Source organism: Cajanus cajan, chromosome 3, assembly GCF_000230855.2.
Source record: "Cajanus cajan strain Asha chromosome 3, NIPB_CcT2T_4, whole genome shotgun sequence".
NCBI lineage: Eukaryota > Viridiplantae > Streptophyta > Magnoliopsida > Fabales > Fabaceae > Cajanus > Cajanus cajan.
Window position 1 is genome coordinate 23,991,596 of NC_138519.1, and position 72,089 is coordinate 24,063,684.

Consider the following 72,089-nt stretch of genomic DNA (forward strand, 5'->3'; position numbering starts at 1 on the left):
GTGTGGTGTATGGAGATGTCTATTGTAGACGAATTGCATGTCATTATTGCTTAACAACATCTTTTTTGATCAATTGCTAATTGTTTCATTACTAGAATTTCTCTTATTACATGTGATTTTTCATGTGAATTTTATATAAGAACTCGTAGCAAACACTGTTGCTATGACCTTTTCTGCGAAATTTTATCTTCAGGTAATATATTCATGAATAATATGTTTTTACGAATTTTTAAATTCACAAGAAATTTTCCTGCGAGATTTCTTGCGAAAAAAATTCGCAGGTAAGTTTCCTGCGAAAAAACTTGTAGGAAATTTTACTACGAATTTTTTCGCAAGAAATTCTACAAAAAAAAATTTCTTATAAAAAAAATCAAAGAAAGTACTATAAATTTTATTAGCAATTCTTCAACGCATTAGGAAATTTGCTTCTACGCCTCCAACATGTGATACATAACTTTTTAAACTTTTAGATTATAGATTATAAGTCTACCACTCAACCATACAAATCAACTTGTAAGGTAAGTATTGTCCCAACTTATATACTATTTAATTATTTTATTTCCAATCGATACGGGACTTGAAGATTTCTTTAAATATTTATTAGATCATAGTTTAGAAAATGATTAATTCATTATATTGAACAACCAAATTATATTATTATAAATTATTTTAACTCTTAAAATATTCAGTATTCTGAAAAACATTAGTTTTTTATTAAATAATTCTATTTTAAAAACTATCATTAAATTAAAATTCATCTTCATCAATTTATACATTTAATTAAAATAAATATTTAATTTATTAATATTTTATATTGAAAAAATTTATTAAATATTTATAAATAAATTAGTAAAATAATATTTTATTAAATAAATATTTTTAATTTTAAAATTTTATAAATTATCATTAAATTAAAACTCATTATTATTAATTTATCATATTCATAAAATTTTATATATTTAATTTAATTAAAAAAAATTAAAATTAAAATTAATTATAACGATATATTTATAAATAATTTCGTAAAATAATATTTTTTTAATTAAAAATCTTTTATTTCTTAAACTTATAAATTTTAAAAGTTTTTTTATTTTTCCTGCGGATTAAAATTGGCAGGAAAATCAGCAGGAAAAGTTACTTGCAAAATTTTTCTATGATTTAGTAAATATTACGTGCGAATTTATTTTTACAAGAAAATCCACAAGAAACAAAATAAAATTCTTTCAACATTTTTTGAAAATTTTTACCATGGAAAAAAATTTCTATGATCATTAAAATTGTAGCAAAATTTGCAAAAATTTCTTGTAGATTATTTTTCATAAAAATTTTTATAAGAAATATTTGTAAATTATTTTTCTCAAATAAATTCATAAAAAATCTTTGCGAAATTATTATTGGAAGAAAATTCGCAAAAAAAATTCTGTGAATATTATTTTGTAGAAAAATTTGCAGGAAAAAGATACTTTTCTAGTAGTATTTTGTGCAGGACTCTACTTGGTGTACTCCTGAGTTTTAACTTCTGAATACCATTAGAGAACACTGTGCTACAATTTCCTTTACCATTACATTCACTAGTTTATATTTTCAAGTTTCACAGATGCTTCCTAGTTTAGGATGTATACTATTATTTTCACATATTTATTAACTTATTATGTTCACAAGTATGTATTGCATGTATTTAAAAAAATTTCAATTATATATATGGTTGACATATAACATAGGAAATATAGACATTTTAGTTCATTGATGACTTATTAATTGAAAAAAAAATGTATATGAATTTTTTTGTATTGTTTGATTTGTAGGTTTTGTTTTGGGATACTTCAAAAATAGATCAGTTATTTTTTTAAAATAGTTTTAAGATCAGTTATAAAATAACCAATCTTAAAAGATGGTCTTTTAAGATCGGTTATTTTATAACCGAACTTAAAAGTCTTTACTTTTGAGATCGATTATTTTATAACCGATCTTAAAAATCTTCACTTTTGAGATCGATTATTTTATAACCAATCTTAAAAATTGGACTTTTAAGATCAACTTTTAAAATTGGTCAAACAACAAGTTTTAAAAGTAAAAAACAATTGATTTTAAAAGTCTTTTTCTACTAGTGAAGCCTCTCTGAGCTCAACAATAGGTATTCTTTTATACAAGCCTCTCCAGACTCAATCCCTTACAAATAAACTTAACAAGAATTACAATGATAGCTTCATCTCTTCTATACTATTAAACTTAAGCACAAACAGACTACAAAGAACTACTTACAAGAATTTCAATTAAAATTTCCTTTGTAGTGCTTCACCTTTGTAAGGTTAGTAAGCTTCTCAATGATGATTTTTCTATTTACAACATTTCTCTCTTTTTAATTTAAAAATCTCTACTCTTTTTTGTTTGAAGGCTTGACCCTTATATAGTAGTTCTTGAGAGGATAACCATTATAGCAATGTTTGATTTAAACGTTCAAATTTCTTCACAAGTTGCTTCGTCTATCTTCCTTACTGATCCTAGAGATTACCAATGGTGCATTAAATACTTATAAGTGAAGCATATATCTCTTATCTGATCTAGGAAGCTAATTATCATCATTTCTTTCTATTTTGAGTGTAGTAAAGTAGTGCTAGCATAGAGCAGTTGGGGCTAGCATAGAGCAGTTGGGGCTAGCATAAAATAGTCTTTGCAATGTCTTTTCCACAAATAAAGGATTTTCTCTTTCTTTCCTGACGCCATGATTTGACATTTCCTTTTAAGGAAGCTTTTCATTTGATCTATTAAGGAATAAAGATTTAGTGTTTCTTAAAGACTATTATGCTATTCTAACGAGAAATAAATGTGGTATTAATCCAGATGATGCACTTTGCTTCGTACACTTCATCTTATAGACGAAATATGACATTTGCTTAGTCCAAAATAGTCTCTTGAGACAATTTGTTTGTTATCATAAAAACTCATAATTACTTATTCTAGATTTTCTTTTGATTATACATACTCCATTTTTTATTTTAAAATTTTCCACTTTTTGATGATGACAAACATATATGTTCGTAAAAGGCATTTTCATAAAATCATTCTATTGAGAAAAATTAAGACTATAACGTTTTGTTTAGACTTCTTTAGATAGAAGATGTCTTAAGACATTTGCACAACTAGTAAGCAGTCTTTTAATAGAAATTATGATTACCAAATTGATTTGAGTAGACATTGATATTAAAAAGAAATTTTTTGCTTTGTCTATTTCCAAAAAAAACACTTTTAAGCGTAAAAGACAAACGCAAAAGATGGATTATGATATCCTACATGCATAGGGGACTCCCTCTAAAAAAAACATGGAACTAGCTTAGACAAATGATGATAATCATATATAACCAATATAAGCAATGAAATTGTCAAAGTTATTCAACCAATAAACAGAGCATAAGCATGTAAGGCAGAAATAAAGTCAGACACTACTACAACATACATTTTTTACATTGGTCCTGTGAAGCCATCTACATCGGTTCTGAAACCGATGTAGAATAGAGCGACATAAAAAATATATAGATTTCTACATCGGTTTTCAGAACCGATATAGATTAGGAATCCCTGTTCTGCTTCTTGCACGCCTCAAGCGCCTCCTCGACTCTCCTCAGCAACGCTCTAAGAGGCTCGTTGGACTCCCAAGTCGCCATCACGAGGCCGTGGAAGACCTCCACGCGGAGCAAGTCTTGCTTGAGGATTTCCTCGAACAGGTTCCGTGCCTGAGCGTGTTCACCTTCAATAGCAGGCACTCGTACTCCTCCTCGTACTCTTGGTTGGAAAACTTAAGCAGATTTTTCTGTCTAATGTTTTTTTTCCAGCAAAATTGATTTTCAATGTAAGAGTTTAAGTAAACTAGTTTTCCGTCTAGAAAACATTATCGTCTAGTAAAGTAATTTTTAACAAGGTCAAGTATGTATTCGTCCAAAGCTTTGTTGAAAAACGAAATAGAACAAGAGCAAAGTAAGTAATACTGAAAAGTGAGGAGAATGCACGGACAGTTATATTGGTTCACTCAATTTGAGCTACGTCCAGTTTCCTTCCGCAGAAGGGTTCCACTAATCACAAAGGATTACAAGTATTCTCAGCCACTTCTGGCTCGTCGACTAGACGCTAGTATTCTTAACAACTTCTGGTTCGCCAAGTACTTGTGACCACTCCTGGCCCGTTGGCTTCACTTACCAACGCTAGTATTCTTAACCACTTCTGGTTCACAAGTGTTCTTTCTACCAGCCTCTTCAGGCTTTACAAAAGTTGTAGGTATGGAGTGTGTGTATAACTCTCACAGAGAGGATAGGGTAGTTTCTACACTCACTAAGGTGCGTAACCTTAGTTTTTCAGAGATAAGTGTCTGAGTGTTTGGTTACTCTCGTAGAGAAGATGAACTATTGGCAACACTCACTAAGATAAGCTATCTTAGTTTTTACACAGATATTCAGAAAATAGTTGATTCTTATTGAGATATGTATTACACGCTTTCTTTTTGCTTCTCTGTTCTATATCTCCTTCTTCTTGGTCTTGATACTTATATACTTTTGATAAATCTTCCCATTGTTTGAATTTTTATTTGTCCTTTGGAGCGTAGCTTTTTGACGTTGGAGATGCTTCTTTTGGAGATTTTATCCGCCTCAGAACCTATATATAGACAGAACTCGCATATGACATGATAGATGCTTCTTTTGGAGATACTAATTAAAGAAATAGCATAAAATTATTAATTAAATACCTTTCAGTTGTAACAGACTATTATTTAATCATATATATCATTCAACATCGTTGACTCCAATAATATATACAATTAATGTTTTAAGCTTTATCACCTTCTGCAGATGCACCAAACACTACACACATATAGTGTTGTCTATAAATAAATTATTTACTGAATTATAATTAAAAAACACACACACACACAAAGAGATCATGGACCTTAAGAGCGTTATCCAAGTACTCAAGAACTGTTGCTGGAATAATCCCCTTGATACCACCACCATCAATGCTAAGAATGCTTATTTTGTCTCCATAGTTTGGTGGAGGTAGTTTCTGGGTACTGAATCCAGCAATCAGTTGACCACAAAACACCAAAACAAACAAAAGGAAATGAGCCATTAATTGGACTAAAAGCTTTAGAATATCAAGACAGTATAGAAGTTTTAGAGAATGAACACCTTATTGTGAATTGTGCACAAATATGAAGGTATTTATAGAGTTTTTTTTTCCGATGATACATGCTAGTGCCAAGATTAAACAATTCATTGCCGCAAATAATTTTATGATGATAATGTTCATTGCTTAAATAATATGCACAACTTACATATGTTGTTTGAACGATTCAAATGTTTCATAAAGAATGGTAATTAAATACGTTTTTAGTTTCTGAATTTTTATTAATTTTATTTTTAGTCTATGAATACATTATATTTAGTTTGTCTTTAAAATTTGTTTGCATGAGCAAAACATTTTAATACCAGAGATCAAAATGTTAATGTAAGAAAATGTTCAAGGACTAAAAGTAAAAATCTACACACTACAACAAAATTTTCATACAGTGACACACACCCTATAGTGACACTATATATGTCACTAAAAATTACTTTTACTCACACAATAACTACAATATATGTTGGTATATTATTAAAAAGTGTGAGTATAGACTATAGTGACACAAAAAATATGTTGTTAAATTTCATTGAAAATCAACATTAAAATTGTATGTAACTATATGTCAAATAGACATATACGTACATATCTTATACCTATAGTAACATTTTTTGTATGTTACTACATGTAAAATTTCTTGTTGTGACAAAATTTTAGGGATTAAAATTAGTAAAGAAATTGTGTAAGCACTAAAACCAAAAAATTAACAAAAATTTAGGAGCTAAAATCATATTTAATTCTAAAATAAAATCAAGTTCATCTTCTTGTATCTTGGTGGAAGAATGTGCAAAACATTTATTCTTGCCCTTTTAAAATATACATTGTGTTTTAGGAAAGATAAAAATAACTTTTTTAATACTAGAAAAAAAGCATTTAACGATTGATATTTTTAGATGAAGAGTATAAGATAATGTTTACACAAAACTCGGCTTCACCATTAATTGCACGTTTTTCTCCTTCCACCTTAGCTCTATTCCATGTCCAAGAATGCACCGTCACCAGTTCGATTATTTTTTCAAAATATTTTCGTCACAACTTGTGCTAAGGGGGGCTGTATCATTTTTAAAATAATGTTTTTGCTTATATATTTTTTTAATAGTATAAGATAAATTCATTACACAATTCATATTAATTTACATATATGTATGAGATATTCAGAACTATACACGGCAATGCAAATGGGATAAGAATTATAAACATTTTAATAAGAATATGTTAGTGGAACCCACACCTTCCTTATCACTCCAACTTTAGTAATTATATATGTTAGTTGAGTTCTCATATGTATTCAGATGGATTACTATTTTGATTGCGGTTTTATACAGTGTAAACTTTTACTAAGATCTGTTATAAAGGAATCTCATGCATTGTTAGAAGGATTGAAATATGATGCATAAGGGATGAAGGAATAAATAGTTGTGGAAGGTGATTGTAAAACGATATGAGAAAAAAAAATTGTAGACACCAATAGTAAAACAACTTTAATATGGACATTAGTAGCAAAACAACTTTACACTGTTATTTAGTCACAAAATACCCTTAGAATGAGTTTCTTAGTTTTTATAAATTAATTTAAACTAAAAATAATTTATACTAATAGTATTGGTTGATAATGTGAATTTTTTTAAAATCTCAATGATGAGCTTTAAATCATCTTCATTTGGCCGTCCATTTCTCGACATTAGTAAGAGATTAAGGATAATACTTGTTGGATGATAGACAAGGTTGTGACGTTAATTTTTGGACTGATGTGTGGTGCATGGAGATGTCCGTTGTAGATGCATTGCATGTCATTATTGCTTCACAACATCTTTTTTGATCAATTGGTGATTGTTTTGTGCAGGATTCTACTTGGTGTATTCCTGAATGACTTTTGTTTTTGTTCTCATTGTTGTTTTCAACTTTAGCACATATTCCCCCTCCTTATGGTAGTGATTAAGATCAATCGATGCGACGCCTTACAAGCATTGGTACTCTTACATTGAAGGAAACGTTTATGCATGATAGGACTACTAGTTAACAGGTTCTGTGGGCTAAACACCTATGGTTCAATGCTTTCCCCACCCTTTTGGTCTTATGTTATGGAGGCTTCTTCATAATAAATTTCCAATTGATAGGAATCTAAGGTCTCATGGTATAGTTCTTTGTCTCTATGTGAACCTATTGTGGTTCTACTGATGAGAGCTCTGATCACCTTTTCCTTCATTGCCAGTTCACCAATGTTATTTGATCTTGGCTACAAGAAGTCATCCAACATCCTCTTGATTATCGGTTATCAATTCCTATGTTGCTTAAGATTATGGAGCTAGCATTGGAGTGGTTAAATTTTTGATGTTATGGATTCAACGATGGTAGGTGTTTTTTGGGTGATATGGTATGGTACAAATTGTTTGCACTTCAAAAATACAACAATTTCATCACAACAAGTGATTTCGTGGATTGTTGTTGGGGTTGCATTGTCTAGTAGGTTGTCCAAAGGATATAGCTCTCAATCTTTAATTGGAAGAATTCCACATCATGAAGAAACTTCTAGCTACTCTTAGGCCTCCCATTGGCCATGTTATTAAGCAAGTGGATTGGTATCCTCGATTGTTGGCTTCATTAAGTGTAACACTAGTGGAGGAGTTTATGGAGCTCCGGGGCATGCGGCTAGTGGAGGTATATTTTGGGATAGTACGTAGTGAGGCTTTCATAGGTGGCTTCATTTCCTATATTGAAGTGAAAACTACTCTAGAGCAACACTCACTACAATTATGATTGTAATTGAGTATGCTCATATAGTTGATTGGCACAGACTATGATTGGAGAGTGATTAAGAGCTAGCTCTGAAAGCTTTTACTAATGTGAACCTCATCCCTTTGAATCTCAATAGCCAACAGAAGCAATGTTTATTTTTTTGTTCACAAATGCATTTTCTATTTTCTCACATCTATAGAGAAGGAAATCAATGTGTTGACAAATTAGCTAGTTTTGGACTTGCATTTAGATGTTGCTTTTTATGGTAGAATGTTATGCCCTCTTATTTACGAGGGAACCTTCTTTTCGTAATTGTAGTAGTTTACCATCTTTTAGGTTTTGTTGATTGTGCATGAGTTTGGTCTATGTCTCCCATGCTTATTGTTCCTATTTTTCTTCTTTTTATTTATATATTGGTATGCTACAAATGATGCATAGGCCTTAGGTACCAACATTGTTGGGATGCCTTGATTCTATAATGATGTTTTGCATGCTATAAATTTTTTTAAAAAAATGTAAAAAAAAATTAATTTACACACAATGCATAAGGATTAAGTTCAAATGATATTAATCGATGTGAATGATGAATGATTACTTTCTCATGCTAATGGGAAGCTACCAAACTTTTTATTACTTTAAAACTCTATTTGGTAAAGAAGAAGAAAAAATAGAAGGAAAAAATTGGTTTGAATAATTATTAGAGTATGTTCATTATAATTATTTATATTTCTCCAGTCCAATAACTGTTAGTTAGTTAAAATTTATGCATATAAGCAGGTTATCTTGTCTTTGAAAATAATATAAAGAACTCTTAATTTTTCTTGTTCTTTTTATTCTTCTTATATTGTTTCTATATAATACTTTAGAATTTTGTTATTTTTTTATAATATATTATTAGCATGATAGTCTTTTATATTAGTCATATTCACTATTGACGTTGTTGCGATCAGTAAGGAAAAGTTGTACAAAATTTTATTGAAGAAATTTATATTTTTATAACTTATATTTTGATGTTAACTATTCTATCTCTATATAATCATATCATTCATACTACGCGTTTGATAGAATATTTGTATTATTTATATGATTGTGAGATTTATTTAAATATAAATAGTCTTGAAGATACTATTAAAGAAATAAATTCTTCAAACATTTATGCAATGTGTCTAAAGACACTATCAAAGAAAAAACTTCTAAAACTATTTTTTGCACATCAAATTACATACAACTATCAAGATGTCAACTTGGCTCCAAAGAACATCATATACATTCATACAATCTACATGAATTATAATCAAGTTACCCTTATCTCAATTAAGCTACTTATGAAGGATAATCAAGGTAGAAGAAAGCTCCTCTCAACAGCCTTAAAAACTAAACTCATAGGGTTTCGATCTTTGAGATCTTAAATCCAACTAGTGTTTTAAAAGCTGACTCAAACCAATCGATTTGATCTATTGAAGCATAAATCAATGACGTAGTCTGTCCCAACCTTGTGATGGATCACTTATACTACTAAACCAATATAAATCGATGTAACTTGACAATTTCATGGCTTAGATTTTAGGGTTTAGGTCTGACCACCAATCACATTTGTATGCATCCACACATTTAAATCAACTAACCTAAGCGGTTTAAGGACTGCCTAACTACCCCCACCCATCATATGTGCCCACGGATTCAACATCGTCACCCTTATACCTTTAGTGATGATTCTACAACACAAATATGTTCCCATAGCTTGAGTCGCTACTTTATACTTTCTCTTATGGCTTCCTCAAGGGTTTCCTCTACAAGTGTTCTTCGGGTTTAGAAAAGATGCATAAAAAATTGCCCTATCCCTATTTTTTTGTTTTTAATAAGCCTTCAGGTTAGGTTCAAGAATTCAACCCAAACTCCCCTCTTTCTATGTGTACAACATTTTTTTTATTTTAGTTAATAAAAATATAATTATTTTAATTATATTACTATAACCTAATTAATTTAATTAATTAAGTGAAAAATATAATTATTTTATTAAACATTTATTTGATTGTATTTATAAAAAACAAACTGTTACAACAACTGTAACACCCTAGTTTTCAAAAATGTTATTATTATTATTATTATTATATGGTATTTGGTCATAATTATCTTAATAATTATAGAGGAATATTATTTTGTATATTTTAAATAATTATTTTTTGGACAATTATTTTGTACGTATTAAATAAGTATTTTTATTAGCATTTTTAAATAAATATTTATATGTTTTAAGAGAAGGTTGATTTTGTATGATATTTTGTTATTGAAATTATATTTTTATATTTTAGGTCAGAAATATATTATTATTATAGAGAAAAAATATTTTATAATATACATGTATTTATTTTATTTAATTATTTTGAGGAAAAATAGAAGTGGGTTAGAAGAGAAGGAAAATGGGTTGGGTTGACCCAGCCCAATGGATTAATTTTAAGAAAGGAGTCAGGTAGCGTTAACCCTATCTGGCTCATTTGCGTTCTGAAGTGTTAGGGGAAAAAAAAAGAGGAGAAACAAAGAGCTCTAAGGAAGAGTACTCAGGAACGATCTTTAATCACACCAAGACCATTCGTCTTCTGCTCTCAATCCCCTGTTTGTTGTTGTTGTTGTTATATGCTCACGTATGGGGGGTTTTCCTTAATCATATATGTTTCTTATATTATTTTTCCTATATTTAAATATAAATGTGTAATTTGAGATCTCTATGGGTTCTTGTGGGAAACCCTAAGGGAATGTATATATTGGTAATTGTAAGAGACAAATTTTAAATATTTTCTGTTTTACCTTCTATTGTTCTGTTGTATTTCTTGTCGTATGAGATGTATGAATATATGTTTACTTTCGCAAATAGATGAGTTCTGATATGAATAAAAGTGCTCTGTGAAAATTGTGAATATGATGTGATAATGCGAATGTGATGATGAGATATGATGATGAAATGTGATGATGAAATGTAATAAGGAGATGTGATGATGAGATGTGTTAGGACATGATAATGTGATATGGGAATGAGACATGAAAATGTGATATGAGAAAAGCATGGAGTCTTGATTGACATGCATCATATGAATAAATATTTTTAAGGGTACGATATGGAATACACCGCCAGAGAAGGCCCCCTAGTGTAAAAGCTTTGGGGATTAGTCCTTGGGGATAGCTCGGTTTGGAAGTCCTAGTCTCGCCCATTGTGTGCATGAGATGTATCTTGCGCGGCTTAGCTATCCTGACGAGACTCTGGTAGTATGTCCTTCTAGTGAGAGTGCGCAGAGGGTGTGACCCGGCATGTACTCCTAGACTACTCTTCGTGTATTGCTAGCGGCAATATGCCATGTGATATTTTACTTCGTATATTTTATCATGCATGTGGCGCCAGTAACATATCACATGGCATATTGCCGCTAGCAATACACGAAGAATAGTCTAGGAGTACATGCCGGGTCACACCCTCTGTGCACTCTTACTAGAAGGACATACTACCAGAGTCTCGTCGGGATAGCTAAGCCGCGCAAGATACATCCCATGCACACAATGGGCGAGACTAGGACTTCCAAACCGAGCTATCCCCAAGGACTAATCCCCAAAGCTTTTACACTAGGGGGCCTTCTTTGGCGGTGTATTCCATATCGTACCTTTAAAACCATTTATGCATATGATGCATGTCAATCAAGACTCCATGCTTTTCTCATATCACATTTTCATGTCTCATTCACATATCACATTATCATGTCTCAACACATCTCATCATCACATCTCCTCATTACATTTCATCATCACATTTCATCATCATATCTCATCATCACATTCGCATTATCACATCATATTCACAATTTTCACATAGCACTTTTATTCATATCAGAACTCATCTATTTGCGAAAGTAAACATATATTCATACATCTCATACGACAAGAAATACAACAGAACAATCAGAAAGTAAAACAGAAAACATTTAAAATTTGTCTCTTACAATTACCAATACATTCCCTTAGGATTTCTCACAGGAACCCATAGAGATATCAAATTACACATTTATATTTAAATATAGGAAAAATAATATAAGAAACATATATGATTAAGGAAAACCCCCCATACGCGAGCATATAACAACAACAACAAACAGGGGATTGAGGGTCAATCCCACTACCCAACAAACATTCCCACACCCAGAGTAAGGTTTCTCACTCCCCCTTACCTAGATGAGCAGAAGACGAATGGTCTTGGTGTGATTAAAGATCGTTCCTGAGTACTCTTCCTTACTATTAAAAAATAAATAATATTAATAATAATAATAATAACATTTTTGAAAACTGGGGTGTTACAACAATTAAATAGCATATATATCATGAAGTCAACATCATTTCTTACATGCAATGTCAACACTCATCAATCTCAACTTCCTTAGGTACAAGTTTCCTTACACTTGAAGAACCCCACATTCAAAACTTAAAAGCAACGTCAATTCTTAACAAGCAACCAATGGCTAAACAACATCAAGCACAACTTCAAATTATCTCAAAGAATTAAACAATAAACTTCCCTCACCTCAATTACTTCACAAAGCAAGAAGAAGAAAGGGAGATAGAGAAATCCTAAAACCTCTCACACAATGACTTCTCCCTCAAATTCTCAGCTCCTCAAGTTGAATCACCAACTCAACTTCTCAATCTCTAGCTCAGGGAAGGACTTAAACACTCCTAGTGAAGTTACAAGAGGAAAAGGTTTTCCTTGGCATTAGAGACTATTTTTCTAAAACTTCTCTCTAGAATTTAGATAAATGAACTTAAGAAGTTCAAGTTCTCTAAAAATTTTATATACCTTCTTCCCCTCAACTTAAACATCTCTAAACAAATTAACTCTCAAGGATCTTTATACCCTCAGAGTTATAAAATTTACCACAAAACATCATATAGAAAACTATATTACATCATCATGTAATAAAAATATTAAAACACACAATGTTACAATTCTCCTCAACAACTATGACACCCTCTACCCCAACATACATATACAATAATTATAAAAATAAAATTCTTCATTATTAAAAACCAAATCTCCAACCACATAAGGGTAAAAGGTTCACATTCATAAACTTAATCCAAATAACATGTAAGTGAAATTACAAAGAAATAAAACTGAGTTTTCAAATATTTTAATGGAAACAGTATCCTAAACTAAGCCTAGCTATGCCCCGATGTCACATATCCTATCAGAGCATGCCCAACTAAAGCCTAAGCCTCATTACCAACATCCTTATGTTGATGATCACCTGCAACACAATTTAAACACATACAAAGAACAACAAGGGAGTGTGAAACATCTCACTCAGGTTCAGGTGCAGAAATAAAGGTTAGATAGCACACACACATAACAAACATATTACCAGTTACAAGCACCAATTACACCTAAACAATACACATACATAATCAGTATCACATGTACACTCATTTATCATGCATTGATGTCATGGACTCGACTCATAAATGCATGTATGTGGCGCCATACGGAAGTTTCACATTTCTCATCATTGGTATGCCGCTACAATAACATATCTAGGGGCACTTTCATTCATGAATACATCACTGGTGACCCAAGGTACACCTTGTTAGCTTGTTACATCACCGGTATGTGGCCTAAGCGACACACCTTGAATAGATCATAGATGCACATGATGCATGTCACACATCCACGATTTCATTAACTCACCATTTCACTTATCACGTCTCATCATATCTCATGTCACATTATTTCATAATATCATATCACAGATCATATATTCACCTTTCACATTCTCATGTCATATTCACATAGTCTCATACAAGGAAATTCTCGTAGTCACATACATCAAAATAGTACATAAATCATACCAATAAATTATCCAAAGATCATATTCCTCATTTTACTTCATAGGGTTTCCCACAAGAACCTACACAGTACTCTACTTCATATCAAAACTTGTCTATTTTTAAAATTAAACACATATTCATACTTGGGAAACATCGAGGAACATAGCGGAACAATCATAAACCAAAATAGAAAACATTCATATTTTACTTGTTTCTCATAGGGTTCTCTCAAGAATCCACAGAGCACTCTAATTCTTATCAAAACTTGTTTATTTTCAAAATTAATCACATACTCATACATCACATCCAACAAGGAACACAACAGAACAATTAGAAGGCAAAACAGAAAACATCCATATTTTGCCTATTCCTAGAAGCATGCATCAGGCAAGGGATTGGGGGCCAATCCTACTACCCAATAATTATTCCTACACCCCCGAGCGAGGTTTCTCACTCCCCCCTACCTGGATAAGCGGAAGACGAAGCTAGAGTGGAATCTGGTTGATCTCCTTCTCTTGGTTCTCCTTGGTCTTCAAAGAGTGTGTTTAGAAGCAGTGCTAGAGTTTGCTATTTATAGATGTCAAGAGTGGCCGGAACGACCCGTTTTGGATCCATAACGTCCCGTTCTGGACTCATTCATCATGTGAAAAAATTTACATATGGAATAGCCCGTTCTCAAACCAGAACGGCCCGTTCTGGGGTTAAGATTAACTCACAATGGCCATGTTTAGAACGAATCGTTCTTAAACCAGAACGGCTCATTCCCAACTAGGGTTATAGGCCATTTTAGTAGTTTGGAACGACCCGTTCCAATTTGGGAACGGCCCATTCTAGGCTACCAAAAATAGGTCTTTTTAGTAGCTTTGAACGACCCATTCTAGTTTGGGAACGGCCAGTTTTGGGCTACTAAATCACCTTTATTGGGCTTTGAGCCTTCGTATAATCTGTGAAAATTGGGGTGTTACAATTCTCCCCTCTTTTTTGAAATTTTGTCCCTAAAATTTACCTGAAAATAGAAATGGGTAGGTTCCTCGCATCTTGCTTTCTAATTCGTAAGTTGTAATCTCACCAGTCCCCTTTCGGAAACTATACTAGCAGGAGAACCTATATAACCTCCCTACCTCATTGATGTACAACTCTATCAATCTCTCTAAGGAATATCTATTATCAATAAGGGTAAGACAAGCAAACTTGGTGAGTTTATCCACTATAACCCAAAAAGAATCAAATTTCTTAAGCAATTATTGGAAAACCTACAACCAAAGTCTATCTACACACCATCTTACTTCCAAAATGGGACGTCTAAAGGCCGTAAAAGTCCTAAAGATTTCTAGTGTTCTACCTTAGACTTCTGGCATACTACACACGAGTACACAAATTCCTCTATTCCTCTTTTCACCTTAGGCCACCACGCTTCCGCTGCACCACTCTGATATATCTTAGTAGCTCTTAAATGAATGCTAAGAGTACTCTTATGTCCTTCTTCTAAGATCATCTTCCTAAATTCATGATTTCTAGGCATATAGATTATATCATTGAACCCCAAAAACACCATCAACTTCCACTCGTAAAAGGCTATCGATACCCCCACCAATCCTCTCCACTTGGTTCACCAAGAAAGGATCTAACTCCTAGTCTTCTCTAATCTCATCTATTAATCTATTAGTCTTTTCCAACATATTCAATCCAATGCTCTTAAGGGTGAGCTCACACATCACGCTTAAGTCTCTAACCTCCTCAATCAAATCTAACTCTTACATCATCAAAAACGATAGATGAATGATCATCCTACTCAAGGCATATGTCACAATATTAGGTTTACTTTTATGACCCTCTCCAAGGATTAAGCACCTAAGTGTAAGTTCATTACGTACTCATACTCGGTCTCCAAGTCTTGTCACCAAGTTGAATCAACTAATTTATGTTTCTCCATTTTCCTTCAACTATCCATTCGTTACTCGAGTCATACCTAGTTTCACATTACTATGAGTAATCTTGCAAATCAAACTTAAATCCTTAGACCGAGCCAAAAGGTCCATCACTCTAATCTTAAGGGAAGTTAAATGTAAAAGTTTCGTACTCAAAACATCGACCACTACATTGGCTTTTCCCAAATGTCAGCTAAGATTAAAATCCTAGCCCTTAAGAAATTCCAACTATCTCTTTTGGTCAAAAGATATTTAAGGCTCTTATGATCACAAACTACCTCAAGGTTAGAATCATATAGGTAGTGTCTCCAAATCTTAGTATAAATATTACAACTGCTAACTTAAAGTCATGGGTAAGATAATTCCTCTAATGAATTTTCAATTGCCTAGATACATAAGCTACTACCCTTCCTTCTTGCATCAACACTCCATCCAAACTCATCTTAGAAGCATCACTATATACCACATAAGACTTACTAAAATCCGGTAATATTAACATTATCCAATCTTTCCTTAAGAGTTTGAAAACTACTCTCACACGTACTATCCTACACAAGGACAACACTCTTCCTAGTCAATCTAGTCAAAGGTAATGCTATCTTAGAAATTTCCTCAATAAACCTCCTAAAATAATAAGCTAATCTAAGAAAACTCTTAACCTCAATAATTGACTTAAGTATCTCCCACTTAAGCACAACTTCTACCATAGATAGATCTCCATTATACCTCCACTAAAATTTAAAAGACCTAGAAAACTCACTTCATATAACCAAAAATCATACTTAGATAGCTTAGCCTAAAGTTGTCTTGGATATATCCTCACTCTCAACTCCAATCTGATGATATCACACCTTGAGGTCAACCTTACTAAACACACAAACATCCACTAATTAATCCATAAGGTCATCTATCCTCGTATCAACATACACGCATATCAAATCATATTAGAATACCTATTTTAAACATTCAATATATATCATCCCTAAGCATGTACGAATCAATCACCATTTACTCCATATAGCATGTACATGAACCAACTTTACCACATAACATCATACAACCAACTTTTCAATCCACATGACAATGCCTCAGAACATCATCACCAAATCAGTTTTATCATTGCATTGCCTAATCAACCCAAAAACATTATTACAACATACATCTCCCTTCAACAACTGTCAAAGAAAATGATACATAAAGAATTATACTCATCCAAATGATCTCAAACCTATCACAAAATAAATCTAAGAGAATAAGCTACAACCCTTATGAATACATGAGATTCTAAAAAGATCATCTTCTTAGCTAAAAAAAATTCAAAAACCACAACAGATATATTCAGCACTTACAGGTAGACCTCTGATTACCAAAGCCGTTATAACTAGAGTTCTAGACCTCGGTTTTACCTGATCCCAGTTCCATTGAAAAGATAACATTCAAGGCTTCAACTTTCCTGAAGATTACAAAATATAATTATGTCAATATGGTACTCATAATGGCACAACAAAACTGCAACGAAAACATTTTCTACACCAGACAACAATAGTGTATCAACATCTAAGGCCACGAAAATACCTCAACCCTTCCAAACCTACTCCTTTCCACCTCAAACTCATATCCAAGCTTCCCACTACAATCCTAAACCAAAACAACTCACATATTCAGAACAAAAGACTTAGAAAAATAAAACTCACATGCTACCTAAACCATAAAAGGTTAACATGCTAGCACTAACACTCAAGGAAATTACCAATGTTTCAATCTCTCATCAAGAATGCCAAAACTCCAATTCTCAACATATAATCTCCTTGGATTCAATAGCTACAATTATAGATTTCAAAAACTCCACTAACCATAGACTTTTAATACACTTGACAAATCAATGTCTCACCCACATCCAAGGTTCCAATAGTTTCTAGTTGATTAGGACAATGCTTCCTCCACTACTACTTCTTACGTAAGCAAAAAGTATCAAAACAAACAAGTAATCATGCGAATGAAGAAAAGCAATCATAAATAGTATCATCTAAGCAATGTCATGTCTATCAGCCAAATTCTGAGAAAAAGGTACACATAATTAAATAAACAACAAACATAATCAATCATCACACTAGCATATCAATAAGTTCGACAATCAATTCATTCCACCATTCATCTACCAAACCAGCATAGTAGACTCATAACTCACGGCCGACTGGATTGACCTGCTCTAATACCACTAAATGTGACACCCTCTACCCCAACATACATATACAATAATTATAAAAATAAAATTCTTCATTATTAAAAACCAAGTCTCCAACCACATAAGGGTAAAGAGTTCACATTCATAAACTTAATCCAAATAACATGTCAGTGAAATTACAAGGAAATAAAACTGATTTTCAAATATTTTAATGGAAATAATATCCTAAATTAAGCCTAGCTATGCCCCGATGTCACATATTCTATCAGAGCATGCCCAACTGAAGACTAAGCCTCATCACCAACATCCTTATGTTGATGATCACCTGCAACACAATTTAAACACATACAAAGAACAACAAGGGAGTGAGAAACATCTCACTCAGGTTCAGGTGTAGAAATAAAGGTTAGATAATACACACACAAAACAAACATATTACAAGTTACAAGCACCAATCACACCTAAACAACACACATACATAATCAGTATCACATGTACACTCATTTATCATGCAATGATGTCATGGACTCGACTCATAAATGCATGCATGTGACACCATACGGAAGTTTCACATTTCTCATCACTGGTATGCTGTTACAGCCACATATTTAGGGGCACTTTCATTCATGAATACATCATTGGTGACCAAAGGTACACCTTGTTAGATTATTACATCACCAGTGATCCTAAGGTACACCTTTTTAGCTTGTTACATCACTGGTGATCCTAAGGTACACCTTGTTAGCTTGTTACATCACTGGTGATACTAAGGTATACCTTGTTAGCTTGTTACATCATCAATATGCGGCCTAAGCGACACACCTAGAATAGATCATAGATGCACATGATGCATATCACACATAAATTATTTCATTGACTCAACATTTCACTTATCACGTCTCATCATATCTCATGTCACATTATTTCATAATATCATATCACAGATCATATATTCACCTTTCACATTCTCACGTCATATTCACATAGTTTCATACAAGGAACTTCTCGTAGTCATATACATCAAAATAGTACATAAATCATAGCCCATAAATTATTCAAAGATCATATTCCTCATTTTACTTCATAGGGTTTCCCACAAGAACCCATAGAGCACTCTACTTCATATTAAAACTTGTCTTTTTTTTGAAATTAAACACATATTCATACTTAGGAAACATCGAGGAACACAACGAAACAATGAGAAAGCAAAACAGAAAACATTCATATTTTTCCTGTTTCTCATAGGGTTCTCTCAAGAACCCACAGAGCACTTTAATTCATATTAAAACTTGTTTATTTTCAAAATTAATCACATACTCATACATCACATCCAACAAGGAACATAATAGAACAATCAGAAGGCAAATAGAAAACATCCATATTTTGCCTGTTCCTAGAAGCATGCATCAGGTAAGGGATTGGGGGTCAATCCTACTACCCAATAATTATTCCTACACCCTCGAGTGAGGTTTCTCACTCCCCCTTACCCAAATAAGCAAAAGACGAAGTTAGAGTGGAATCTGGTTGATCTTCTTCTCTTGGTTCTCCTTGGTCTTCAGAGAGTATGTCTAGAAACAGTGCTAGAGTTTGCTATTTGTAGATGTTAGGAGTGGCTAGAATAGCCCATTTCAGATCCAGAATGTCCCGTTCTGGACTCATTCGTCATGTGTGAAAATTTGCATATGGAATGGCTCGTTCTCAAACCAGAATGGCCTGTTCTGGGGTTGAGATTAACTCACAACGGCCATGTTTGGAACGACCCATTCTTAAACCAGAACGGCCTGTTCACAACTAGGGTTATAGGTCATTTCAGTAGTTTGGAACGTCCCGTTCTAGGCTACTAAATCACCCTTATTGGGCTTTGAGCCTTTGTATAATCTGTGAAAATCGGGGTGTTACAACAACAAAAGTTCTTGTCCCCAAAAATATGCTTACTTGTGAAGAGTTATTGATATTGATCTCGAATTCTATCCTCTAGCTCCCATGTAGCCTCACTAGCCACATCCCAAACAACTTTGACAAGACTAATGGACTTATCCCTTAACTCTTTCACCTTGTGATCTACAACTACAACTGGTATTTTCTTATTAGTCAGGTTCACCTTGACTTGTACAACAACAAATTCAACCTCATGATTATGGTCATGAACATACTTCCTCAAATGAGCTACTTGAAACACATCGTGTTGGTTAGAAAGAAATGGAAGCAATGCCAACTAGTAGGCAATTGGACCTATACAATGAAGAATTTAATAAGGTCTAATAAACTTTGATGTTAGTTTCTTAGACTTTATTGCCCCTCTTACTCCTATTGTGGGTGTTACCTTCAAGAACACATGTTCTCTCTTAACAAACTCTAGAGGCTTCCTCCTCTTCTCCACATATGAATTTTTCCTACTTTAGGTAATCTTCATCCTCTCTTGTATCAACTTCACGTTGTCCAAGAACTCATTAACAATGGTAGTTAACCCACAACTAATGTGATCCAGAGTCACTACAACACAAAGATTCAAATCTCTAAACTTCTTAACTAATTTCAACTCTTTTATCATCATAGATGATAGGTGAATAGATTTCCTACTTAGCACATTTGCTACAACATTAGTCTTACTAGGATGATATATCAACTGAAAGTCATAATCTTTTAGGAATTTCATCTGCCTTCTCTGTCACATATTCAACTCTTTCTAATCGAATAAATACCTCAAATTCTTATAGTCATTGAAAACATCACATTTTTCTCCTTAAAGATAATGTCTCTAGATCAAGGTAAACACCAAGACTACAACTCCAAATAATGAGTAGAATAAAGAATCAATAACATTCGAATATAGATCATATAGAGATCATTTGAGTCTCTAACTATGTAATATTTTCTTCTCTTTAGTAAATTTTTCAACCTAATGCCTATATTATTTCTTCGTAAATCTTTTTAAACACCATAATTAAAAGCGATGTATTTATTATAAAAATGAGACTAATTTAATAAGATTATTAAAAAAATAATATATTTATTATTATTTTTAATAAATAATGTCTAAAAATCTTAAATTGTAATTATTTTGAGATAGAATTAGTTTCTCCAAGTGATCAAGGATCAAGGATGGAATAATGCCCTTGATTACTGTAATGACCCGCCGTGGTCTCTACACTTAATGGAATCGTACTAAAAATTTGTAAACTAAAGTAAATAATAAAATTGGATAACTCATAAATACACAACATTAACAAATATATATATAATAATAAAGTTTTTAAGTATTAGTATTTATACAATTATCCAAAATTACTATCTCCTAGTGCCGGTCAAGCACAAAACTGTTACCCAAGGTGGTAACTCTAACACTAGGTACCAAAAAATCTACTTCTAGCAGCAGTCAACAGCTCCAACCTAGCCCTGATCTGCTCCCATACACCGTATGATCATCGCATTCCAAACTACATGGAAACATGCAAGGGTAAGCTAGAATTCGATAAACAACCATACAAGTATAGGGAAAAACACTATACTACTCATTCATCCAATCATCATCACAAATTACCATACTGTTTAACATAAAAACACAACTCATTCATACAACTTAGAAGCAACTTTAATACAGTAACAACAAAAATAATATACAACTTAATATTTAAATGCGTCGTCACGCATATACAACTAGGAGATCTCCAACAACTGAAGTTGAGCAGTCTAGGTGGCATAAACCCTACCGAATCTAGCGTTTGACCTATCTCAACCTGGTCAGGTATAGAACAACTTTAGGAACTCCGAAGAGAACCAGGTATAGACAACAATAGTTGATTTCTCAGGTGTGCCACTTAGACTCGGAGGTCCAGTACTACTGTCAGGACAGAAGGGTTTGGGTATGAGCCTACCACGGCCTTGGCTAGCTTCACCAATCCACATGTGGAGTTAGCCCACCCACTGTCCTCCAAGTACCACCACCCTCCAGTACCTAGTCAAAGACTACATCTCTAACTAGATACCTTACTCAAATTGGTCATTCAACCCTGACATGGATCGACTATTTCCATGTCGCCCACACAGTACTAAGGGATTCAACTTTAAAACAACTTTCAACTTTAAAACAACTTTCAACTTTTAAAACAACTTTCAACTTATCACCTTACTACTATGTATCTCAACATCTGGCCGTTTGTAATCAATATAGCTCGGCCTAGCCCCTATACAGTGGTCGCTTTGTACACGTGTGCCTCGACCTTGCCCACACACGGGATCAACTAAGTCCTAGAGGAGAACAATACAACATCCACTCCAAGGGACAACTTCCCAAGGAGGGTTTTTCAACAAATTGGGCTCTCAGAGCACCACAACTATCTCAATCCACATAATGGGATGAGCAACTTCGAAAACATCTCCCCTAGTCCTAGTGATCATCATCACAACTTAATCAACTTAACAACTTAAACAATATACAATTTTTCAATAATAGAAAACATACAACTTTACAGCAACTTACAACAATAAACATCTTAACAACAATAGACAACTTACAACATACAAACAACTTAATTAAACAACTGTAGTCATTACAATATCAAATTGATGCAACTTAACAACTTTATAAACAACTGCAGCAATATATCACCTATTTAAAATTCATCTATCATGTCAATTGACACATAAACAACATAAATCAACTTAAGCACTCAACAACTCAACTATTTCAACAAAAGAACACCACGCATAAAGCTTCCCTAACTCTCTTGAAATTAAACAAACTACATTCTAGCTTCCCTCACTTGAAGATTGGCTCAGATAGCCAAAAACTGAACAAAAGTAGAATTTCCCTTCGAGGCTCAACTCGGAACTTCAATCCACCCAAATCAATCTTTCTAATCTGAATTTCAAGAAATGACAAAAGGAATTAGTGGTCTAGAGAAGAAAATGAATCATACAGAGAAATTTGGGAGAGAAAGGATCTCACAGACCCAGAGACCTTCTCTCTAAAACTTCTCTCTAAAAACTCGCATTCTCCTCAAGGCCCTCAACTCCTATTTATAGACTTTCCGGAAAGGCCAGAACGGCCCGTACCGAAATCAGAACGGCCCGTTTTGTATCTCTTCGTCATGTGCAAAAACCACATGCAAAACGGCCCGTTCTGAAATCAGAACGGCCTGTTCTGGGACTCATCCAGAACGGCCCATTCTGCATCCAGAACGCCCCGTACTCCAACCAGAATGGCCCGTTCTAAAATTTGAAACGGGCCGTTCTCCCTCCAGAACGGCCTGTTCTCAACCACGAATTTCAAGTAAATTTAATAGCTTGGAACGGCCCGTTCCAGATTGAGAACGGCCTACTCTGGACTACTAAATCACCTATATTGGGCTTTCCAAAACAACTTGCTACGTTACAATTACTACCGTTAATGCTTAGAATGCTTATGAAGTTTCCATAGACCGGTGATGGTAGCTGGGTAGTGAAACCAGCAATTAGTTGACTACCAACCACGAAAGCAAACAGAATGAAATGAGCCATGAAAGCTTCAAAAGAGAAGATATAAGAAGTTGAAGGAGTGTCAAAGAGAGAATGAACACCTTGAGTATCGTGCTACACGAATGAGTGGTATTTATAGACATTGTGTTGAGGATATGCATCCATGTATCATGTTAAACAATGGTCACCAATTGGCTTCGTGTAACATGGAGTTGAATAAAAATGGGGCATGATTTACCATATAATTTTGTTTTACATGTGGTTAATAAGAAAATTGATCTGCATTTGATAAATAAAAACTATCACTAAAAATTGAAAATTTATAAATAATTTATATTTATTTTGTATTAACTTACAAACGATCTATCTATTCATTATCTAAGTTGTATAATAATAACTTTTTAGGTTTTAGTTTTAGCAGCAACAAAAAGCTATTTGAATTTTATCTATTCTAAATATTTATAGGTATAGAAGTTATTTTTTTTTACTTACAATCTTATATCACTAAAAAAAATTTGTCATGCAGTGATTACCTATAATAACATAATATTGGTTACTAAAAATTACTTTAATTTATATTATAAATAATATATATATATATATATATTGATATATTGTTAAAAAATATAAGTATAAATTATAATAATACATAATATGTGTTATTAAACCTCATTTAAATTTATTAACATTAAAATTATGTATAATTATATGTCAAATAAATTTATATTTACATAAATATATTTATAATAACATTTTTTTATATATTATTATATGTAACATTAATTTTATATATATATATATATATATATATATATATATATATAAAATTAAAAAATATAGGTTATTCTTCTCATAATCAATATTTCAATAATATCAATATAATAATATTAACAATTGTATGTAAAAGTTAACCATCATCATATATACATTTCATTAATCTCATGAAACTATTAATCACTTAAATAATTGATGCGATCATGTCCAGTTACTTTTAACTAATTGTAAGACAAAGTTATTTATGTTTAAATATGTAAATAACCAAGTGTGACAATTAATAATTAACTTCATAACATTAATATTGACTTGTGAGGCCAAGTTAACCATATTTATAGGTTGGATAGGTTAAATTTAATATAAAATATAAATTATTAAATAGAATTTTTAGAATATATATATATATATATATATATATATATATATATATATATATATATATATGAGGGGTTATAATTATACCTGTGTAATTTTTACTAAGTATATATCACTGAATAACTTTATATTAAATGTGAATTTTGTAAATCCAATCGTTAGATTGAAAGTTCATATCACTTTATATGTGTATATCATATTTTGTTAAAATTGAACAACAACTTAAAGGTAATTAAAGTGTTCACATTTTAATATATTTTAAAATAAATATATTACGTCAATTTTGTTTTATAATAATAAAGTATTAAATCATCTTAGATTAATATAAAATTTTGTGTATATATGATTTAAGAATAAAAAACTTTCAATTTAACTAGTAGAAAAATAACTTTTAAAATCGGTAATTTTCTACTTTTAAAATCAGTTCCTTAACCAATTTAAAAAACTAATTTTAAAAATTGGTTATTAACTGATTTTAAAAGTACACTTTTAAAATCGATTATTAACCGAGCTTAAAAGTATATTTTTAAAATCAGTTATAGAATAACTTATTTTTTAAAATTTAACTTTTAAAACCGATTATAAAATAACCGATCTTAAAAGTTAAATCTAATAACTTTTTTTCTTTCTTTTACTGTTTTAAAATTCGTTCATCAAGATCTGTGAAAATATACACGTTAAATTCTATATTCAAGAACAAAGTCCATCTTAAACAATGGTAGACGTTAGTGTCAACAAGCTGCCAAAAGATTTAAATTTTCACATGAATAGTAATTAAAAAAACCTTTACTCTAAAAAACAATCAAAATATTACATGGCTGTAATTTTTTTTAAAAGTTTTTCTTGAGCATACATGGCCATATTATATGGTTACCCCAAAATTTTAGTTAAGTCCCACCACTAAAATGAAAGAATACTTGAACTTTAACAATTTCAAGCCAAGGAGAAAAAAAAATATACCGACTTTAGAGTTTTATAGTTCTATAAAAAGCACTAGTTAAACCCTTCTCTTATCCAAGGTGTTAGACATCTAATCCAATAGATATATAGAAAATAAAAGGCTAAAAACATATTTTGGTCCCTTATAATTTTTTTTTGTTTCAATGTAGTCACATTTTTATTTTTGGTCTCAATTTAGTCCCAAATTAATTAATTGGTTTCAATTTAGTCCTAATTTAATTAATTAGTTTCAATGTGGGACTTCCGTCCAAATTTCTTTAACGGTGTTAACTCTTGAGGACGTGGATGCCACGTAGATGCATACGTGAATGCCACGTAGATGAGAATTTTTTAGGCTAAAAATCTATTTTGGTCCCTTATAATCTTTTTTTGTTTCAATGTAGTCCCACTTTTATTTTTGGTCTCAATTTAGTCCCAAACTAATTAATGGTTTCAATTTGGTCCTAAACTAATTAATTGGTTTCAATTTAGTCCCAAATTAATTAACTAATAATTGGTTTCAATAATAATTTTACTATATTTATAAATAAACTAATAATTTGATAAATATAACTTAATATACTTTTACAAAAATATAAATATATAAGATCAGATATATATTTGTAATTTATATACTTATATTTTTTGTAAAAGTATATTAATATATAACAAGTTATATTTATCAAATTATTAGTTAATTTGAATAGATAAATAATTATTTAATTTGAATACATAAATAATTATTTAATTTTAAAACTATATATATATATATATATTAAAATTATTAATTTTTAATGGGAGAAACTAAAATCATATTATTATGATATTCGAGGGACTAAAATTGTTCAATTTAAAATTGAAGGATCAAAATCGCGCAATTGCAGTTCTTTAAGGATTAAAATTACCCAATTAAAATCTTGAGATCAAAACTGCATAATTGTAATACTTGAAGGATAAAAAATGCAATTATGCCAATATTTTTTTATTAATTTTATTAAAAAATATAATAATTTTGAAAATATTTTTTAATGGTAAAAATTTTAAAATTACTTATTTTTATAAAATATAATTGTCTTATAAATAGAGTAATAATTTTTTCTTTTTCTCTTTCTATTTGAAGAAATATTTAAATATCACTTTATAATTTTTTGTAACTTATTTAAGATAAGAGGAATAAAATGATAAAAATTGAGAAAATAAATATAATAAAATAATTTGGACGGAAGTCCCACATTGAAACCAATTAATTAAATTAGGACCAAATTGAAACCATTAATTAGTTTGGGACTAAATTGAGACTAAAAATAAAAATGTGACTACATTGAAACAAAAAAAGATTATAAGGGACCAAAATAGGTTTTTAGCCAAAATAAAATTTGGAATTTGTCATAGATTTCACATATTTAATAAAATAGTTGGTGGCTACACTACTAGAAAAACACTATTCCACGTCACCATTTAATATTTCTTCGCCAGCCCCGCCTTCCTCAAGCTCACCAGCTACACGCGCCGTGAGTAGGGGTGGGTAAAATGAATTGAACTGAACTGAACTTATAAAAACTATAGTAAACTTAAAAATAGTTCTTATGAACTGAACTAAACTAAATATTAGTTCAGACTAACTGAACTGAACTATTTTTTTGTGTCATTGAACTGAACTGAACTATACTATAAAAACTTGAACTGAACTGCAGTTTAAACTGCACTGAACTGTTATGATATTTTGAATTGAACAATTTTGACTCATTGATCTATCAAAATAAGACACATTTACCAATATTACTTTATTTTCCATTTTATTTAAATTTTTCAAAAAATATATATATATATAATTAAGTCAAACAAACTCATTGAATTTTAAGTCTAAAAATAAGTAGTCCAACATAGCTCAATTGATCCGTTAGATTCGACAAAATTGATACAATTTTTTTTGGATCACTTTTTTTTTTTAAAGTTTTGGTTATTAGACTATCGAGTTAATCCATTAAGACATAACATGTTATTGTTAGACACATTTAATTTTTATCCTTTTATAAAAATAGTTCAATTTTTATAATTCAGTTCAGTTTTATAGTTCAATACAGTTAACTATCCAACAGTTCAGTTCAGTTCAGTTTTTTTTTTAAACAGTTCAGTTCAGTTTTTTTACAAACAATTCAGTTTTTTATAGTACAGTACAGTTCAGTTCACCACCAGTTTAGTTCAGTTCAGTTTTTTTTGCCCACCCCTATCCGTGAGGTCCTCGGCCGCACCGCCGCCCTTTTCCAGGGTCCCCACACCTCCCGCGCCTCACTCCTCCAAATTCGCGAAGCCGTTAGAGACGAACGAACCATTTTGGATGCTCTTCCGCGTCTCCCCCGTCTTCGCAAGAGAAGGAAAATTGGATTTTTCGGGGAACATTTGGTTGTTAGAGTTTTGATACTTTTGTTTTGTACGAGTTGCCTCAGAGTCACTTAGCATTCAGCAATGGAAGCAATCACCGAGGGAGTGAATAACATCAACATCTCCGATTCTTATAAGAAAAACCGCATTCAGGTTTCCAACACCAAAAAGCCCCTTTTTTTCTACGTTAATCTCGCCAAGGTAGCCATTTTCCTTTCGATTTCAAACACTTTAACTTTTCCCACTTATGAGCCATTTCTAATTGGTGCGCCCACGTTGGATTTTGTGTGATTTTGTTGTTATTTGTTTCAGAGGTATATGTAACAGCATAATGAGGTTGAACTCTCAGCACTAGGAATGGGTATCAAATCTTGCAACTAATTATTATTTATTCATTTACTGCATACCTTTTAATCGTTTTGAGTTTTTTAAGCTATTAATTTAATTGATCACACTGTAACCATGTCTATTAGATTTGCGTTGTGCTAAACTGAAGAATAGTGTACATTGAAACTTTATTGAACTGCAGATGCTAATTTTGGAATACAATGTTGCATATCAGGCTACCTAAATGTGATTTACTTATAAGCAGTCTCTATAAATGTTTTAAGGCCGATTGAATAGGTGGTTAAGGTTTAGGTTTCTTTCGTTACGTTCGTGACTCTGACTGCATGTAGTGTGTTTGACACGGAGAAAAAAGCTTTGTTCTGCTGATTTATAAATTATTTAATTGGGTGGATTTTTTTTCCTATTAATTCAATTCACACTTCTAATCAGCAAGGGCCTTTGCTGATTTAAGTTGGTCACGGATCCATTACATGCACTTTGGGAAGAGACGCTTTCAGGTTCATATGTGGGTTTTATGCATCCTCTGATAGTTCTCCTTCACATTTACGTGCCTTGAATTTGATGATTTATTACCCAGTTCTATTCTACTTCTATACAAGCTAAACTGGGAATCCTTGTGCAAAATGATGACCAACATATTCTGGTCCTTTTTTTATGGTGAAATTTTTTGTGAAAGTAGTGTCGAGGACCAAGCTCTATTAATCATACCAATGGTTACTGAGTTCTATGTTTATTCAGGTTGCATACTTTGTGGGAGTTCAAATAGAAGACGACTATAAAAACGAGGATGGCCAGTGTTTGAGTCCTGATTTAATCATAAATAATCCAAAAATAAGCATGATTTTTTTTTTAAATGCAATCTACATCGGTTGTTCAGAGAACCGATGTAGATTTAAGCATAAATTTACATCGGTTCTCTGGAGAATCGATGTAGATTTATGCTTAAATCTACATCAATTTTTTAGAATCGATATAAAAATGTATACATTTTTTACGTCGCTCTATTCTACATCGGTTTTAGAACTGGTATAGATGCCTTTAGAGAACCGATGTAGAATATGCATCTTATAATAGTGCTAATTATAATCACTTGAATTTGGCATCAAACAAGCAAATAAAGCTATTACAGAAAACTCTCTCCGCTTAACATTCATAGCCAATAGATCTCTGTTATCGTCCGCCACCACACTTAAGTACCTGGTACCTGGTACAATCAACATACAACACACTTAAGTTTTATAATGAATACACGTAAATTGTTACATAGTGTTAAAAAATGTTAACTAAACTGAAAAAATTGCAAATCATTAATTAATAACTACACACATAAAGAAAACTTAAAGATTTCAGGAATGCTCACATATCTTCTTCAGGTTCATTGTTGAGTGCATTTTTTGCAATGCACTAGAAAACAATTTCAACATTAAATCCTTCTTTTGCAAAGGTCTCAAAGTATGGTATGTCTCTCTTTGAAGCACACCATGCCTGGCTTTCTTCTTAGAAATCAGCAACAAAAGAGGTTCTAAGGAACAAATACATGTAGAAATAAACACCAAACACAAGGTGATATACTTAAAAAACATAAAATTAAAAAAAAAGTAGCCTAAATCATATCCTCTCACAATTATAGCAAAAAGCCTATTAATCACAAATAAGTGAACACATAAATTTTATGAAGGTTAATAAGCAATTTAAGCCATGAGAAGAGAAGTAAGTTACAAAATGAGATTGGAAGATAATGCAAAGACGTTTTGTACAAGTGAAAACCCATGATGCAATAAAAGTGTCAAAAGGGTTGCATGAAAGAAAACAAGTGAAAAGACATTTATATTATAAGCTTGAGAATACTAAGGTTTAAATAGAAACTCAAATGCTTGAGAATAGACAGCACTCTAGTTACATTCATTTCAATAGCACCACGAGCCACTTAGTAAATTTGAGAAAATAGTTTTCTATAAAACTAGTACAAACATATTGATAAGCTGTGAAAAATTGATTAAGATTATATAGAAGATGATAATAAAATTGAACAACATAATAGCTTAGTTTATAGTAGAGTGACAGTTATTATATCATAACTAGAGAACACATTATAAAAGACTACACATTTTTATCCCAAAAAAAAAAAAATATGTTCTTGCATCTCTCAGCTGCAATGTGAACAACCTATCTTCAAATTGAACTTCCTTGGTAAGAAAGTTTGCACCGATGGTTGCTTTATACTAATTACTAAATTTATAATTCACATACCTAGATGCAAAGGGGGAAAATATCATGATAACAAAAATAAAAATTAAAAAACAAATAGTCATCTGGCCTTTCCTTGAAGTTATAAAAATGAATTTTAAAGGAAAAATCTGAGATTTGGACATAATGATTCATCAGTGACATTTTGCTAACCCTACCAAAAGAAATTAAAAGAAGAATGTCAATTAATAAAGAGATCTCGGTGAATAACAAACTCAATAGCAATTGCATTGAATTGGCATCACAAACTTTCAAATATCAGTATGCATGGACAAGATAAGAAGCCAATGCATGTTAGAAAATTGGAAATCTATAGAATTTAATTATAGCCATTTTTCTCTTTTTAATCCTTCAAAAAAAAAAAAAGCTTATTTGACTATAAAGTTTCATGATTTCACGAATCCAAACACAATCATTAATCACTTCCATTTACCCCTAAATTTCTATTGCCTCATCTTCCTGGGAGAATTTTCCATATTAATTTTGATTGTAAAACAAACACAAGATCAAAAATTTCAATTAAAACTACACACTTTGAAGACAAATACAACAAACCTTTTTGTATTCTGACCATATATATATGATGTGATTTCACCCATTTTTGTTGATTAAATTAAAAAGAAAAAAGTTTGAAATTAGGAGAAGAAGAAGGGTACCCGTTATCTCTGAGGATTTTGACCTTCAATAATATTTTTCCCAACTAAACAACGAATGCCAGCCATGATTCATTATCTTTTCTCCCAAACTGCCCATGCATGTTCATTTAACTACAGTTTTAACTTGCATTTTACACTTCATAATCTCTATGTTTCAAGGACTTCCTCTGCACGGGAGGACTTTTAACTGCACCAACAAGATGACATTAGTCGCTACTCAAACTCAAAGCAGACATAACTCCAACCCCCTCACAAATTGGGTGACTTACCTTTAGGTTTTGCTCCACCCTCCTCCTCCTTTTCAAAATCAAATTACAAACAAACTAAATTAACCAACAAAAATTATGTAGAATAATAATAATAATTGAAAGTAGAAATTGGCATCGCCAGAACATCAAAAACTACTCACCTATCTCTCGCACTCCCAAGCATGTTTTAGATACTCTTCTTGATCAAATTTTCTTTTGAAAGTTTAGGGTGAGAGAGCGAAGATGAGTATCGCGAGCCTGAATGGTGATGAAACAGCAAATGCGAGAGAGAAGAGGGAAAAAGGAATGGGTATATTCATTTATTACATAATTTTTAAAATCGTTTATTATATGTAATATATAAAATTGATTCTTAAATAACTGATTTTAATAGTAGTATTAGAGAGACCTTTTAAAATCGATTAAAATTTAAATAATTTTAAAAAATATTTTAAAATCGGTTAAAGTTTAACCAATTTTAAAAGTGGTGAGATTATTTATAAAAATGTCATTGTGTCATTTTTAAAATTGATTTTCTCTTAACCGATTTTAATTGTGTTTTTGGCACTAGTTAACGGTTGGATTTACAAAATTCATATTTAATATAAAATTATTGAGTGGTGTAATACTTAGTAAAAGTTACATTGATGTAATTATAACCTTCTCTATATATATATATATAAAAAGTGATTCACTTATTTTAAAATAAGTTTTGGTAGACTTATTTTATTTAATAACTTATATTCTACATTAAAATTCAAAAATTCAACAGTTAAATTAAAATTTCTTAATGTATAAATTAAGTTTGTAAATTTTTTAAAAATGTGAAAACTATATAACACTTTGTTATATAAATTTAAATTAACATATAAAATACTTTTATGATTAACCGTCAATTTAAATTAATGAAACGAAATATTAATTATTTTTAAATTTTTATAATAATATATAATATTAATTGTCAATTATATATATATATATATATATATATATATATATATATAATCATACTAATAGAGAAAGAGAGAAAGAGATAATTTGTCACTTTCTATTTTTATATTTATTTATATTTAAGGAGTTATAAGTGTAGAAAAAAATTAAAATAGATAATCATAGATTATTGTGTGGGTGATTTTTTTTATTAGTGAATAATTTTTTTAAATGTCTTATTTAAAGGTGAACACGTCCAATCAAAAGTGAAAAATTTTTAAATGTGACGAAGGAAACATAACTCAATACGCATAAATATATATATATATATATATATATATATATATATATATATATATATATATATATATATAGACATTAATATTTGATACATGATCACCACACTTGGGAGTTGCATAGAACTCATTGCATTGGACCTTATTACAATACGCATACATATATATTTACACAGTAGTACTATTACACGAAACAAAACGTAGATAAAAACACATGATAATATAAGCTAGGCACCATGCCACACATGACATACACTTATTCGAATATTCCAATTCGTTGTGACAAAGGGACTTAGACAGTTTCAATAAATGGGCTTCCTTCTTTTTCCATAGATTTCTTTCTCAGACGGAACTGCCTCTCTTTGTATAATATCTCAGCCAAACTTCATAACATTGAAAAAATAAAAAACTGAAAGTCAGAGAACTTCTTTTTATGATGAGAGAAGTTTCATATATAAGTATGAATGAAGAAATTTATGTAATTAAAGAGCCTAATATAGAATTCAACTAGACTTTAAAATTCCTATTTCTTCTAAAGAGATTTTACATTTTATACATTGTGGGCACGTACAAGCATTTTTAAATTTTTAGCCACTCAAAAAACATTTTAACTATGATGACTTTGAAAGTATATATTATAAATAACACATTAACTGTACAGATAAAGTATAAACTTGTGTTTGGATACCAATGAAAAAAAATATATATTTATATTAATAAAATTCATGGTAAAAGATAAATCTCAACTAAAAAGTTCTACTAATTTTGGTCACAGTAAAAAAAATTAAAAAAAAAAAATCTTTCTTGAGAACAGAAGTGTAAGCACCTGTCAAGAGCCTGGGCATTCGTATAATTTATTTCATCTGTGATATCCGCCTTCATCCTCATAACATTTTGGTGCAACAGATTTTGGCCTACCTTTTCAAGATTCTCCATGTTTATTATATCAACGTTATCCATTGCTTCCATGGATGGATCCAGGTTATACTCCTGCCATTACATGCATACATGTATCATCAAGTTAAATATCCACCTTATTAAGATAAAGAAAAAAAATGAGATGGAATTAGTTTAACATAATTGTATAATATTAACATGATACACAATTAAATTACAGAATAAGACCAACAAGTCATTGAACTCGGTTTCTTTAAATAAGATTTTAGGTTTGAGTTTTGTATATAGAAAAAACATGGTTAGAAAGAAGATGAAAATCCTACTAAAATTGGTCAGATAAGTTTTTCTCTATGGAAATTATTTATATTGACGAAGTCAATGAATACTTTATACTTTATACTAATACCATAGTTAATTAAATCTTGAAAAGGTACATCAGGTCTAACAACTTACAACTCTTTCATTTAAAACAAGAAGTTTTATAAAAATTTTGTTTTAGGTCTCACTCATTGTTATTAGATCCGACATGAAAATATGAAAATAGTGTCATAAATTAATAACTATATATAGTATACCTGAATCCGAAGGAAGTTATTAAGTGGTAAAATGCCTGGGAAGACTGTAGCAAGGTAGTAGGAGATCATGTCTGTATCATATATAGCATCACTAATAAGTCCAGTGTTGGTAATTAGCCACCAAAACTTACACGGTCCTTCTATGATGCCAGATAACTTCTTGTCCCCTTTTGTTGTGCCAGTTCCTAATGACAGCATCAGGATTTCCTTTTGCTCACTGTGTTGCAGCACTTCGCTCACAGCAACCATGGCCTAAAATCAAATCAAATCAAATTAAATTCAACCTACCTAATAATGAGGAAACTTCATCAATTTATCCTCTAAATGCACGTTTTGATAAAATCATCCTTTAAATGTTTTGAAATATTACTTTATATACATAAATGTATATCACTGATGAAGTCTGCATTGAATATAAATATATATTATTGAAGTAAAATTCAAATTATGAACAAAAGATAGTACTAATTATGGTATATAAGAAATTGTTCTTTGGTTTTAATGAGTAGTTAATTTCTCTAAATTTAAGTTAGTGATATTTACTGGATTATTAGCAGCCACAGCACCATCAATCAAACTGAATTCAACACCCTCATTCGTAAATTCGTGATGTGGTAGATAAGTGGGTGCAGCGGAAGTCCCGAGGCATATATCTGCGAGTTTGGCATTTAAGTGAGTTTCTTTCTTCAGCTGCATCAGCAAAGTAGCAAAAACATTCAATAGTTAGCCCATTACAACAAAATTGTAATATAGTGAGACACACCCTATAGTAATACTATACATGTTATTACAAATTATTTTTACCCACACACAATAACTACAATATATATTGGTATATTATTAAAAAGTGTAGGTATAGACTATAGTGACACACAAAATATGTTGCTAAATCTTATTCAAAATTAACACTAAAATTGTGTAACTATATGTCAAATAGACATATACATATATATATTGTACCTATAGTAACATTTTTTGTATGTTACTATATGTAACATTTCTTGTAGGCGCCTTACGAGAAATATTCTTTATGTGTAGACAAAATAAACTAAATTTAAATTATAAAAACTACACTAAGGAGAAAAAAGTTTCTGAACTGAATTACATTGCACTCTAAAAGTTTAATTTGAACCCCAATTTGAATTGAACCGAACATTTTTTTGGTGCTTTCATTAAATTGAAATGTTTTGTTCCATTGCTCTAACGGTATAGATCAATTTAGCCTATTTTATTTTCTATTTTTATTTAAATTTTACAAAAGATAATACAAAAATATATATATATATATATATATATAGGGCCAAATAAATCCGATAAGTTTCAAATCTAAAAAATTAGTAGTCCAATGACCTAGTTCAGTTAATCCACCAAACCTAACTATATTAATCCAAATTTTTCGAGTCATTTTTTCCCCAGTTCAAACTATTAGATTAACCCATTGAGCTAAACCATTTTTGACACTTTTAACCTTTAGCTTTTTATACAAAAAGTTTCAATTTTTAAATATTTCAATTCTATTCAATTTTTTATGAAATAGACGAGTTAACCACCGATTCAATGTAGTTCAATTTCTTTCCTCACTCCCATTATTCATATAGCACAAAGAAGAATATTATACTATAACTTATATGATTTTTTTTGTCAAATTTTTTTATCCCATAACTTCTTTTCTATTATACTTTCTGTTTTCTCTCCGTGTCTCCCTTTTTAATAACAGGATATTATACACATAAATAAATTTGTATCAATAGATTTTCTAGCCTAATGATAACGAAACTCAAATTCTATATTTGCACACAATTTCTAACATGCCAACCTTGTAGTTTGAGAATATAACTGGCTTGAGTTTCTTCTGGTCGAAAGTTGGTATTACCACGTTGGTCAATGTTTGACTAAGTCGTGTTTCTTTCAGTAGCTCCCATGTTTTTTCTCGTAAGAAATTCCCACTATACTTGGGACATCGCCCCCAAAAGCTGCATGTTGTTTCATCACCAAGAATCCAAACGTGTCAGCAAAATAAATGCAAGAAGAATTCAACCAGTTTCAATTGCACTTTCCTTATCTATACTTTTAGATAATTTTCTATGATAATCTAACATGAATTATCATTTACTTCAACATTTGTCGAGTGGGTCACCAATTTATTTATTTGGGTTCATGTTAATTTAAAATAAATAATAATAAAAAATTTAATATATAAATTATATTAGTATTAGGTGTAGTGACTTTTGGTGTATGAGATCAACCTTTTAGAAAGGAGAAATCATATTATAGTGTCTATGTGGGTTGTACTTCTTTGTGAAACAACGAGAAGAAGAAGAATTTTGTGAAGAGTGGAACAACTAACTTTGGAGAAGAAGTGTTAGTACCAATTTCTGTATATTTTAGTTATCTCTATTATTTGGTTAGATACTCATTTAGAAGTTTTTTGGTATTATTATCCACCATATTGGTGAGAAACTATTTCTAGTGATCCCTATTGATTGTAGAAGGACTTTTGGTGTATTTATTGATTATTATTAGTAGAGTTTTTACTAGACTAGGTCTCGTGATTTTTTACTTCATATTGAGGGTTTTCCTTAAAATTTGATGTCTGTTGACTTCTATTTTTCTGTTTTGTGTATCTAGCTAACATTATCTTATTGCTTCTAAAACTTATTATTATTTATACTGAAAAAAAGGAGTTTCAATTTTGCTTCCATTAAAATTGTTATTATTTGTTAACTTTCCCAACAACCTTACAATAGCTTTCCAAAATTATTTGTAAAATGAGAATTTTTCTAATGGATTCTTTTTTAATCTTTATCTGTCCAATTTCCTGAACATAGAGGATACTCATTTTTTTACGTAACTTCTGATAAAATCTCGTATTTGTCACCTTCTTGTATATTACATTTTGTTTGATTTTTCTCGAGTCTGACATGAAACTGGAACTTAATTTTCCTCATAATATGTTTCAAATATAAATTGTAAGAATAGTCAACTATGTTTATTTTGTGGTAGTGTTGATTCTAATTACTATTATTTGTTAACTTTCCCAACAACCTTACAATAGCTTTCCAAAATTATTTGTAAAATGAGAATTTTTCTAATGGATTCTTTTTTAATCTTTATCTGTCCAATTTCCTCAACATAGAGGATACTCATTTTTTTACGTAACTTCTGATAAAATCTCGTATTTGTCACCTTCTTGTATATTACATTTTGTTTGATTTTTCTCGAGTCTGACATGAAACTGGAACTTAATTTTCCTCATAATATGTTTCAAATATAAATTGTAAGAATAGTCAACTATGTTTATTTTGTGGTAGTGTTGATTCTAATTAGCATATGCAAGTTCCATTAATATATTAAATTTCGTAAGATATATATACCTGTCTTCAAATATTTTAGGGCCATATTCCTTGTAGAATTGTACGACTTCAGCGGGAGTAAAGAGAGGATGATTACTGTGAGATGAGTTTGGGGCTGCTAACATTGCAGTCATGATTCCACCTGTACTAGTTCCTGATATGACGTCAAAATAATGTGCTAATGGTGTTGTTGGGTCCTTAGCCTGCGATATTCAACCCAAACTCAAATTTAGAATATTAAGAGCGCATAAGCTGTGGAAATTGTTTGTCGTGTAAAGCAACTCAAGTCCTGGTTTTTTGTCATTGGAAAACTCTGACGTGGCAACTTGAGTTGCTTGAAGAAGAGAAAGAGTTGTTTTCTCAAGCAACCGTTCTTTACTAGATTTCAAACAGATTTTATTGAACCTATTTAGGAACGTTTCGGAAATAATAATGATGAAAATTAATTTCGTATAATGTCTATGTATTTACTATTACTTTATTTTATTTTTAATATCTACTTATTGTGTATTTTTTTCTCATAATTTATTTTCTTTTATTGTAGTACAATTATCTTTTTTAATAAAATTAAAATTTAAAATTAGTTCATAAATGATTAGAAAAAAAATTCTAAAAGTTGAATTTCTTAAAGTTTCTTACCATTGCCCATTGAAGTAAATTTGTGTTTGAGTTGCTTAATACTGACATGACACACTGTAGATCATTTTTTTCATTTTTCAATGCATGAAACAACTCAAATGAGTTACTTCCATTAGAGATGTCCTTAGGTTTCTATTATGAATGTAAGAAATTAAAAATTATTTCTTATTAATTAAGAAAAGTTGTTCTAAAAAATTCTTTCTTAAAACTTGATATCGAGAGTAAAAAAAGACATTAAAAATATAATTTTAATTAAATGAATCAATATTTATTAGGAAGATAATTTTAAATAGAGTAAAATTAGTTGAAATTTATTTATATTTAATGTTTATATTTGAAATCAATAAATATCAAGTTTTTTTTCTTATATCCAAAAGCGGAGAGTATTGTTTTTTCCTTTAGAAAAATCCCTAGCTAGGGAGCATAAAATATTATATTCATAAAATAAAATTATATTTAGTAATTTATTGAAATATTTATTTTCTATTTCTCAATCATATCAATTACCTTATACCCCACATTCTTTCCCTTAGCTATCTTTTAATTATTTTACTTTTTAAAAAATTATATAAATCTTTTTTGTATAAATCAGAAAAGGTGAATGAAATATCATTTGATACCCCTTTAAAGGAATATCATACTATTTAGTTAACCAAATCGTTCACTATAAGTCTTATATATGAGTTGCCGAAGTGTTTAAGCATTTTATATTTCAATTTTCTTTATGTTCAAAAGTCCTTTGAGTCACAGTAATATTGAAAGAGAGATCAGTCTTTGAAACAATGTGATAAGAATACTCGTGGCAGAAACAAAAAATGTTCACCATAATTTCTTACAAGAATAAGCAAAATTTCAAGCTTTAACACCATTTGCAACCCAGCCACATACAAATAGATCATGTACCTTAAGAGCCTTGTCCAAGTAATCAAGAACAACTGCGGGAATAATCCCCCTGATACCACCACCATCTATGCTGAGAATTGATATATGGTTTCCATAGAACGGTGGTGGTAGTGGTGTATTGAATCCAGCCATCAATTGGCTGGCAAACACAAGAGCAAACAAGAGTAATGGAGCCATTAATTGATCTAAATGCCTCATTTCACGAGAGAATAGAGGTTGAAGGGGTGTAAAAGGGAGATTAATGAAGGAACGCCTTGAGGATTCTTCTCAAATGTGAAGAGTATTTATAGACATCTTTGCGGCCATGCAAGTATTAGGATTAAGCGTATAGTTGCAAAAATTTAACTTGTTGATGAATATGAGTTGAGGTTGTAGCACATGTGGTGCCCAACCTAAGATGTGTGCCCGTGCAATTAGATACAAGAAAATAAGAAATTCAAGGTCAACTGCTTATTGATTATTAGGGTTAGTATAAGTCGAGTTAGATCGAATTGGGTCGAGTTTATCTTTACCTAAATTAATTTTATTTTTTGAGTGAATTGTTTTATCTAAATCAAATTTAACATGATCAAAATCTAAAAATATATAAGGTCGGGTGAATCGAACTTTATTATACTACACTAGATTTAACATTATATAAAGTTAAATGATAAGTTAAAAGAAGCACAAAATTTAAATTATAGTATATTTTATAATATATTTTTAAAATAAATAACTTTAATATAAATATAATGTTATGTTATAAAAAAAATATTAATAACTATATTAATTTTATTATTAATACACAACAATTCAACAAAACTTATAATTTATAAGATAACATTATGTATTAAATTAAGTTAGATTATCTGAAACATAACTCAAGCTCATCCTAAAAATACAGCAGATTCAATTTAAAAACTTAAAATCTATCTAAATTAAACTTAAGTTCTAGATCGAGTTGGACCATGTTCACCTCAACTACTTATAGAATATGTTAATAAAGGGATACATATTTAATACACACTTGTGATCTTTTGATAAAAACTAGTCAAAGTTTTTACTGTAAATATTTCGTACAATCGCATAGTTAAAAACATGTGAACCACTTGCTATATATTAGCATACAATAATGGTTTGACAAAATGGAAAAAGGTGTGTTGTAACAATCAAACAGAGGCCACGTAACAGCTAATAGGCCGCCGCAATGTGAATGCAGCGGTCCTAGTATTAGTAAAAAGTTTCTTCCCTCTTCAGCACGTACTGCAACATATTTGGGTTTGCACTAACATTACACCACAACTACTTACCACACCAATACTAACCATTGAAACTGGAGTGTAACAATAACGTCATAAAAGCCTGTAAAGACAACTTCTGTTTAAGTTTATACATATGGTGAGTATAGAAGGTGAAGTGAAGTACAATTTTTGTAACTGATATAAAGATTTTATATTTTCAACTAATCAAAATCACATGAAAAATGACTTTGAAGTTTAATTCAGGAAAGGAGAGATCAAAGATGGAGCCCAAACTCTTCATTCCACACCATCTTTAATTGTTAAAGACATAACCACAATTTTGGACCAGCCTGGCCGTTTTATCCAAGGCTGTCAATTCTAAACCTAATTTAACAAGAAAGATTTTTACAGAAGAGATATATTAGAGGACGTGTTTGGTGGAGAATGGCCTAAGCACAACCGTGCTACATCCTTTAGCTTTTTTTTCCAAACCATGTTTGCCTTGGTTTGTTCTTGTTTCAACCGTAAGGACTTTTAGGCACACTAAAACAAGTCCTACAACAGAGATTAAGGGGTAAGAGTGATCTAAGTCTTCAATCTAGCCTCAATTTTACATAGTAAGTTTGTTGATATTGTTAGAATTACCGCGTCCAAGATATTACTTACTTTTGTGCCTCAAAAAGGTTAAAAAGGAAAAGTGTTAATAAATTACTCTTAGTCTTAATTCCTAAGTAATGTGAAACTTTTAGGAATACCGAAACAAGCTGCCTAGTTGAGACTAACGGACAAGAGTGGACCTTCCTTCTAGTGTCAATATTTCAACCATAAAGTTTGATAGCATCATTAAGGTTACCACATTCGGGATATTGTTTGTCGCTTTTGTACTCATTGGGTTGTCAGTTTTGTTCTTAAAAAGGTGTATCAATGGATTAAAGAGAGAAAATATTTATAAATTATCTTTAGCCTCGATTCTTAAGAAATGTATAGGGCTTTTAAGCATACCAGAACAAGCCCCCAAATTAGGGATAGAATATGCGTTGAATAAGGGTTTATGATATGACCTGTTTAAAATATGATCTACCTTGACCTATTTAATAAAGAGGTTAGGTTTAGGCTTTAAAAAAATTATTTATTTAAAAATTTTAAATTTAGATTTATGAAAAAGTCTTTTAAGGTTGATAGGCTAATCTATTTATTTATATAATAAAATAAAAAATATATATATACATATTATATTATTAAAAATATAATTAAATAAATATATTTGTAACAAATAATAAAATTATTAATATTTTAACATTTTCACTAAACGTTTTACATTCTCTATCCATATGAAATCAAGAAATATAAAATAGAAAATCTAGCAGTAATATTTTCATCTGCTTTTTGTTGAGATTCATGGATGGTGAATCAGCTCAAACTTGGAGAATGAAGGTTTTGATGATAACAAAGTGTTGATTCTGAGAATCAAGGTTGACTAAGGACATCAACAAGTCAAAAACAAAGTCAAGAAGAAAATATGGCTATTATGTTGTGTAATAGGAATAACTCATAAGTTGTATTGCTTGTTGAGCTTATTTTTTCATGTGTGTGCTTTGTGCATAGGTTAATCTTTATCTAATCTGATTAAGAATGAGTATGATGATGAGTTAGAAACTTGAAAAGTTATTTTGAGACATAAAACAGAGTTTTTGAAAACTGACTCAAAATAATCGATTATCATTAAATATAATCGATTATTCCAGCAACAATTAAAAAGGATGCATTGCTGTAATAATCGATTATTTGTGAAATAATTAATTATCCCAGGAATCACTCTCTAGAATAATCGATTATCCTGCAAAATAATCGATTAATCTGTTGTTGGTTGATTTCCAAAAATCATGAAGAACAAAATAATCAATTATTCTTTAAAATAATTGATTATTTGGTTCTGAAAAACTTATAAATAGTTTGCACATTTTGAAACTTCAGAACAAGATAGAACAGAGAATCAAAAAAGAGAAAAACGTTATTGTGAAGTCTTTGTGACCTTCTTGGAGTGTTTTCTTTGTGAAACCAAGAAGTAAAACGTTTTTGAAATGCTTTGAGAAAAGATCATCATCATCATCACATTCTTGAAAAGAGAAAGATTAAGATTTGCTTTTGAATTCCAGGTGAATTCGTTCATTTAATTCTTTGTGAATAATTGTAAATCTTGAGTAGGTATCTCAAGTGGTAAGGAATTCTTGTAGTGGATTTCTACAAGGGGTGCTTTCTTGGGGTAAAGAAAGTAATTATCTTGAATGTAGGAGTGTATGCATGTGTGGTATGCTTGTAAAACTTCTTTATTAAGATAGTGGAACAAATCTTGATCAGGTTATGATTGAGGTCTGGATGTAGGTCACATGTGGAGTGGCTGAACCAGGATAAAAGACTTGTGCAATCTTCTCTTGCCCTTATCCTTTACTTTGAGTATTCTTGATTAACATGTTTGTATGCAGAACATTGTTTTGAACTGAATCAAAGTATTGCATATTGACTGCTCTTAACTTTGAATCTTATTAAAGATTAATCAAGAAAGCATATAGGATTCATTCTTCATTAACAAGTCTTTAAGGAACTTCTTTGAAAATTCATATTAGAAAAGTTTGAATTGAAATAAAGATCCTAAGAACTCTAAAAAAATTTTAAGTGTCATAGAATCTAATTCACCCCCCCTCTTGGATTGAGCCATTCTTTTCTAACATTTTTTTCTTTCATCTTCATGATTGTTATTTACAATATTCTAAATGAGATATAAGAAATATTTTTTTAAAAAATTGGATAAGATTATTTTCTTTCATTACACTTGTGCATGAATATACGTTAGTATATATGAGTTGTCCTTCTTACGTTATTTTTTATTTTTATTTTAAATTCTAGATTTTAATAATAATAGAGTAAATTATTTTTTTTATCAAACATTAAAATAAGACTTGCAAACATATATAAAAATATATTTATTGACTTATTTAAATTAAGTTTATTGGCCTACTTAACATTATTATTGTACTATCCGATCTGTGAAACCGAGCTCGGAGCTCGGCACCACGACACAGGATGACTTCAGGTACGCGTTACATGACGTCAGCCCGGTATCTAAGTAAATCATAACTGATCCCAAAGGATCTCACCCCAGGCGAGATATATTATCTGATCTTATCATATCTTATCTCAAGCCCAAAAACAACCCTAATTCACACTAAGGTACATGCATTATTTATACGAGACTCATACTCATACAAACCCTAACTTTAGCATCGGAGTCTCTTTTGCAGGTACCTCCCCCATCTCGGAGCACCAATACATCACCAAAGGAGGCTCACCGATCTTACTGGACGGATCATCACTACGACCAAATTCCGGTAAGAACATTTGGCGCCCACCGTGGGGCCGATCACGACAACTCTTATCGGCCACACTTATGGTATTCACCAGAAGTTATAGCAGACGCGCAACAGACGACGCAGATCGCTCAATCACCATGAACAACGAAGCCACGTTGAGGAGACTGATCGACCAAGTCGAGCAGATGTGGCAACAACACGCCACCGATCTGGAAAATGTACGCCCCAAATATGAAACCGACCTAGCCGCAACCCAACCTCGATGGTGACACTCTGATCCCCCCTCTGATTTTCCGCTCAACCCCAGCGGAACAATACGAGACATGGAAAACCAACAAGTAGGGCCAACTCCCCCTCGGGGAGTGGTCTGTACGATTGCAGGAGGCTTCGCAGGAGGGGGTGGTAGCAGCTCAGCCCGCAAAAAACACCTGCGCAACGTCAACCGCGTGCACTTCACCACCCCAATCCCACATCGGAACTCGCCCGTGATCACTTTCGCCGACGACGACTACGCCGGGGTTTATCCCAACCAGGATGATCCCATGGTGATAGCCGTAGCACTGGCCAATTGGGAGGTCCACAAAACCCTAGTCGACCAAGGAAGCTCGGCCAACATCCTCTATTGGCCAACGTTCCTCAGGTTAGACATCCCCCACTCTCTCATACAACCTCACACAGAACCCCTAGTCGGTTTTGCAGGAAGGAGCGTTTACACTCGAGGGTACGTGGACTTACTAACAACTTTCGGGACACCCCCGGACTCAAGGCGGATCATGGTTCGATACCTCCTCGTAGATGCAGATGCCTCCTATAACATCATCATCGGCAGGCCAACCTTGAACCAGCTCGGAGCGGTGGTATCTACCCCACATCTCACCATGAAATTCCCAGGGCACGATGGGAAGATTATCTCCGTCAGAGCAAACTCAAAGGCGGCACAGCAATGCTATGCAGAGAGCCTGAAAGTTGCTCCACTCGACGAGCAATGTAAGCACAACCTCACCCCCGTGGCTCACACCAGTCGCGAAGAAATCACCGACCTTGATCCAAGATTCGATGCTCAAGACGAGCATCCCAGTCCCGTCGACGAGCTCGATGACCTCCAGATCGGAAAACTCCCCGGGCAAACCACGAAGATAAGCAAACGATTGACCCGAGACCTGCGACAGCAGCTTGAAGCGGAGATCCTGAGGAACGCCGACCTCTTCGCCTGGCCTAGCGCTGACATGCCAGGCATAAGCGCTGATCTCATCTGCCACAAACTAGCCATACACAAGGAGGCAAAACCAGTCGCCCAGAGGAAAAGAAAGGTCGGCGGCGAAAGAAGGGAGGCCATCGTCGCCGAAACACAGAAATTACTCAACGCCGGTTTCATCCGTGAAGTCAGATATACCACCTGGCTGGCAAACGTAGTCCTAGTAAAGAAGAACTCGGGAAAGTGGCGCATGTGCGTCGACTATACCGATCTAAACAAAGCATGCCCCAAGGACTCGTACCCTCTACCGAGCATTGACAGGTTAGTCGATGGAGCCTCCGGACATGCCCTCCTCAGCTTCCTTGATGCCTACTCTGGGTACAACCAGATAATGATGTACCCACCCGATGAAGTACACACGTCCTTCATCACCGACCACGCCAACTACTGCTACCGGGTGATGCCCTTCGGCCTCAAAAATGCAGGGGCGACCTACCAGCGGCTGATGGACAAGGTTTTCCATCAACAAATCGGGAGAAACATGGAAGTCTATGTCGACGACATGGTAGTCAAGACCACTTCGGCAGTAGACCATGCTATCGACCTCGTCGAAGTGTTCGCCCAGGTCAGAAAGCATAACATGCGCCTCAACCCGGAGAAGTGCGTCTTCGGCGTCCAGGGAGGTAAGTTCCTCGGCTTCATGATCACTAGCAGAGGAATCGAGGCCAACCCCGAGAAATGCAAAGCCATCATTCAGATGCAAAACCCGCAAACGGTAAAAGAGGTCCAACGCCTGGCCGGACGATTAGTCTCACTGTCCCGTTTTATTCCCAAACTCGCGGAAAAAGCAGGACCAATCTTCACCCTGTTAAAGAAGCCGAAAGACTTCCTGTGGACAGATCAGTGCGAAGAAGCTTTTCAAAGCTTCAAATCATTCCTCACCACTCCACCAATCCTATAGAGGCCGGATCACAACACCGACCTCCTCCTCTACCTGGCGGTAGCAGAGAACGCCATCAGTGCAGTTATCGTACAAGAGCATCAAAAAGTACAGACCCCTATCTACTTCATCAGCCGAGTCCTCCAGGACGCGGAGAGAAGATATCAAATGATCGAAAAGCTGGCATTAGCACTCGTCACCGCAGCCCGGCGACTCCGACCTTACTTCCAAAGCCATCAGGTGGTAGTCAAAACTGACTATCCCATCAAACAAATCCTGCGAAAGCCTGAACTCGCCGGACGCATGATCGCCTGGTCAGTAGAACTGTCTGAATTCGGCATCCAATACGAAGGTCGCGGACCACTAAAGGCCCAATGCCTGGCCGACTTCGTAGCCGAGCTCACACCAATTGCCACCGAAGAACCCCAGGCATGGACTTTACATGTGGACGGATCCTCCAACTCCAAAGGAGGCGGTGCAGGCATTATTCTGGAAGGGCCAAACCAAGTCGCCTTGGAGCAATCCCTCAAATTCGGGTTCAAGGTGACCAATAACCAGGCGGAATACGAGGCACTCCTCGCGGGACTGAGGCTGGCCCGCGACCTCGGAGCTCGAAGAGTAAATTGCAACAGTGACTCAAAGCTCATGGTGGAGCAACTCAGCGGAACGTACCAAGCAAAGGACACTATGCTGCAACGGTACTTCCACACAGTGTCCCACCAAATCTTAGCTTTCGATGAATTCACCATAAAGCACGTGCCGCGAGAATAAAACGCCCGAGCTGACCTCTTATCGAAGCTCGCCAACACCAAAAGACCCAGGCAGCACCGAACCATCATCCAAGAAACCTTACACTCCCCCAGCCTGGACGACAAAATCGTCAGCCTCAGTGACAATGAAGACCTGGGCTGGATGGCAAGCATCTGGAGATACCTAAAAGAAGGGGTCTTGCCCGAGGATAAGAATGAAGCTCGAAGAGTAAGAATGAGATCGGCCAAGTTCGTCATCATTGGCGATGAGTTATTCAAGCGCGGCATCTCCTCCCCACTACTTAAATGTCTAACAGCATCTCAGGAAGCCTATGTCATCAAGGAAATCCACCAAGGGATATGCGGTATGCACTCTGGCGCGCGCTCAATGGCAGCCAGAGTACTTCAAGTCGGGTACTACTGGCCCACTTTGAAGTCAGATTGCCAAAGCCACCTCCAAAAATGCAAAGAATGCCAACAGTTTGGCAACGCGCATCGACAGCCACCTGAAAACCTCCACCATATGATGTCAGCATGGCCCTTCTCCCAATGGGGAATGGACATCCTTGGACCATTCCCACCCGCGAAGGGACAGCTAAAATTCCTCCTAGTAGCAATCGACTACTTCACCAAGTGGATCGAAGTGTGCCCACTCGCCAAAATTACCACCGAGAACGTGCGAAAATTCACTTGGAAAAACATCATTTGCCGCTTCGGAATCCCTCATGCCCTCGTTACCGACAACGGGCGACAGTTCATTACACAAGAGTTCGAAGAATTCCTCAACGAACTCGGAGTCAAACACCTTTCAACCTCAGTGGAACACCCCCAGACCAATGGCCAAGCTGAAGCTGCCAATAAAGTCATCCTCAGGGAGCTCAAAAAGCGACTAGGAAGCGCCAAAGGACAATGGCCTGAGGAACTCCCCAGCATCCTCTGGGCGTACCATTGCACCCCCCAGTCAACCACACAAGAGACACCTTACAGGCTGACCTATGGAACTGATGCAATGATCCCAATAGAAGTCGGCCAAATATCCCACAGACGCCAAACCTTCAATGGCGAGCAGAACGCACAAGAACTGGCGGCTGACCTCGACCTAGTGGACGAGCCTAGAGATGAAGCCCAAATCCACGAAGAGGTCTGCAAGCTCCGAGCTTCCCAAAGGTACAACACCCGAGTAAAACCTCGCGCTTTCCGAGCAGGAGACTTAGTATGGCGGTTACTAGGCGAAGCAAGAAAGGACACATCAGACGGAAAACTCGCACCCACTTGGGGCGGCCCCTTCCGAGTCACAGAAGACTTGAAAAATGGAGCATATAGACTGGAAGAACTCAACGGAAAACCCATACCACGAACTTAGAATGCCACACATCTCAAGGTCTATTTCAGTTGAACGCTGTACCAATGAGTCGTGCACTCTTTTCCCACCTCAGTCTTTCGCCCCTAACAAAAAAAAAATGACGGGCTTTGGCTGAGAGGGTTTTTAACGAGGCACATATTTCCATCAATAAAATGACTCATCCCCTTTTATTCACACTTTCATCCTCCCATCATTCTGCTCATGTTCATTAAAGGTCGAATACGAACCTCGGCATGTTCACAAGAGGTCGAATACGAACCTCGCCGCGCGTATCTAGAGGTCGAGTACTAACCTCGCCGCGCTTACTAGAGGTCGAGTATGAACCTCGGCACGCTTACAAGAGGTCGAATACGAACCTCACCGCGCATATCTAGAGGTCGAGTACGAACCTCGCCGCGCTCACTAGAGGTCGAGTACGAACCTCGGGGCGCTTACAAGAGGTCGAGTACGAACCTCACCGCGCTCACTAGAGGTCGAGTACGAACCTCGGCGCGCTTACAAGAGGTCGAATACGAACCTCGCCGCACTCACTAGAGGTCGAGTACGAACCTCGCCGCGCCTATTAGAGGTCGAGTACGAACCTCGGCACGATTACAAGAGGTCGAGTACAAACCTCGCCACGCTTACAAGAGGTCGAATACGAACCTCACCGCGCGTATCTAGAGGTCGAGTACGAACCTCGCCGCGCTCACTAGAGGTCGAATACGAACCTCGGCATGTTCATTAGAGGTCGAATACGAACCTCACCGCACGTATCTAGAGGTCGAGTGCGAACCTCGCCGCGCCTATTAGAGGTCGAGTACGAACCTTGGCACGATTACAAGAGGTCGAGTACGAACCTCGCCACGCTTACAAGAGGTCGAATACGAACCTCACCGCGCGTATCTAGAGGTCAAGTACGAACCTCGCCGCGAGTATTCAGAGGTCGAGTACGAACCCCATCGCATGTACCTAGAGGTCGAGTACGAACCTCACCGCGCTTATTAGAGGTCAAGAACAACACGGGTACGAACTATGACTAGAATACGAGCCTCACCATGTTTACTAGAGGCCGAAAAGCCGAACTAAGCACGATCGTCGAAAACCAATTTCGAACTACAGCATTACTACTTAAAAGCAAACTCGAGCCCTCACAGCACGGCACCAAATAAAAATTGAGGTCAACTCCGAATCTCAAAACTAGGCACAGAAAAAAGGCACATATATACAAAACAAACATGTTCAAAACATGAATACAAGTATGAAGAAACAAGCAAAACTAGCCTACGCAGAGGCATTATCGCTAGAACTATCCTCGACGTCGTCTTCCCCGACCAGCTTCCCAAAACGAACAACCTTTTCCACATGCATGCTGGAAAAGTCGAACCCTGGCGCGAGGAATCTAGCCTGGCGAGCAGCCTTAAGGAAACCCCTCTTGCTCCACCACAACGGAGCGCTCAACCTCCCCAAGCCTCCTCTTCAGTGAGGCATTCTCAGCCTCCAGCGCCGAGAAAGCTTTCCGCTGAGCAGCTATCTCTTCTTCCCGGCTGCCAAGAACGACCTCGTCGCGAAGACGCTCTTCAGTCACTAACACCAGCTCGCTCCTCAAAAATGATACCTCATCCTCTAAAGAGCGAACCTGGCCTACATAACCCTCATTGGAGCGCAGAGCGGCCTCCAGTGACTCCTGAACCTTAGCAAGGTCCCCCCTCGCCGCTTGAAGCTCGGCCGCTTGCAGCTTCGCTTCACCCAGAGCCGAGTTCAAAACACCGTTCTCTTCTCTCAGAACCTTGTTCTCTTCGCTCAGGGATTGAACTCGGCTCTTCAGCATCGCAACATCCCCTTACTGCTTGGACCACTTGTGCTTCCAATAATCCATAATGGTCGTGCCCCTTTGCAAGAAGATCTGAGCAGCATCAAAGCTTCCTACCGGCCCAACTGACTCGATCAGCGCCTGGTCAGCCGTACTCAGGGGCCCTTTAGGAAAAAACTTCTCCGGAGTCGCCGCGGCACTCCACAGAGAGTCGATTTCCTCTAACGCACTTAGATGCTCTAAGCGCGTAGACGCACCCTCCCGCGCATAGCAATAGGCGACGTACGGACGCTTCGGGGGTCCCTTCGCCACCGGGGCGGACGTCAGAACCTCGGAGCTAGGAACCTGGCCGCAAGCACCAATCGGTGCAGAGGCGGAGGCCCCTGGCCCCGCACCAGAAACACCAACCCTGCTCGCCTACAAAAGGAAAAAAGAACAAGAGACATAAGCTCAGCAAACAAAAAACACTCAGGATCACGAGCACACACCACCTACCGCGGAAGCTCGGACAACCTGCGCCGCGACCGGGGCCATCGCCTCAGAGGTCGAAACATCCTGACCAACGGCTCGAGAAGCTACCTCGGCGGCAACTCCCACCTATAACCGACAATCCCAGCTCAGGAAACTGAAAAATAACATGAAAAATGGAAGAAGGGATAACCGGGCAGGACGCTTACCAACGCGGTCTTAGCCACTCGCTCGGTAGCTCGGGTAGATACCCCAGCAGACCGGACAGAAAGCCCACCGATCGGTGGCACACCCCCGACAGCCGCCCGAGTTCTCCCCTCGGGCGAAGGACTCCCAGTCAAATCCACCGCCTCGGCAGCGGCAGTGTGGGAAGTAACCCCCTCTGTCCCGCAAGAAGCAGAGGTCCCCGACTCGTCCCTCTTCCTCCTTCGGTTGAGTTTCAAGGGGGAAACTTCTTCCTCAGGGGGGTTCAGAAGCCTCGAGCTCGGTAACCCTGTAGCGGTGCTTCAGCTCGCGCCACAAGTTTTTTCCCAATATACCTGCAAACAAAAAGCGGAACACGCGTCAACGAAAGCAAGTTGCACGAACCCTAACAAGTTACGAAAATATGAGATACTCACTCTCCAAACCCCTCTCCCTGTGCAACGAACTCTCAAGCGACAGGATGAGTTTAACATCTAGAGGTCAGGGAAGTGCCTTGAGGTTCTCAACGGCAGCTACCTCCGAAGCTGTCAACTGCGAAGGATCCACCCCGTTGAACCCAGACGGGTCGGGGCACCAGTAAAAAGGAAACTTCGGCAGCCCACCGAAGTAGAGCGCACCATCCTCAGACGGGTCAACACCGACGAGAGCGACCCGAAAAAACTCCTGCTGATGGAACTAGTTGAAGTAGATTGAGATTTCTTCAATAGCTCCATGCTTAGGACCGAATATGCTCTTGAGATAAACCTTCAAGGACTCTTTGAAGCTCCATGAAGCAACTCCAATGGAGAAAAAGTCTTGCTAGAGGTTCGGTTACTTCTCTTGGATGGAGAAGCTTGAAGAACCTAGGCTTAGGTTTGAAGAACTTTGGAGAATTTCTTAGAGTAGAAATTCCTCACGGTTTTGGACTCTTGAGTTGAGAGAAAAATCTGAAGATTGATTCTCATTTATGTCAAAAGTGATTACAAATGAGGGATTTAGAATTATATAGGGAAAGGTAGCTTGTAGGAGAAGCTATCCTTAACCATGGTTCACTAGGAACCATGGTAGGGTAAGCTTTAACTCCCACGGTTTAGGTAACTTGTAGGAGAAGCCAACCTTGACCATGGTTCACTTAAGAACCATGGTAAGGTTGTCTTAACCTTCCAAGGTTTAGAAGCTTGCAAGGCAAGCTTCAAACCTTGAAGAGTAACAAGTCAATTTCGGCCAAAGAACAAGGAGGAGAGCTAGGCGGCCTTGGTTCATATTTGCTCCTTGAATTAATTCAAAAATGTTTGATTTGGTTTAGTTAGGTTCATCATATGATGATGAGACCTAGCTAAATCAAATCTATGAAAAATTAGGAGCAAAATGAGTCCAATATGTAAAATTTTGCCTAGGCCCAGTTCTGGCCCAATTACTTGTTACACCCTCAAGCATTGCTAAATGTCACCCCCTTTTCCCTACTGAAAAAATATAAAATGAATGTATCAACTAAGGAGGTTAAATGGAGTAAAACTTTCCAAGTAACCTACCTTAAAATCAATATACAAACACTAATAAAAGCAAGTAAAGTTCCTCACAAATACAAAGGCAAAAATAACCTATACAAATACTATTTGAAACTATACAATATAAACAAGTGAACTAGGCTTTCTCTTCATGATAGAGCATCCCAAGTGAAGATTACCTTGGGCCTGATAAGCCCATTAGTCTTCTCAAGATCCAGCTCTTCCTGTATCCTCCTAGCCATAGCTCTGGTCATTGGGCCCTTGGCCCATGGTCTATCATCCCCTCCTTCTTGAGAAGGATTTGTCCTCAAATCTGTAGGTTCATCTTCCTCATCATAACCTGCAAAAGGAATAAGATCACTCACATTAAAAGTGTTACTCACTCCATAATCACTGGGAAGATCTAACCTATAAGCATTATCATTGAATCTTTGGAGGACTTGGAAGGGACCATCTCCTATTGGGTTGAGTTTAGACTTCCTTTGAGAAGGAAACCTTTCCTTTCTTAAATGAAGCCAAACCCAATCCCCTTCCTCAAAGATGAGGGTTTTCTTTCCCTTGCTTCTCTCTAAAGCAGTTCTCTCATTTTGTTGTTGAATATGAGTTTTAACCTTCTCATGCAATTTCTTAACAAATTCAGCCCTAGATACCCCTTCTTTATGAAAATAATGAGAAGAATCTGGTAGGGGTATTAGGTCTAAAGGAGTAAGAGGGTTAAAACCATATACAACCTCAAAAGGTGAGATTTTGGTAGTCTTATGGACTACCCTGTTATAAGCAAATTCAATGTGGGGCAAGTACTCATCCCAAGACTTATGATTACCCTTAAGGACTGCCCTTAACATTGTAGATAGGGATCTATTAACTACTTCTGTTTGCCCATCAGTTTGTGGGTGACAAGTAGTAGAGAAAAGTAATTTAGTTCCTAACCTACTCCAAAGAGTTTTCCAGAAATGGCTAAGGAACTTAGTATCCCTATCTGAAACAATAGTTTTGGGTAGACCATGAAGTCTAACCACTTCCTTGAAGAAGAGTCTTGCTATGTTGCTTGCATCATCTATTTTGTGGCAGGGTATAAAGTGGGCCATTTTACTAAATCTGTCCACTACCACAAAAATCGAATCCATGCCTCTCTGGGTCTTGGGCAAGCCCAAAATAAAATCCATACTAATATCAACCCATGGAGAGTTAGCAACAGGTAAGGGTGTGTAAGTGCCATGAGGCATTGCCTTAGACTTGGCTTGTAAACAAGCTAAACATCTAGAGCAAAACCTCTCAACATCTCTTCTCATATGGGGCTAAAAGAATTTTTCTTTTAAAAAGCTTAGAGTCTTTTCAACTCCAAAGTGCCCCATGAGACCACCCTCATGACTTTCTTTAACAAGGAGTTTTCTTATAGATCCTTGGGGTATACAAATTCTTCCTTCTTTATATAAGTACCCCTCAGAAATATAGAAACCTCCTTGAGGCTTAGCTAAGCATTGGGTATAATTTTCCTTAAATTCGAGATCATTAGTGTACAATTCCTTAATGTGATTAAATCCCAAAATTTGAGATCCAAGGGAGACTAACAAAGTATGTCTCCTAGAAAGGGCATCAGCCACCACATTATTTTTCCCTTTCTTGTATTTAATCACATATGGGAATTGTTCTAAGAACTCTACCCACTTAGCATGCCTTTTATTTAATTTGCCTTGACCCTTCAAATATTTAAGTGACTCATGGTCACTATGAATGACAAACTCTTTGGGAATAAGGTAGTGTTCCCAAGTTTGAAGGGCCCTAACCAAAGCATAGAGCTCCTTGTCATAGGTAGGGTAGTTAAGAGAGGCACCCTTGAGTTTTTCACTAAAATATGCAATGGGGTGCCCACCCTGTAACAAAACCGCCCCTATGCCAACTCCAGAGGCGTCACATTCTAACTCAAAAGTTTTTGAAAAATCTGGTAGAGCTAGAAGTGGTGCATGGGTAAGCTTATGCTTCAAGGTTATAAAGGCATTTTCTTGTTTCTCTCCCCATATAAATTCCACATTCTTCTTGACTAGATCATTTAATGGGGAGGCTAGTGTGGAGAAATTAGGAACAAACCTCCTATAGAAGCTTGTCAAACCATGGAAGCTCCTAATATCCCCAACACTTTTAGGAGTGGGCCATTCTTGGATGGCTTTAATTTTCTCGGGGTCCACATGAACCCCTTTTTTATTAATTATAAATCCTAAGAAAACTACACTATCTACACAAAATGTACATTTTTCTAGATTACCAAAAAGTTGGTTTTTCCTAAGAATATCAAAAACTTGCCTTAAGTGTCCTATGTGATCACTTAGGTTCCTACTATATATGAGAATATCATCAAAATAAACTACAACAAATCTACCTATACAATCCCTTAGAACATGATTCATTAGACGCATAAAGGTACTAGGAGCATTGGTTAGCCCAAAAGGCATCACCAACCATTCATATAATCCAAATTTGGTCTTGAAAGCGGTTTTCCATTCATCACCTTCTTTAATTCTTATTTGATTATAACCACTTTTAAGATCAACTTTGGAAAATAGAATGGCTCCATGAAGTTCATCTAACATGTCATCAAGTCTAGGGATAGGATGCCTATATTTCACAGTGATGTTGTTGATGGCTCTACTATCACAACACATTCTCCACTTGCCATCCTTCTTGGGAACCAACAACACTGGAACAGCACAAGGACTTAAGCTCTTTCGAACCCAGCCCTTCTCCAACAACTCTTGGACTTGAGACTCAATTTGATGTTCTATTCCTCTAGAAGGAGGAAGGCCCATTGGACCCTCGGGAGGAAATAGATCATCAAATTCCTTTAAAAGTGTTTTTACCCCCTTAGGCAAAGTCTCATGTCCACTAGATGTGGCAGTGCAAGAAAGAGTTCCTTTACAGAGAAGGATGTAAGAGGGTTGTTGAATCAAGAAGTTTTTTTTTTGAAGAATTATTTTCTTGAGCAACAACCTCTAGGGAGGGAACTCCTTTCTCCCTAGATTCCTCTCTATCTTCATGTTTCACAGACTTTTTTTTTTTCACTCTTTTCTTTTTTTTTTTAAACCTTTTCTCACTATCTCTTTTGAGTTTCATTTGTGCTTGATCCTCAGCCACCTGTTGAGGAGAAAGAGGATGAAGCACAAATTTCTTTTCCCTATGAGTAAAGGTAATCTCGTTAGTAAGGCCATTATGCATGGTTTTCTTATCAAATTGCCATGGCCTTCCTAATAAGATATGACAAGCTTCCATTGGTACTATATCACATAGCACCTCATCTTCATAATTCCCAATAGAAAGCTTGACCTTTACTTGTTGGTCAACTGCTAAGTCACCATCCTCATTGATCCAATGGAGTTGATAAGGTTTAGGATGGGGAATAGTAGTTAAACCCAACTTCTCAACCAGCCTAGTGCTACAACAATTGCACCATGAGCCACTATCAACAATGAGAGAACATGCACTGTTAGAAACTTTGCATCTAGTATGAAATATGTTCTCTCTTTGTGATAGAGTATCACTAGGTTGGTTGTTAAGGAGTCTCCTAAGCATTAAGAGCTCCCCTTCATAAGGAAAAGTAGACTCTACACCTTCCTCTTGATCACTTGCTTCTTCCTCACTATTACTAGAGGAAGTAGTAGCCTCATCTTGGCTACTATAAATGTCATGCCCCCTCATGATCATGACCTTCTTTGTGGGGCATTGGGAGGCAATGTGGCCTCTCCCTAAACATTTAAAGCACTTAATGTCACTAGTCCTAGAACTAGTGTGTGTAGTGTCCTTCCCCTTTCCTTTGTCTTTTTCTGTGGCTAGATTCTTGGAGGGTTCAAAAGTTTTCTTCTTTTCAAAAGTCTTTCCCTCCTTCTTGGAATCTTTCTTTAGAAATGAAGAGTGAGAGCTATCTTTTTTATAAGATTTTCTCATTCTTTGTTGTTCTACCCTTACACAAAGTTGGACCAAGTCATTTAGGTCCCTGTAGGGCAGTAGCTCCACTTGGTCTCTTATTTCTAAATTAAGACCACTTAAGAATCTAGCTACAGTAGTAGCTTCCTCTTCCCTAATACAAGCCCTCATCATTAAAAGCTCCATTTGTTGCCTGTACTATTCTACAGACATATCTCTTTGTTGGAGCCTTTGGAGCTTATTCATAAGCTCCCTCCCATAGTAAGTGGGAATGTGCCTCCTTCTCATTGCACTTTTGAGATCATTCCAATATTGAATTGGAGGATCATTGTGGAGGCGTCTCTCTCTTTCTAGGGCTGTCCACCAATACATGGCATGCCCTTGGAAGCTAAGGGCAGCCAAAGAGACTTTTCTCTCTTCACTTACCTTGTGGCAAGCAAAGAGTTGCTCAACCTTCATTTCCCAATCTAAATATGCCTCCACATCATCTTTTCCAAAAAATTGTGGGAGGTCAACTTTGACTTCCCTAGGCTTGGGTGTCCTTCTAGGTGGAGGTTGGTAGTGATCCCCTTGATTCATGCTTTCACTAGGGGATGTATAGTGGGAATGTGAGCTCCTACTCTTTTTTCTATGTTTCTTCATATCTTCTTTCAATTTTTCTTCCTCTTGCCTTAAAATTCTCAATTCTTCCTCAAGATAAGCAAGTTGTCCTTCTCTTTCAATTCTTTCCTTCTCTCTTTGAATGGACTCTTGCTTTTTCCATAGTTTAAGTGATTTAAGCTCTTTAGTGATGTAAGAAAGACTTTTTAGAGAGCCATCACTTTCACTATTGGAGGAATTTTGAGACATTTTAATTCAAGAGATTTTTCCACACAAAAATAGTTTTTATGAAAATAAGATTTTTTTGAAGTGCTTTAGACTTGGCACTTAGAGGTCTAAGAGTACAAATTGAACTTTGGAGGGAGGTGAGCTACTAAAGAGCCACTTAATAACCAAGCCTCTTCAAGTAAAAATCTCTAAACCCCCTTGTACTTTTGTCTTGCACAAAACAATTTTCACAAAGAACTTTTCTAAAGGAAAATAACAAACAAGTGCCTATGTGTACAGTTTATAAAATGCTTGAAAACATAAAGAGCAAGAAAACTTAAATTGCTTGAAAACTTAAATGACTGAAAACATAAATTGCTTGAAAACTTAAAGACAAGAAAACATAAACTAGACGTTGAAAGCAATTAACCCTAAGTGAGAGCTTGAAAGGCACCAAAGACCTTCAAGGACCACTCTCACAAGTACTACACGTGATTAGCTATAAAGGTTCTTAAGGAGAGATGGAGATACACCAAAGGCACTCCAAGACACTCCTTAATAAAGGCCTTGTACAAAAATTTAGAAGACAAAAATTACAAGGAAAATGAAATTTAAATTTGTTTCAAATGAAATGTAAATTCACACTCCAAATGAAATGTAAATTTACTTTCAAATGAAATTAGTGGCTTCACTTTAATTTCAAAGAAAACAAATAGCCACTAATTTAGAACAAATTTAGAGATGGATTTTGTAAGGAAAAACTAGTTTTAGCAACCAAAATTTCCGTCACTAAATTTAGTTCTAAATTTTCACAAAAATTTTCACAATTAGCTTCACTCCTTCTTGTTCCAATTCAGCCACCAACTGCAGCCTCACAAGGTGTTTCACTCCTCTTTTTAGAAGTAACCTTGAGGTTAGTCACTTCTAGGTGTTTCCAAGAGCCTAGCCACCAAGAGAGAATAGACTCCCTAAGCAACCACCAAAGCCTTCAAGTGGATGTCCTTTGCCTTGGCCTCCTACACCTTTCAAGAAGCACTCAACCACCTTCAAGACTGAATATTAGTGCTAAAACTGAAAATGAACAATTTAGAATGGCTACACCAATTGGTGGAAAACAAATGAGACAAGACTAGAAAGAATTCCACAAAAAGACAAGCAACAATTAAAGGAAAATTTTAGAAAGCTAGCACACAAATGAATAACCTATGAATGGCACTAGAATGGATTACCAAATCAAAAGCTAAGATTAAGAACAAAAACAATACACAAATATGTGGCTGGACCAACACAAAAATGTCACACAAAATAGACCAAAACCGAGAGCAATATTTTCTCAAATTTTCACTCCTTTGGCTTTTCTTTTGCTATTTTCTTTCTTTTTCTTTTGCAAATTATTTTTCACTTATTTTTCTTTGTATGTTCAGGAGTTTCAATGCCTTTTAAGCACTTATATGTCTCGGTTTCAATATAGAAAAACTGCAGCAAAATTATGACACAAAACAAGAGGTGTTCACAAGCATGTTTTCAATAGTGCTTCACTATTTTGTAGTATTTTTTTTTAGGTCAAATTTTTAAGCACTTTGTTTCTTTGTTTTTCTCAAGCAATTAGGACACTCACACCTCTGTTTTGGTTCTGTTTTAAGGTCCAAAAAATTTCAATAAGTTTCAGCCACAACACAAGATACAAGGAAACCTAATAGGAGAAGTGTTTAACAATTTTTTTGACAAAACTTTTAACAAGACATAATAGAAACCTAACTCTAAGAAATTTGCTAGAACTAATAGCAAATTAGGAACTCAAACATGTAAATCAAAAGCACATATGGTGAGGTACAGATTCAATAAGCAAAAGACACACAAATTTCGGACTCAAAATTTTAAACAAAAATTAGGTCAAACAAGCTAGTCAAGGAAGATTCAACATACAAGGACTACACATGACTTTCTAGGACAAAAAAAGTGATTCAAAAATAAAATCTATGCAATATGAATGTTGTCCAATCACGGACACATGTTATAGAATGGAGAGACTCAAGTAAAATTGAAAACGCACAAGGTTAAGAATACCTAAATCACAAAACCGAAAATGATTCAAAGGAATAGGAACAAGCAAACATGAATCATTTACTTCAAACTTGACATATAGGATCCATCAAAAATTTTATTAAAACTAGATCCATGCAGCAAACACAATTATAGACAAAATAAGGAAGGAACAACATGGATTCTATGAAGAAAAAATTTAGAACACATAACCTCAAGAGCACTAGGCTCTAGATACCAAAAATGATGGAACTAGTTGAAGTAGATTGAGATTTCTTCAATAGCTCCATGCTTAGGACCGAATATGCTCTTGAGATAAACCTTCAAGGACTCTTTGAAGCTCCATGAAGCAACTCCAATGGAGAAAAAGTCTTGCTAGAGGTTCGGTTACTTCTCTTGGATGGAGAAGCTTGAAGAACCTAGGCTTAGGTTTGAAGAACTTTGGAGAATTTCTTAGAGTAGAAATTCCTCACGGTTTTGGACTCTTGAGTTGAGAGAAAAATCTGAAGATTGATTCTCATTTATGTCAAAAGTGATTACAAATGAGGGATTTAGAATTATATAGGGAAAGGTAGCTTGTAGGAGAAGCTATCCTTAACCATGGTTCACTAGGAACCATGGTAGGGTAAGCTTTAACTCCCACAGTTTAGGTAGCTTGTAGGAGAAGCCAACCTTGACCATGGTTCACTTAAGAACCATGGTAAGGTTGTCTTAACCTTCCAAGGTTTAGAAGCTTGCAAGGCAAGCTTCAAACCTTGAAGAGTAACAAGTCAATTTCGGCCAAAGAACAAGGAGGAGAGCTAGGCGGCCTTGGTTCATATTTGCTCCTTGAATTAATTCAAAAATGTTTGATTTGGTTTAGTTAGGTTCATCATATGATGATGAGACCTAGCTAAATCAAATCTATGAAAAATTAGGAGCAAAATGAGTCCAATATATAAAATTTTGCCTAGGCCCAGTTCTGGCCCAATTACTTGTTACACCCTCAAGCATTGCTAAAATGTCACCCCCTTTTCCCTACTGAAAAAATATAAAATGAATGTATCAACTAGGGAGGTTAAATGGAGTAAAACTTTCCAAGTAACCTACCTTAAAATCAATATACAAACACTAATAAAAGCAAGTAAAGTGCCTCACAAATACAAAGGCAAAAATAACCTATACAAATACTATTTGAAACTATACAATATAAACAAGTGAACTAGGCTTTCTCTTCATGATAGAGCATCCCAAGTGAAGATTACCTTGGGCCTGATAAGCCCATTAGTCTTCTCAAGATCCAGCTCTTCCTGTATCCTCCTAGCCATAGCTCTGGTCACTGGGCCCTTGGCCCATGGTCTATCATCTGCTTATAATTCTTGTAAGATTGGGAGTAAAGGGTAAACAAACCCCCATCTTTACCCCCATTCAAAGAAAGAACGCCATAAGGCGGAGCACCCGACTTTAACTGGTAGAAGCTGAGAAAAACACGAAGAGACACCTCCATCCCTAACACTGTGCAGAGAACTTGAAACGCCCTCAGAAAACCCTAGCTATTGGGATGCAACTGGCTGGGAGCAGCATTAATATAGTTCAAAAAGTCGCACTCGAACTGAGTGAAGGGAAGACGGATGCCCAGGTCCCTGAAAAAGCACTGATATACATAAAAGTGGGGAGAGCTGGTAGACTCCCCCATGAATAGACAATCTCCGGCCGGACAGGGCTCCAATCGAATCAGTTGGGAGATAGAGGAATCGCAAACCCTATGTGTCCTCCAAACCGAGTTAACCTCCAAAAAAGATTTGAAGACACTCTCGACTTTGGCCATCTCGCGCTTCACCCAACCATAACCAGGAACGCCCAATTCCAGGTCCGCAGGTGGAGGCGAACCCGCCCTCGAGGCGACGACGCTTCCGGTAGCCACCACCTTACCGCACGCCCTGCCCCTGGCAGGCGTAGAAGAACTGGCACCGCGACCACCGACCATCGATAAAAAAGAAAGGATGAAGACGAGAAAGAAGGCGTGCGCAAGAAGCTGAAAGGATGGAAAGAAGAGTAAAGTGAAAAGAGAAGAGGCACGAGAAACAGAAAAGGGTTTCCCAAAAATTCAAACGGCCACGACACGTGTCAGCCGGGGGACACACCTGACTGCGCATTAAATAAAACCATCATTGTATAACCGTCATTTCCTTCAATGCGCCACACGCACGTTTCCAGGAAATGGATAGTCGTGACACATGGCATCTCTGCAAGCCACTTTCGCGGGAGGTGCTTTTCCCCTGACGAGCTTGGTTTTAACTCCTCGACCCACGGTCTTCGGAGCTCGGGGGGCTAATGTACTATCTGATCTGTGAAACCGAGCTCGGAGCTCGGCACCATGACACAGGATGACTTCGGGTACGCGTTACATGATGTCAGCCCGGTATCTAAGTAAATCATAACTGATCCCAAAGGATCTCACCCCAGGCGAGATATATTATATGATCTTATCATATCTTATCTCAGGCCCAGAGCCCAAAAAAACCCTAATTCACACTAAGGTACGTGCATTATTTATACGAGACTCATACTCATACAAACCCTAACTTTAGCATCGGAGTCTCTTTTGCAGGTACCTCCCCCATCTCGGAGCACCAATACATCACCAAAGGAGGCTCACCGATCTTACTGGACGGATCATCACTACGACCAAATTCCGGTAAGAACAATTATTATTATAAAATAGTCTTTTAAATAGGGTATTACCAAAACAAAGTTTTAAAAATTTTAGGCCAAGCCTAGAAAAAAAAAACCATCATGGATAATAGACAAAACTTAGACTTTAACTTTATAAAATAGGTATGACCTGTATATTCAAAGTTTGGCCTGACATAACATATTTTCATTCCTATCTCAGTTGAGGGTAAGGATAGTTTATATACACCCAACCTCCTTAATCCACTAAGGTGCCTTTGTTTCAACCATAAGTCAACTGACATTGTTAAGGTCACAATGTTAAGTATTGTCTACTTTGATACTCATTGGGACATTAGTGTTTTGTCCTTGAAAAGGTGTTTTAGTTAGTTAAAGAGGAAAAGTGTGTTTATAAACTGTTCTTACCGGAATTTGGTCGTAGTGATGATCCATCCAGTAAGATCGGTGAGCCTCCTTTGCCGACGTAGTGGTGCTCCGAGGTGGGGGAGGTACCTGCAAAAGAGACTCCGATGCTAAAGTTAGGGTTTGTATGAGTATGAGTCTCGTATAAATAATGCACGTACCTTAGTGTGAATTAGGGTTGTTTTGGGCTCTGGGCCTGAGATAAGATATGATAAGATCATATAATATATCTCGCCTGGGGTGAGATCCTTTGGGATCAGTTATGATTTACTTAGATACCGGGCTGACGTCATGTAATGCGTACCCGAGGTCATCCTGTGTCGTAGTGCCGAGCTCCGAGCTCGGTTTCACAGATCGGATAGTACATTAGCCCCCCGAGCTCCGAAGGTCGTGGGTCGAGGAGTTAAGATCGAGCTTGTTGGAGGGTAATGACATTTTGCGCGCTTCTGCTCGTTGAGATGCTACGCGTTGTCATTGTTGTCCCGCTTTTTGGAAATGTGAGGGTGGCGTGGTGGCAAGATTGTGTGCTCATCTATTTGATGGCGTGACCTCTTTGGGCCGATGAGGTGTTCCAAAGTTTGTGCTTCATGGCCAAACTGCGGGGCTCGGTGATGTCGAGGTTACTGCCTGGTCGAACTAGTGAGTCTTTGATCAAATCAGTAGATTGGCGAGGGGCAAGTTGGTGGCATGGTTGGCCAGGACCCTTGCCCTTTAAGTGTCGAGCGATGCGAGAGGGAATGGGTTTCTGAGGAGCCTCCCAATTTATTGTTTGAAGGTTCAGACTTGACCTTGCTAGGTAGGTGTGATCTCAAGGTTCAGACTCGACCTTGGTTAGGAGGATGTAGTCTCAAGGTTCGGACTCGACCTTGGTTGGGAGATGTAGTCCTGAGGTTGAGTAGTAGGTTTGGTCTAGGGCGAGGGTCCCTGATCTTAAATACCGAGCTGACAATACATATTACACGCCCGGGGTCATCTCGCGCTGTGGTGCCGAGCTCCGAGCTTGGTTTCACAGATCGGGCGGTGTAGGTGAGTCCGAGCTTCACCAGGGGGAATGACTTTTTGGGTACGCTGGCTTATTCATTGCGCCGCGTGTCGTTTCTCGTTTCAGTAACCGAGGCCTGTGTGTTGATGGGTGTGACGGTTATGCAATGATGGCTCTTTTTGTCATAATGGGTATCATTTATTGCACGTTCAAGTGCGTCCCCTGGATGACACGTGTTGTGGCCGTTTGAATTTGGGTAAAACCTTTTCTCTTCTCCGCGCCTCTTCTCTCTTCACTTTACTCATTTCTCGTTTCTTCAGACTTTTCGTGCACGCTTTCTCTCTAACCTTCGTTGTCTTTCCGTCTTCGTTTTTCCCGTTTCCACCATCGTTTCCGGTGACCCAGTTGTTGCTAGGGTAATTTTCTGAGGAATAGTACCAGGTACTTCCTACTCTTATCGTTTTCTCCTCGCCTTCTTCTCCAAGTTTTCGTCGGGTCTGTCTTGTTTCTTCTTCTCTTTTATGGCTGGGGAGAGTGGTGCTGGTTCTTCTGCACCTGCCAAGAGGAAAGGCAAGGCACGGGGTAAGGCGGTGGTCACCGGAAAGGCCGCCGCCGCGAAGGTTGATCCGCCCAAGGATTTGGTGCCAGGGGTTCCTGGCTATGACTGGGTCAGGTGCGACGTAGCTGGGGTTGAAAGTGTGTTCCATTCGCGTTCTGATGTTGACGCGGTTTGGGAGACGCGGCGGGTTTGTGACCCCTCCATCTCTTCAATGCTCCGGCTTGAACCTTGTCAGGCCGGGGAGGGTGTGTTTATGGGGAAGTCGACCGACCCTCCCCACTTCTATATGTTTTGGTGTTTTTTCAGGGACCTAGGTGTCCGTCTCCCTTTCACTCAGTTTGAGTGTGATTTCTTGAATCATATCAACGCGGCTCCTTGTCAGTTGCACCCCAATAGTTGGGGTTTTTTGCGGGCCTTCGAGGTCCTTTGTACAGTTTTAGGGATAGAGGTGTCTCTTCCCGTCTTTCTTCATTTTTACCAGCTGAAGCTGGGTGTCCCTCCTTACGGCATTTTGTCGTTGAATGGGGGTAAGGGTGGGGGTTTGTTCACCCTCTACTCCCAATCGTACAAAGACTTTAAACAGGAGTTTTTTCGGGTCGCCTTAGTGGATGTCGATCCGGTGGAGGATGGTGCATTCTACTTTGGTGGGTTGCCGAAGTTCCCATTTTATTGGTGCCCCAAACCGTCCAGGTTTCATGGGGTGGGCCAATTGAAGTTGACGGCTGCGGAGTCGGTAGCCATCGAGAACCTTGAGGCGCTTCCTCGGCCGCTGGATTGCAAGTTCATCCTGTCGCTCGAGAGGTCAGCGCACAGGGAGAGGGACCTAGAGAGTGAGTATTTTGCCTTCGATCGGCTGTTGGGGTTTGCTTGCCTCTCCTTTTTCCTACGTGTTTCCTTCTTTTGTTTGCAGGTCATATGGGGAAATTATGGAAGGAGTTTAAGCACCGCTACAACGTTGCTGAGCTCGAAGTTCCCGATCTCCTAGAGGAGGAGGTTCCCCTCCCTAAGGCTAGTCGGAAGAGGAGGAGGGGGGGAAAAGAGGTCGTTGGGCCTTCCGTCCCTCAGGACGCCGAGGAGGTGACCTCCCAAACGGCCGATGCTGATGTGGTGGATTTCACCGAGAGTCTGCCGTCCCAAGTGGCTACTGAAGAGGTGGCTCGGACTGCTGAGCCCGCCGTGCAGGCCGCCGAGGTGAGGATCTCTCTTCCCAAAATGCCTCTTTTTGTCTCAACTAAGTTAGGTTTATTGAGGCTAGCTGGTTCCTTTTGTAGGTCGGGGTGGCTACTGCCGGAATAGGAGACCAGGCAGTTGAGCAGGTTGCTCGAGTTGCCGAGGTGGTGAGTCTCTTGTTCTTTGAGTTTTTCATTTGCCCTTTGTTGTGTTGGCTGGTCGTCTGACTTAGGGCAGTTTTTCACAAGCAGGAAATGCTGCCGAGGTGGCGACACAGGCTGCTGGGCGGGTTGCCCAGGCCGTTGAGCAGGCTGGCCCTGCTGCCGAGGTAAGTAGTGTTTGCATATTTTTCTTGGTGGTTCTCCCCTAGCCCTCCTGTTTATTTTTGACGTGTGACTGATTTTTGTAGGCGAGGTCGGAGGTCCCCGTGGTGGACTTTCAGGATGTTGAGCAGGGGATGTCGGCTTCTGCTGCGGCTTCGGTGCCACCGGAGGGTTCGTCGCGGGGACCTCCCCGGACTAAGTACTTGGCCCACCGCTTCGGAAAAGGTCTTGACACCGTGCGGCTGGACCACGTGAGCGCCTCCGCGAACTTGAATTCTCTATGGAGCGCGGTGGTGACCGCGGAGAAGTTCTTCCCTCAGGGCTCGCTGAGTTCCGAGGACCAGGGATTGATTGATGAGGTCGGTCCCGTGGACAGTACGATGCTGCCCAAGTCATGCTGCAGAGGGTCATGGGAATAATGGGCCACTAGAAGCCCAAATGGGGCCAACAACGAGAGGTTTTGGCCGGGCAACAGGAAGAACTGGCCAAGTTGAGGGGGCGACTCCAACCTTGGAAGGAGGCCAACAAGATCCTAAGGGAGGAAAATAAAGCCCTTAGTGCCGCCCTTGGCGAGGCGAGGCGGCAGGAGGCCGAGCTCCGATCTGCACGTGGTGACCTTGCACGGTCGCAGAAGTCTCTTGAGATCGCGTTGCGATCCAATGAGGCTTACGCTTCTCAGGTGGGGGAGTTGCAGGAGCTTGCTGCCTTCTCCATAAAACGTGCTCGCTCCTTGGAGGACAAGGTGACGTCTTCCCGTGACGAAGTACGGGCTTTGGAGGATGCTGTGACCTCCCTCAAGGGGGAGTTGGCGGCGGCTGCTGAGGAGCGCCTCCGCAGCGAGGTCATTCTGGGTGGCTACGAGGATGAGGTCGCCACCTTGAAGACGGAGCTGACCGAGCTGGCCGCGGGAAAGGCAGTCGTGGAGAGGAGGCTCGTGGAGGTTAAGCGCTCCGTCGTGGTCGAGCACAAGAGGGGCTTCCAAAAGGCTGCTCGTCAGGCACGGCTTCTTGCTCCCGGATTCGACTTCTCTTCCATGCATGTGGAGAAAATCGTCCGCTTTGGGAGGTTGGTCCGGGAGGATGACGCCGATGACAGCTCTAGTGGGGGTGCTTCAGTTTAGGTTGCCTCTGTAATGGCCTGTTTTATTTTGCTTGGATTTATGTATTGAATTTTGGAACTTTATTTATATATGTGTACATATTTTGCTCTATCTCGCCCATATTTGCGCTTAATTTTGGGGTGTTCACGCTGTCTAAGGCACACGTTTGGTGCCTGTTGCATGCTTTTGTATGTGGTGATACTTCTACCTTGAGTTGGTGAAGTCGAGGTTCGGGATCAAACTTGAATTCTCCAAATTTCGCGTGGGAGTTCGAACTTGACCCTAGATGGATGTCGAACTCGACCTTGGAGGGCCGTGTTAGGGTTCGTATTCGACCTCGGATTTTGACTAAGTAATCATTGTGTAAGTTCACATTTGACCCCATACTGGAGTCAAGGTCTGGAGCCGACTTGAGGTTGGTCGTGTCGGGGTTTTAGTTTGACCCCGGGATTGAGAGTGGGGTCTCGGCCCCAGTGAATGGTTTGCACTCGACCTTGGGGCTGGAGTTCGTATGCAAGTTTGACCATGCTCTGGTTCATGCCCGACCTTGCGTTTTAGGTTTGAGCGACTGGTTTTACTGTTTTTCCAATTTTGTCCTTAGGTTTGGGTGAAACGCTCTCATGTGAGGATCGTTTGCGATTCTGAGTAAGCGTGTTATGGTTTGTATTCAACCTTATGGGTTTAACGAGGTTCAGACTTGACCTCGGAAAGGCGTATAAGGCTCATTTTCGACCTTACAGATTTTGCGAGGTTCAGACTTGACCTCGGAGAGGCATGTAGGGTTCGTATTCGACCTTACGAATTTTGCGAGGTTCAGACTTGACCTCAGATAAGCCTGTAAGGTTCGTATTCGACCTTACGAATTTTGCAAGGTTCAGACTTGACCTCGGAGAGGCATGTAGGGTTCGTATTCGACCTTACGAATTTTGCGAGGTTCAGACTTGACCTCGGATAAGCCTGTAAGGTTCGTATTCGACCTTACGAATTTTGCGAGGTTCAGACTTGGCCTCGGATAAGCCTGTAAGGTTCGTTTTCGACCTTACGGATTTTGCGAGGTTCAAACTTGACCTCGGATAAGCATGTAAGGTTCGTTTTCGACCTTACGGATTTTGCGAGGTTAAGACTTGACCTCGGAGAAGCATGTAAGGTTCGTATTCGACCTTACGTTGTAAGTATAGGCCCTTAGGGTGCGTGATTTCGTTCATGCAAAAGCGATAGATGAGGTAATAAATTGTGCAAAACGAGTAATTTTATTGATAGTTTTTGTGTGCCTCATTAAAAACCCTCTCAGTCGAGGACTAAGGCAGGAAAAGAGTGCACAGTTTGTTCGTGCTGAAAGTAAAAGGGGTTTTAAAAACTTAAGGGTCTATAGTGAGGGGGTTCCCCTTGCTTTGCTTGCTTGGTGTGGAGATCCTCAGGCTTTCGGCGTAGCATTGTCGAGCTGTCTTCTGGTTAGCTTTGACTGAGATGACCTTGCCGTCCTTTCTTGGAAACTTCATGGTGAGGTGTGGAGTTGACACAACCGCTCCGAGTTGGTTCAGGGTCGGCCTCCCGATGATGATGTTGTAAGAAGTATTGGCTTCCACGAGGAGGTACCGGACCATGACTCGTCTTGTATCTGGTGGTGTTCTGAAGGTCGTCAGCAAGTCTACGTATCCCCGAGTATGGACTCGCTCTCCTGCAAAGCCGACCAGAGGCTCCGTGTGAGGTTGAATGAGAGAGTGGGGGATGTCTAGTTTGAGGAATGTTAGCCAGTATAGGACGTCAGCCGAGCTTCCCTGATCGATGAGTGTTTTTTGCACTTTCCAGTTGGCTATCTCCAGAACGATGACCATGGGGTCATCCTGGTTAGGGCTAAGGCCGGCGTAATCTTCGTCGGAGAAGGAGATCGGTGGTGAACTTTGGTGCAGGGCCGAGGTGGTTGAGTGGACGCAGTTAACGTTCCGCAAATGTCTTTTTCGGGCCGAGCTGCTGGCGCCTCCTCCAGCAAAACCGCCTGCTATTGTGTTGATTATTCCCCGTAACGGGGCTGACTCCGTCTCCTGGCTTATCTCGGCTTGTACTGCGCCGCTAGCGTTTTGTTGGGGACCCGGGGGTGTGTCGGTACGGGCTCCTGAGCCTCGTCTCTTGCCGCGTCCCCGGCCTCCATGGCCACCTCTGCTGCCCTGTTGTCGTTGTACGTACTGGCCGAGGTGACCCGCTTGAATGAGCTCTTCGATGCGGTCTCGGAGCGTGCGACATTCTTCCATGGTGTGACCATGGTTCCTGTGGTACCGGCAGTGCTTGGACTTGTCGGCGTTGTTTGGGGTGTTGCCCGGTGGTGGAAGGGCGAGCAAGTTATTGTTGTTGGCTTCCTCCAGGATGTGTATCCTAGGTGCGTTTAGGGGAGTGTAGAAGTCGTATCTCCCTCCTCTGCTTGCTCTAGTCAATTTTTTGAAATGGCTGTCGTTGTTGACCTTGACCTTGTCCTTATGCCCTTGCTCTGACTTTGCTGGGGTTTCTCCGCGAATCTAGTCGCGGAAGGCGGAGTGCTCCTCCATCTGGATGTATCCGGCTGCGCGGGCGCGGAGTTCATCCATGTCGCGGGGGGCATCGCGACATAGGCTGTCAACGAATGGCCCAGGCTTGAGTGCCATGAGCATGGCGTGTAGGGCGACCTCCGGATTCAAATTTTGTATCCTCACTGAGATGCTGGAGAAGCGTTCCATGAAGGTTCGCAGGGGCTCGTCGTCATTCTGTCTGAGGTTGGCCAAAGCGGCCGAGGTAGTGTGGTGGGGTCGGCTGGTGGCGTACTGCGCCATGAATCGCCTTACCAGGGTGTTGAAACTGTCGATGGATCCGGCGGGTAGTTGGGTGTACCAATGAAGTGCCGCTCCCTTAAGTGAGATCGGAAAAACCCTACACAGTATAGCATCACTGTTAGTGTAGAAGTTTACCTGGGTTGTGTACGAATCGATGTGTTCGTCGGGGTCCGTTGTGCCGTCATAGCGGTCGAGGTGGAGGGGTTTCCACCCGCGGGGTAGCGGAGTCTCCATAATGCCGTCCACGAAAGGATGACGGCAGAAGGGCTCTTGGCCTTCGAAAACATGGGTGGGGGCCTTGCTGGTGTCCTGCCCCGACTTGTGCGTCGGTGCGTGAGATCGGTGCGTGGCAGGCCGCGAGGTTGGTGCCTTGGTCGTCGCCCGAGATTGGGTGGCTGAATGTGCCTCTTCCTCGCGCGTGTCGCTCTCGTGGGGAGGCTGGTTGGAATGGTGTCGAGGGAGCTGGGAGCGAATGTGCTCGTTTTCGGCACGTAAGGCTGCGAGTTCTGCTTCGTTGGCTGCTTGCATGGCTGCGAGATCGTTTACATGCTAAGTGCGCATGTTCTGGAGGTCGGTGTCGTGCTGTTGTCGCATCTGTTCGACCTGGTCGGTCAGCCTTCTCAATGTTGCTGCGTCGTTATCCATGGTGACTGAGTGGCTTACGTCGTCCGTTGCTCGTCTGATGTGGCTCCTAGTAGAAACCATACAGGTGGCCGATGAGAGCTGGTCTTGATCGGCCCCACGGTGGGCGCCAAATGTTCTTACCGGAATTTGGTCGTAGTGATGATCCGTCCAGTAAGATCGGTGAGCCTCCTTTGCCGACGTAGTGGTGCTCCGAGGTGGGGGAGGTACCTGCAAAAGAGACTCCGATGCTAAAGTTAGGGTTTGTATGAGTATGAGTCTCGTATAAATAATGCACGTACCTTAGTGTGAATTAGGGTTGTTTTGGGCTCTGGGCCTGAGATAAGATATGATAAGATCAGATAATATATCTCGCCTGGGGTGAGATCCTTTGGGATCAGTTATGATTTACTTAGATACCGGGCTGACGTCATGTAATGTGTACCCGAGGTCATCCTGTGTCGTGGTGCCGAGCTCCGAGCTCGGTTTAACAAATCGGATAGTACATAAACTACCCATTAGCCTCAACTGGGAGGCTTGTTTCAGTATACCTAAAAGTCGTCCAATCGATTCTTAAGTAATATGAGGCTTTTAGACATACGAGGACAAGCTCCCTAGTATTCTCCACCTCCTTACACTACAAGAAAAATCAACATTATCTACGGAAGAAAGCATGAAAATCTGTAGGTAACTATTAATTACCTACGGATTACCTACGAAAAAAATCCGTAGGTAATAATCTCATGGATAACGTTACCTACGAAAATTTTTTGTAGGTAATGTTACCTACGGAATTTTTTGTAGGTAAAGTTACCTACAAAATTTTTCGTAGGTAAATTCCGTAGGTAACGTTTCCTATGAATTTTTTTTAATTTTAATAAATTTATTAATGTAACAACCCTCATATTTGGCCTCTCAAGGATTTTATTTCATGACACTTCACTTTTTTACGTGTTTTGTCCTTACTGCACATTTTCTGGGAAACTTCCCAAAAGGTCACTCATCCTTACACTACTCCAGGTCAAGCACGCTTAACTGTAGAATTCTGATGAGATGGGCTACAGAAAAGCCAATGCATGTTATCAGTATAAGTAGTACAAATTAATTCATTTAAGTCATCCTCAACTATACAATCTCATACTTATACTATTTTTGGATCCCTCTCATTTTGGCATGTCTAGTCCGCTATAAAAATATAAACAAATATATAATAATTATATTACCAATAATAATAATTATATTATATTTAATTAATCTTTATTTATTTATATATATATATATATATATACTTACTTGTATAATTAACAATCTACTTATTTCTATTTAAAATTAATATTATGATACAATTTAAATTATTTATTATAAATTTAAAAGTTTAAATAATAATTTATATATTTTAAAATAATAAGGGCTATAATATCACGGGTGTAACTTTTACTAAGTATTACACTACTCAATAACTTTATATTAAATGTGAATTTTGTAAATCCAATCGTTAAATCGAAAGTTCATATCGCTTTATATGTTTATATCAAATTTTGTTAAAATTTAACAACTTGAAGGTAATCAAAGTGTTCATATTTTAGTATATTTTAAAATATATATTACGTCAATTTTGTTTTACAACAATGAAGTATCAAATAATCTTGAATTAATATAAAATTTTGTATATATGAGCTAAAAGTAAAAAAATTTCAATCTAACGGTTGAATTTATAAAATTCACATTTAAATAACCCTTATTATTACACTGATGTTAATATAACCCTTTTCTTTTAAAATATTATTTTTATAAATTAAAATTTAACATTTTAAATAAATTATTAATTAATTAACTTAATATATTTATTCATCTTAAATCTAAGATATAAAATTCAAAAAATATATTTATTCATGTTTTATTTTCTAACTATCAACCATTAATAAAATACTAATTTAAAATCTTATCTAATTATATTATAATATTTTCATATCAAATTTAAAATCAAATATTAATATGTTATTTTTTATCATCATTAATTTATAAAAATAAAAAATTTAAAATGACAATTTTTAATAATATTTATTTTTTATAAAATATTTATTTTTTACTATAATCTATTTAGTTTAAAAGCATACACTACAAGTTATTTATAAAAAACTTATATTACAATTAAAAGATTGATTTATTTGAATAAAAATGAATAATAATAATAATAATAATAATTATTATTATTATTATTATTGTTATTATATTAAAGTTACTATAATATATTGAAATTATATATACTTTTATTTATCTTTTTAAATATTAAACTTGTTGATTTATATAATAAAGTGAAATTTATAAGTTTGTTGAAAGATAAATTCATATTCTATTTACATACTTTATTATAATTTTTTTAAAAAGAAAATAAATTATTACTAATATTAAACTTTAAAATATTAAAAGAAAAACAATGTACGCATTTCTTTTCTACATTGTATTAAAAGAATAAAATATATATATATATATATATATATAATAAAAGTTGTGAGAAAAAGAAAATCTTAAATATTACCTATGGAAAATTCCGTAGGTAATATTCCGTAGATAACTAAACATTCCCTATGAAAAAAATTTCATAAGTAACTAAAAATTACTTACGGAAAAAATTTCGTAGGTAACTAAAAATTACCTACGAAAAAAATTTCGTAGATAAATAAAAATTACCTACAAAAAAAATTTCATAGGTAATATTTCGTAGATAACTAAACATTACCTACGGAAAAAATTTCGTAGGTAACTAAAAATTACCTACGAAAAAAATTTCGTAAGTAATATTCCGTAGATAACTAATTTCGTAGGTAATATTCCGTAGATAACTAAACATTACCTACGGAAAAAATTTCGTAGGTAATTTCGTAGATAACTAAAAATTACCTACGGAAAAAATTTTGTAGATAATATTCCGTAGATAACTAAACATTACCTACGAAAAAAAATTCATAGGTAATATTCCATAGATAATGACAGTTTTCTTGTAGTGTTATG

The 72,089-nt window shown here is 36.4% G+C and overlaps 4 protein-coding genes across 4 annotated transcripts; 2 read left to right on the forward strand and 2 right to left on the reverse strand.

Moving 5' to 3' along the window:
- Nucleotides 1–32,645: 32,645 nt before the first annotated feature.
- LOC109789732 (patatin-like protein 4) lies at nt 32,646–39,156 on the reverse strand. Its single transcript, XM_020348765.3, has 7 exons — nt 38,897–39,156; nt 37,376–37,557; nt 35,818–35,974; nt 34,545–34,691; nt 34,002–34,253; nt 33,356–33,519; nt 32,646–32,912 (listed from the first exon to the last, which is right to left on the reverse strand). Exons 1-7 carry the CDS (start codon nt 39,092–39,094, stop codon nt 32,822–32,824), a joined length of 1,191 nt encoding a protein of 396 aa, XP_020204354.1. The 5' UTR covers nt 39,095–39,156; the 3' UTR covers nt 32,646–32,821.
- A 4,651-nt stretch (nt 39,157–43,807) lies between these two features.
- LOC145956154 (uncharacterized) lies at nt 43,808–45,640 on the forward strand. The gene is made up of 3 exons (XM_083071720.1): nt 43,808–44,124; nt 44,314–44,861; nt 45,165–45,640. The coding sequence occupies exons 1-3, from the start codon at nt 43,808–43,810 to the stop codon at nt 45,638–45,640; spliced, it is 1,341 nt and encodes a 446-aa protein (XP_082927846.1).
- Nucleotides 45,641–45,787: 147 nt separating this feature from the next.
- On the forward strand, nt 45,788–46,390 carry LOC145956155 (uncharacterized). Its single transcript, XM_083071721.1, has one exon. The coding sequence runs from the start codon at nt 45,788–45,790 to the stop codon at nt 46,388–46,390; it is 603 nt and encodes a 200-aa protein (XP_082927847.1).
- A 20,623-nt stretch (nt 46,391–67,013) lies between these two features.
- Nucleotides 67,014–67,904, reverse strand: LOC109789729 (uncharacterized). The gene has a single exon (XM_020348764.2). It carries the CDS (start codon nt 67,902–67,904, stop codon nt 67,014–67,016), a length of 891 nt encoding a protein of 296 aa, XP_020204353.2.
- Nucleotides 67,905–72,089: the final 4,185 nt, after the last annotated feature.

Coding starts and splice junctions, on each gene's coding strand:
- LOC145956154 (XM_083071720.1), top strand. CDS start 43,808: ATGGAAAACCAACAAGTAGGGCCAACTCCCCCTCGGGGAGTGGTCTGT. Junction 44,125..44,313: donor TATTGGCCAACGTTCCTCAG/GTTAGACATCCC, acceptor CATCATCGGCAG/GCCAACCTTGAACCAGCTCG. Junction 44,862..45,164: donor ACTCAACGCCGGTTTCATCC/GTGAAGTCAGAT, acceptor TCAAAAATGCAG/GGGCGACCTACCAGCGGCTG.
- LOC145956155 (XM_083071721.1), top strand. CDS start 45,788: ATGATCGAAAAGCTGGCATTAGCACTCGTCACCGCAGCCCGGCGACTC.
- LOC109789729 (XM_020348764.2), bottom strand. CDS start 67,904: ATGGAAGAATGTCGCACGCTCCGAGACCGCATCGAAGAGCTCATTCAA.
- LOC109789732 (XM_020348765.3), bottom strand. CDS start 39,094: ATGAGGCATTTAGATCAATTAATGGCTCCATTACTCTTGTTTGCTCTT. Junction 34,254..34,544: donor CTGTGGCTGCTAATAATCCA/GTAAATATCACT, acceptor ATTTGATTTTAG/GCCATGGTTGCTGTGAGCGA. Junction 32,913..33,355: donor AATGCCCAGGCTCTTGACAG/GTGCTTACACTT, acceptor AATGTTATGAAG/TTTGGCTGAGATATTATACA.